The 72,089-nt window shown below is 46.4% G+C and overlaps 2 protein-coding genes and 1 long non-coding RNA gene across 3 annotated transcripts; 2 read left to right on the forward strand and 1 right to left on the reverse strand.

The window, feature by feature from the left end:
• Positions 1-14,934: 14,934 nt before the first annotated feature.
• Positions 14,935-20,815, forward strand: LOC144109796 (uncharacterized). Its single transcript, XM_077642586.1, has 3 exons — positions 14,935-15,517; positions 18,204-18,414; positions 20,697-20,815. The coding sequence occupies exons 1-3, from the start codon at positions 15,446-15,448 to the stop codon at positions 20,813-20,815; spliced, it is 402 nt and encodes a 133-aa protein (XP_077498712.1). The 5' UTR covers positions 14,935-15,445.
• Positions 20,816-39,789: 18,974 nt separating this feature from the next.
• LOC144109927 (uncharacterized) lies at positions 39,790-41,471 on the forward strand. Its single transcript, XM_077642696.1, has 2 exons — positions 39,790-39,830; positions 40,326-41,471. The coding sequence occupies exon 2, from the start codon at positions 40,335-40,337 to the stop codon at positions 41,397-41,399; it is 1,065 nt and encodes a 354-aa protein (XP_077498822.1). The 5' UTR covers positions 39,790-39,830; positions 40,326-40,334; the 3' UTR covers positions 41,400-41,471.
• A 640-nt stretch (positions 41,472-42,111) lies between these two features.
• Positions 42,112-43,308, reverse strand: LOC144111074 (uncharacterized). Its single transcript, XR_013309976.1, has 3 exons — positions 43,091-43,308; positions 42,866-43,004; positions 42,112-42,175 (listed from the first exon to the last, which is right to left on the reverse strand). It is a non-coding gene; the product is annotated as an uncharacterized LOC144111074 (long non-coding RNA).
• Between the last annotated feature and the right edge of the window lie 28,781 nt (positions 43,309-72,089).

Here is a 72,089-nt window from a genome sequence, read left to right on the forward strand (position 1 = left end):
TTTTCTTTTCCCTTTCCGCGGTGTTTCGATGGCTTTGGCGCTAGGCTGCTCACCCCGGTTTCACAGATTTAATCGCGGCGCGCTTAGATTTGTGCGAAATACAAATGCGCATTTCCTGACGTCGGTGCCCACTACTGAATCCCATTCTGTCGAGCTTTCTGAGTTTTAGCATGGGCGTGCGGCTGACACGACCATTATGGTAACGCATTGCCGTTCCCCCCAGTGTCGCGTTTGCCTAGCCGCTTCTGCCGTATGGTCGTATTTACAGCAGATGGCGTATTTACCATACAGACATCCAAAAATAATATCTGTTAATCTGGAGCCTTTCAAGAACGGCTTTGCGCACAATCTACATTCAGCCATAGGACGTTTACCCGCCGCGGTGGCTCAGTGGTTAGGGCGCTCGAATGCTGATCCGGAGTTCCCGGGTTCGAACCCGACCGCGGTGGCTGCGTTTTTATGGAGGAAAAACGCTAAGCCGCCCGTGTACTGTGCGATGTCAGTGCACGTTAAAGATGCCCAGGGGGTCGAAATTCTTCCGGAGCCCTGCACTACGGCACCTTTCTTCCTTTCTTTCACTCCTTCTTTTATCACTTCTCTTACGGTGCGGTTCAGGTGTCCAACGATATATGTGACAGATACTGCGCCATTTCCTTTGCCCAAAGACCAGTTATTATTATTATTATTATTATTATTATTATTATTATTATTATTATTATTATTATTATTATTATTATTATTATTATTATTATTATTAATATTATTATTATTATTACTTAGGACGTTTAAATCAAAAACCACTTGCACGAGTCAGCTATGATGCGCATCGACGGGGCACGTAACACTACTGCGCGGCCGCCCGAGGTCTACAGTCGGTGGTCTGTAATCTGCACAGCGACACTGCTACCGCGTGTATACGACACAAGGTTAGTTCACATGTGGAATCGTGTCTGCCATCTTCGCCTTCGCAGTTGTATGCGCTGCTAGTTCGCGTGGTGTCGGCCGAGCAAGTGCACTTATGTTAAGTACCAGCCAGCGCACTCTCCTGTTGCCGCAGGTGATGGATCATTAATACTATTTTTTAATCAACACTGCAACGCTCGATACTGCCCCGGCACTTCGCATTGAATGATTACTGCCACCTGGGTAATTCCTGTTGACAGAACACGCGGCAGTAAGCAAATGCGTCATTTCAGGGAAGCCCACAAGTCAAGTGAGACGCTTCCCCGCCGTTAGGCAACCATGGTGCCGCGTGCCCCTTCGATCACCGCGTAAAAACTGCCCACCGATGGACATAAACGGCGCACTGTGCAGTCGTCAAGCTGTGCTCGCATCCGCCGCTCCCGCGAGGAATCGGGCGCGAGCAGCACGCCGGGATAGAAAGCGCGCGCCCGATGCTTCATTATTCCGCCGCTATGGGAGGAGCACGGCGCTGTCGTCGCGCGGCAAACTTCAGGCCGGGGTCCCTATTACGCCGACTGGAAGTGTGCGAAAATAGTTTATATTATTGCAATGAACAAGACCGTTGCTGTACTTATACACGACATAGTACCAGGTGATGTGATTAAGAATGTCAACATTTATCACAATTAACTTCAAGTGCCAAAACACTACTTAGAGAGGTCAAACTGGCTCACTGGTTTGTGTTTAGCTTGACCTTGGGCAAGCCGTGAGTAAATAAATAAAAATAAATATTGCCATTACTAGACTTCCAAACTGCGGCAGCGCGAACAGACTAATTTCGCTGGCCACTGAAAGAGCGCATCATGCTATCAAAGCAGCCGATCACGTTTCGCGTTAAATTGCAGCACACACTTGAGCTGGACATTGCGCATCGTGTTCTTCATCAACTAATACTAATATCAGACTTATATTCGTGCTTTGAGCAATGTGGCGCTAGTGACGGAGAGATGTGCACTGTATGCGTTGGCGTTCAAAACACTGCCGCAGAACCGAAACACTGAAGCATAAGCCGCCAGCGTCCTTTCGGGAAACTGGCGTCCGCAATGAAAAAGAGGCGCATAACTGTCTCCCTGAGTCAGTGGACACCCCAAACGCGTTAAACAGGTGCGTGGCGTTGGTGTCCACCTGCAAAAAAGCGGTGCTTTCGCACTAGCCTTTGGCTCTGGGTCCAAGAAGTTGTATTGTATTTCATAACGTCTATAAATTAATAAATAAATAAAACCTTTCGCGCTTAGCAATTCTAAACCCACCAGCCCATATTTTTGTAGCGAAAGCTACATTGTAAGGCGGAAGCCATAGTAGCCCCATTAGACGAAACTCTATCGGTGACCGTCGTTGCTGAGTCCGAGAGATGGTCCGAAAAAAGATGGCGTCGCGACAGCCGGCGTCTAGCCACCGAGGCGACGAGTGCAACCACGGCGTGCACAACAGATGCACCGTGCACGCAGTACGCACAATGTGCAAGCCTGTCTGGGCTATTCTGGAGCTCTGTATAAAGGTTGGGCATTGAATATAAAATAGAAATTGCCTCGAAGTTTTTTATTTTGTAGAGACAGCTACATTACGCGTGCATTTCGAGCCTTCAGCGTGGCCACCACGTGGTCGCCGTGGCTGGTCACTTGGTGCGGAGTAGCTGCCGGGCGGTGTGGCGCACCGGCGAAACAGAGGGGGGGGGGGGGGGGGAGAGTGAATTCAGGTCCAGGGACGAAGATGAAGAAGGAACGCCCATCTAAACGGAGCGGCGAAAGACTGACTTTGCAGTTCGACTGAGCGAGTTCCACTCAGCCAGCTATAGCTATCGCGTAACTCCAGGTTTAACCAGAGCTACACCACAGCCATTTTTCGCAGTTTTTTTTCCTTACCATCGAGTCTTCATCAGACCCTTTACATAAAATGACAGAAAAATGTGCTGTACAAATTTGCAAAATGACGGTTCTGAATTTGTGGTAGTTGGGAAATTGGTAGCTAATCGCGCTTCTGGTGGCTTCGGAACATAGCAAATGCGACAGGCTTCTTCTTAAGACGAAGCACCCGAGTAACAGTATATACAAGAGAGGTCAGAAGAATACAGCTTACGTTGCCTGCAATGCGCTACTACTCTGACCAAATGCAAAAGATACAAATCAAACGAGGTAATAAACTAAATAATAAAAGGCGATGTCAATATAAAGGGTAATGAATGTTCATTTTATCGACTTTCGCTTTTTCTGCGATTGCTTTGACTCATCCCTTAAGCATATCGTAACGAACGAAGCAGAATACTTGTTTTTTTTATGAATGAATCTTGAGCAGTGTAACAAAATTCTCGAATTTGTTTATATACACGTATAAAGTTTTAAAAGTTTTTTTCCCTGGATTTTACATTTTATTTACGTCATTACTGCGCATCTGAAGGAAGAGCTAATAGCTATTGTGCGCATAACAGTGCTTTGCGAACATTCTGACATAAAAAAGACTAATGCACTCCCCGCTTACTTATTTAACTATCCGGAAATGACCTTGCAACTGTGTAAATTTCAATTACTCAACCAATACGCTAGCTTGCTCAAGCTAAAGTCCAATTCTGGAACTCACCTAAAAATTCCGGTGTCTATGCTAAGGTGGGTAACATTTTATGCATAACATATGATAAGCCTTCAAATTCCCGCGGCCCTCCCGTAATATTGCCTAGCTCCAGAACGCTGGGTACTGCATTCAGGATGTTATAGAAGAAGGCAGGCGTCGCGGTTTACAGTTAATAAAAAAAACTCTACAGAAATGCTAAGAATTCATTTCGCCATTACAGATTCCAACAAGGGCATACTTACTCGACAAAAATTGTGAAGAGAAAAAGTGGAAAAAGAGCAACATAGTTCATTTCGGAGGGAAGATGCATACACAGATCCATACGACGTCGATATAACCATTTCGTGAGGCTGGCCGTGCACCAGCATGTGTGTCACTTGCAATCTGTGCAAAGGTCACTCTGTATTCGATTAACTCTCACGTCATAGCATTCAGAGCCTGGGCTACGTGTGGCGTACCGATGATTATAGTAGATGAACAGCGTTTCGCATTCATGTATTCATAATACAGAGATGAAATAGGTTTCTTCCGAGATATGTTTTCTTAATTTCTGCCACCATCTGCGATACCGCATTATTATTATGCATCATTGGAATACCTTCTAAAAAAGGCCACTGCTTTTATTGCGGTAATGCCATGTTGGAAAAGACCTAGAAAAACATACAAAGCCAGGAAGAACGGGACATGCGCTGACTATCAATTTCTGGGTTTTTTTTAAAGGATCAAACTTTTATGTGCAAATCAATAAAACACAGTCCTCAGCAAGTGCCAGAGCTTTTGTGCGTCCAAAAGCTACTCACTCATAGAAAACGCTTCAGAATTGTATCCGCAGGGGTGTCCAGCTCTCTGCCAAATATACGAAAGCCCGGCCCGAAACCGGTCCAGATATTTTCACTGGTGCTCAGAGCGAAAAAGATAGCTTCCAAGTGCGCATCCCAATGACTGTGCGATCTCGCATATGCGCCCAGATGCGGCTTGATATCTCGACTTGGGTGCTTGCTCACATTCGACTGGGGATGGTGGCACGTAGCTTTCAGCTCCCAGACGCCCACTTCTGCGCACGTACCACGGAAAACGTTTTGAAGTCAAATACGTGGGTTTGTCTGCGATCAGCAGCCCGGGGAAGACGTAGCAGCAAAGTAATTCAGACAGCTTTGCCAGGATCTCCCAGGCAGTCGCTTTACTTGAGTGGCTCGAATTCTGTTGTGATCCCACTCAAGTGTGGCGTGACTATCAGCACGTATTTGTGCCCTCTTTTGCTGCGCGGCAGCGGCCCCCAGAAATTTCGACCAGGTCGGATCGAAATTATCGGAGCCCTTCACTACAGCGTGCCTCATAGACTGAGTCGCTTTGGGACGTTAAAGCCTCATAAACCAAACCAAACCAAACCTGCAAACAGCACACCAGGATCGCCAATGGTTTGTTGCTTAGGAAGGGCTGGAGTAAGCGAGGTGCCTTTCCACTTCTCGGCCATCTATATTTGCAGACATGGCATGTTTTTACGTACGTAGAAACATACGTCAGCCTACTCCCTTACAAAAATTTTTTAGACTTTCTATAGACTGTCCACAGACTTCTGTGTATGAAGTCTATAGACTTTCTATAGAATACTACCAGAGAGCAGTCTATAGGCATTAAAGACGCCGTACACAGTCTATAGACAATGTATAAATTTATGGCCATTCTCTTTTAGTAGACTTTTTTCTATAGTCAGCCTATAGAGTGTGAAGAGGAAAAATAAATATCTATAGGAAGACAAGAGAGCCTATAAGAAGTCTATAGACTGCTATAGACCGTTTTTATAAGGGCATTCCCGGCCGGGTAGCGAACCGACAAAGCTTCTTCCACGTCTTTAGAGAGCTCCCGCGACCGTCGGCGTCGCGTGATAGTGCCGCATAGCGACGAGTCGCAGTTTGTGCGGAATAACGGCTTTGAAACACTCATCTGAGGCCTCTTTGCCTGGCACGTAATAACAATGCCCCGTCAGGGTCCAGTATGAAGTTCTACGACTCACTCTCCTCAATAACAGTGACAGTAGACTTAGCGTAGACCACACCACTAGTGGCTTAAATGCAGTGTTGTAGGCGTTGCCGAAAAACAGTAACTAAATACGTTACTCGTTACGCTAGAAAAAAGGAACGCGTCACCGCTCTACGTTACCTAGAAAAACGATAACGCGTTATCGTTACCATTACCGAAAAAAAGTACCGCACGTTACTTTGCCGTTACTTCATGGCCATTAATTTTAATCAGTCCTCGAATAAGAACTTACGATGACAATTTTGTAAAGCTCACATTTCACATAAAACTTCTAGCCCGAACACGGCTTTATGCGAAATTCAGATTTAACGAGAATATTTCGCACAAATGTGCAGCAGCTTAGCAATGTATAGTGGCCTAAAGTTGCCTGTAGAGTTACATGTGAAGGCTTGGAACTCTGTGGCACGTGGTGAAGCCGTGTTCTGAATGTGACATTAAACACAAATTGACGCTTCATCATCAATTGTAACTTCATAAAAAAACATCGCTGAACTCTCAACAAATTTAAGGTAATTCTGAAAAATTTGTTGTTCCAACATGCTCGGCATGCATCCCCTCTTCAGAGAGTTGTGTGTGGGAGTGGTTTAAGGAGGGGAGGTCGGTGAAGGCAAGTGTGTGACTGCGTGTTCCTGAGCCAATTTTGTGCAATGCATCTATTGTCTTTTTTGTTTAGTTGGGTGCGTCTTCAAGGGCAGGTGTTTTCTGGCATGCATTCGAGCTGCAACAAGGGTCGTCGAGAGCACATGTACATTTTGTTTATTTACAACATCTTTTAAGGGGATCTGCGTTTTTTTCCTAAATAAAGGGGGTGGAGTGGGTCACAACGGGAACAAAAAGTGACTAGTAACGTGACACCTCACGTTACCGAGAAATATTAACGTAAGTACGTTACCCGTTACACTTCCGAAAAGGTAACGAGTACGTTACTAAGTTACCGAAAAAAGTAACGCGTTACCGTTAGCGCCGTTACTTGTAATGCGTTACCGCCAACCGTGCTTAAAAGCGCAATTTCGTCTGACTGGTTAGAGGGTCCGTCTCTTCAGTAAGAATATTGATCAACTCCTGAAAACCTGTCTTCCTTTTCTTTTTATTTATTTCTTGATACCCTCAAGGTAGAAACATTACTGAGGGGAGTGGGTTAATACAACGATATCGGTAAGCAGAGGAAGAATTTCACGATACAAGTAACAAATATCGTGAACGTCTGCAATATAAGTGTAACAGCGTTAATCGTGCGTGAATACCGCAGGATCAATGGTTACAACCTAATAGACAGTTCCTATTTGTAATGTCAAATGTCAGAGTACACATAGAGCAGCAGAAATACAAATGAAAGAAACAAGGAAGGTGATCCGTTATACAGTAACAAAACTTGCTAGTAACTTTATTATATATATTGCGTATAGTCGCCTGAAATATTGAAGGTCGGGTAATCATGGCAACAACGGAGGGAAGGCGATTCCAGTCTACTGCTGTGCGGGGAAGGAATGAACCGGAAAATGTTTTAGTATTGCATATAAATGTGCCAACATTGCGAATGTGCTCCAAACGTGATGGCACATATGAACCGGCAATCAGCAGTTCATCGTGCAGGATATTGTGATAAAAAAAAAAGTTCTTAGTAAACACAGATAGCCGTGCGAGGTTACGACGGGATGCTAGTGATAACAGGTTAAGGTTAGCATTTATTGTAGATATGATCGATGTGCGGTTAGAGTTAGAGCACATGAAGCGAGCTGCATTGTTTTAAAGCATTTCGATCTGGTTAATCAAGGATTTAATACCTGGTCCCAAATTGACGGCCCATACTCGAGTTGTGAACGAAAAAGTGTTTCATATAAGAGAAGCTTATTGTCAGCAGGGGCTGCATGAAAGGTGCGCTTTAAGTATCCTAGCATGCGATTAGCTTCGCGGATGATGAAATCGACAGTTTTCTAGTGGACGTTAGAAGTGATATGAATGCCCGGATACTTCTAGTTAATGACAGATTGAAGAGCAATATTATTGAGGTGATACGTAGGCATGTCGCTAGTTGTTCGAGGTATGCGCAGGAATTTACATTTCTTAACGTTAAGAGTTCTTTGCAATATCTTGCACCATGAGAAAATATTGTTAATATCTGTTTGTATTGCGCGTATGTCCACATCTATTGTTATTTCGCCGAAAAGAACACAGTCATCAGCAAATAAGTGAATAAATGAGGTAACGCAGTTTTTTTTATTAAAAAGTTTTTCATGAGGTGGAAAAAGGGGAAGGAATGAGAGAGAATGAAAGTTAACAGAAGGAGTTGAAATCCAGGGTTCGACGGAACCCCGTTTGGTCGGGTATGTTCATGGCGGAAAATCTTCAAGCGCCGACCAATCGTTAAAATGATGACGTTTCGGCCCCGGCTTACGGGGGCCTTGTTCACAATGAAAGAAAGACAGGAGTGAAGGTGAGTTATATATGTTTCATGGTGTACCATGAAACCTATATAACTCACCTTCACTCCTGTCTTTCTTTCATTGTGAACAGAAGGAGTGAAGACCCGTTGCGGTGAGGTAGACGCAGAGGTTGCTGATGAAACGATTGTTCATAGTCTACTGCACATAGTCACATTCGCGGTTCCCCCACATGCTCACCTCACTGAGGAGCCGTTTTCTAATAGCAGCCGCCGATGGGCACGTCCACCTCAAGTGCCGCACATCACAAACGTCCGGTGCAGCACTACAGTGAGGGCACCTGTCAGTTGCTGGCAGATCTTTCGCACGCCACCGATGATGGACAGATGGTGTCAGAGCCGCCCCTGCCTGAATTCGGCACACGGATACCTCCTCCTGCCGAGTAAGACTAGGGGGAGAGAATGCGGGCACGGAGGAATTAGAGCGCGTGTTCTCTGGCGCATAACTTCGAAATCGGGAACATGGGAGAGGAACGGATCTGGGGAAAGAGGGGACGGTGGCGGATCGTTTGATCCCTTACAAAAATCAGCATTGCCATTTCGTTGACCAAATGTTGACATCTTATAGAATCAACAACTAGTTAACAAAAACAAAATGTTTGTTGACTGCAGTCAACAGCAATCAATAAAATTTATATTACACTTTGCCAACACAGTCAGTGCCATTGACTGCAATCAACGGTTATCAACAAAATTTACACTTACCTTGTCAACAAAGTTGATGCTGTTGACTGCATTCAACGGGTATCAACAAAAATTATGCTTAACTTTGCCAACATTGTCAGTGCCATTGACTGCAGTCAACAGGAGTCAATAAAATTTATATCAAATTTTGCCAACACTGTTAAAGCCTTTGACTGCAGTCAACGGTTGTCAACAAAATTTATATTTATCTCGTCAACAAAGTTGATGCTGTTGACTGCATTCAACGGGTACCAACAAAATTTATGCTTAACCTTGTCAACACTGTCGATGCTGTTGACTGCATTCGAGAGGTGTCAACAAAATTTATACTCTACTTTATCAACACTGTCAATGCTGCTAACAAAAATCAGTGAATGTCAAGATTTATATTTACCTTGTCAAAAGCTGTTCTTAAACACGCGTTGAATTACAGAAGCATAGTATGGGTAAACTAGGCCCAATATATATTTAACTTAGGTATTCAAGGAGCAATGCCTTAATATATAAAAACCTTTTATTAGCACTCAAATAGGCTGATACATGCCTGCTCTTTTACCTTGGGAAAGACTATCAATATCTTGCTGATTCTTGAAAAGGATGAGGTGGGATCATGCATCATGTGTAAAAAAGCACCATGGATGTGCGACATTTAGCTAGGCGATTTCCAAAAATCTGTCCTTGAGCATGTAATTCTGTTAGCTTTAAAGTATAATTCAATGTTATTGTGTTCATAGGTGCAAAGTAGATAAAAATTCAGTAATATCGCAAAACCACAAAGAAGGTCCTTGCACATTTAAAAATGCAAGCTGTAACTTACAGGTGATATAGTTAAAAGCTATATATATATATATATATATATATATATATATATATATATATATATATATATATATATATATATATATATATATATATATATATATATATATTTATGAAGGGAGCCAACAGTCACCGAAATCCCATATATATATATATATATATATATATATATATATATATATATATATATATATATATATATATATATCTTTTGTGCCAACAGCTTTGTGTTAGTTGCTGCATTATGTAGAACTGTCTTCTAGCCAAGTAAGAGGTAATGACAGATTAAAATTTTGGGGAAGTCCATCAACACTGTTTATTTGAAATATTAGGAATATAAGGGTTGCCACCATTAATTCTGTGGCAGAAGATGACGGTAAGAGTCACCTCTGAATCACTCTGAATCACGGTACTCGGAATCTTCAGGACTTGCAGGCAGTGCGCCAGATTTGCTGCGACGATGGAAATGGCATTTCGAGCGATAGGGAACGTCAGCGGATGCGTCCCAAAGATATCTGCCGAATTCTCGCTTACGGGACATTGTAAATTGTCCACCATGCGGCAGTCGTTCGCCTGTTGCACGCTGTAGCGGTGATATCACTCGCACCGCCGCACTAGTGCTGGCACTGCTCAGTAAACGTAAGAAATTTTTCCTTTCCTGCCCATCGGTTCTTCGAGGCGCACGCTGACTTGGCAGAGGAGTAGTTGACACGGAGACGAAGCTTGGCCGATCACACTCGGCGAATAGCTGAACTGAACTTTATACAAAACACAAGTGATAACCCAGAAGAAATAGTAGCGATTCCACTTCCAGTTACAAAACCGGCTCAAAATTATGCGCAGCTACAAATTCAGCCGCGTATAATGCAACTCTGTAATCGTCTCGCCGAGATTGACGAACTGAAAACCGCCAGCGCCGGATTGCCGCGAAGGGCGGAAGTGGTGCCATCAAATGACCTGCACAGTTGTAATGCTGACCTCGGCGCACCTCGCGTCGTGGTGCTATCTTACGAAAACAACAGATGGCACCGTTAGCGCCCTTTGGTGAGAACCATGAGTTGCGACTTTCGGTTCTTCGATTTCGAGGCAGACGATTACGGGTTTCCATCATGCGCGGGTGATCATGCCCGACTCGCTTAGCCCACCGTGTCTCCGCAGTTTTGTTTAGTAAACGTTGCACGATGGCACGACCGTAAAACAACGCGATTCGGCAGAAACCAATGAGGCACAGAAGCAGACGCCGCGCGTGTTATCTCCGCGCCGCGACCGATGCGACCGAGCAATTACTTATGCATCTATATAGTAGCTTTAGCACTCTCTTACAGCCAGCGCCCTCTACGCTTTTCATCGCTCCAGCGACCAACACAGCGCGGACGGTAAATTGGCGGGCTTGGCAGACGTTGGCGGGAAGACGTAGGCGGGCTTTGTCGTCGTGACAACGTTGCTTTGTTCGTGACTCCCATCGGTCTACCCACAGCGACCCGCGGGAAAGTTTGCATTGACGTTGTGCCGGAAAATGACGCACATACTTGTGAAGTGGAAGGACGAATATAAGTGGGACGTGTACCCTGTGAAAATGATCGAAGATGCCGCTGTGGGCATCCGCCTGTTAACCCAGGAGAACGCCATTAGTGAACTGCGCGGCCAAGAAGTTCGGGTGCGCTGGGAGGAGGGTCAGGATGCTGCACCGGCGGAGCTGCTTGCTTTCGGTAAGTTTTGTCTGTAACAACGTCCCAGCGCATGACTACGTAAAAATGAAGCGCTGGGTAGGTTGAGTTCATATTGGAGCTTGTTTTAGAAGGACCTCGCCAGTCCTTACCATCTATAGTCAACGCACAAAAAAATTCGACCAGCGAATGGCCTGTTTACGTTGCTTTCTTTAGTTGCCTAAATTGCCAGTTTTCGCGATAACTCGCTAGGGTCGAAAAGTTTGCACATCGGAAACTCTTGCGATGTAATATCACTTCCTTTGTCGTCATATGTTGTATGAAAGGCGCCTTGTGCTGTATTTTTTTTAAACATATATAACTGTAAGCAGGCTGGAGTGCTCAAGCAGTTTAACAAAGCAGAATATTTGTGCACCTGTTATGGGCTTGACGATTTTCTATGGCGTTTGTGTGCTTCGCGTCATATCATTAGTGCAAACAGTCTCTGAAACTAAGCACATTCTTTAAAATTTCGCTTCCCTTGTTCCGGAGAACACCGCTCGAACACTCTAGGCTAGTGCGCTGATGACTACACTGTAAGAGCTATCTGATGTGACGTTTTTAGTGCAGATGATTTTGAAACCATGCTTTAAGATCAAGATTGAGGGCTCTCTTGCAAGCATATTTTATGCCACCCGAAGGCCCTTTAGGGGCATTCATCACATACTTTTGTGCATTATGTACCACCTCTATTTACAAAACATTACACCACGCTGCATAATATTGTTTATGCATTGTTTCAGGGAAACCAACTGTTCTTGAGCGGAAGAGAAAAAAAATTGTTGCTGCAGCGGCCAGCGCTGAAGAGATTGCGACTGCATCTTCAACAAGTGTTCAAGGGAGTGGGGCAGCATCACCTGTACAGGTAGTAACTCCTGGCTTTACTTTAAACATCATTCATTGTGTGTCAAACATGCTGATCCATGCTGACCCAAAAGACGCGGGTTCGATCCCGGCTACAGCAGTCGAATTTCGATGGAGGCGAAATTCTAGAGGCCCGTGTACTGTGCGATGTCGGGGCATGATAAAGAACCCCAGGTGGTCGAAATTTCCGGAGACCTTCACTACGGCGTCCCTCGTAGCCTGAGTTGCTTTAGTGCGTTAAGCTCATAAGGCAAACCAGATTCACATTTTTACTTTCTTAAGGCTGTGGAAGAAATGTGCGTGCATCTAAAGACATTGCAAATGCTAGGTTCTGAAGTTTTTAGTTGTGTTAACTGAAGGTTTAAATTGGGTGGTCACCAGTCTTTCATGAAATGTGTATTCTTATCGCTTATTTTTCGTTTAATGCATGCACCTTATCATAGCTGGTTAGCAATTGGTCTCAAAATACATACATAATAGAATATTTTGGGCGAGTTGGTTACGGACTTTCATATTAACAGCAACAGCGCAATGACTGCACAAAAGAAATGGACACCAATTATGATAAGCATTTGTTATTATTATTGACATTTATACAGTATTGACTCATTTTCCATTCACTCCACATTATCCTACAGATATCTTGGCCTCCATCTAACTCCATCGCTATAATGGGTAACTCACGTTCAAAACATCTGTGCTGCAGCCTCTCGCACACTCGCGTACCTGCGCTGTAACTTGAACGCCGCATACCCTGACATAAAAAACTAGCATGTATAACATTCATTCGGCCAAATATACTAGAATATGCATCATCCATTTAGCACCCATCACAAGCATACCTCGCCGCTGACCTTGAAGCCGTACAGAATCGCACCATCCAATTTATAACGTCTTTGCTATTCAAGGAAAACCAGTATCACCGCACTGACACACTCCCTTGCCATTCCATCACTCTAGTCACGCTGCATCATATCTTGCCTCTGCCTTCATCATTTCTATTATCACTCACGCACGAGACACGAAAAGCTACAACCCCCGCACAGGACGTCTAGCCACCTAAGCTATGACCATAGTATTGCACGCATCAGCTGTCGCACCTTAGCACTAAAGTCATAATTTTTTCCGCACGCAATAGCACTACGGAATGGCCTGCCAAATACCATCACATCATGCGCTGACCGCAAATCATTCCAGTATTAACTAAACGACCATTTTTTATGAGGGCAAAAAGTTCCTGCCATATTCACCTCGGCATTTTGAACAGCTGTTTATTGTTGCTTTTCTTTTTTATGTCATGCCTTTTGCATTGTTTTTCCTGTTTCGATCCCATGCATTCCACTTTGCATTGTATACGTCTCACAAGATTATTTAACTGTTATATACTGTTTTTTTTCTTACTGTTCTCTTTTATGAGTCTATTCTTTCTCTCTTTTGGCCTTGATTTTGCTCCCCCTTATGTAATGCAGCAACTCTGCTGCAGTGCCGCACTGGAAATGCCTGAACTCCTGGCGAAAATTGCGGAGTTGACTGCAGAGAATGAGGTGCTGAAAAGGAAACTGGGGTCAGCAGAGACTACAGTTGGTAAATAGTTTTCATCAGTGCGTTATGTTGCCTCAGTGGCTCAGCACGTGGTGTCTAATTTTTTCAATCTATTTTAAGCACAGGCATTCACTTTCTGCCACGACATCTATCATGCTTCTGTACCCTTGTTATTGAAGGGCAACTCTGAAGGTTCTTATAGAACCTTCTGAGTTAATAATCAAAATGCATTCCTTACAGGTCACTTAAGCTCCGCCTTTAAGGGTATGATGCGACAGCTTTGGTGGCTTCCGTCTGCGGATTCCCTTGCAGATTCTCGTTCGCGTACATGCGCTTCGCACATACTCTTCAGCATGCACTTGTAAGCTACCACATTATGTGAAAGACCCACAGACAGATATGAAGCCCTGCTTAACCAGGTCATATGAACGTGCCTGTGTGGCCTAGAGGTAGCATGTCAGACTCCGAATGCAAGGGTCCTGGAGGGTTCATACCCCATCACTTCCCATCTGAAATAAGGAGCACGAGTTCGCAGTTCCTGCCAAATCAGCCATGTTACATGGTCGCATGACGTTGCACAACCCTATGCCTGGTCATGTCAGCTGGCAGCCACCACCTGCCAGAGCCATGCCTGTGATTTTTCGCTCACAACGCTGACATCGGATTTTTTGGGAAACGGAGTCTTTAACGCTGTTGTGTTAAAAAGCAGAAACTAGGTCACTGAAACTGGCCTTTGACCAAACGATGAGGGTGCGTACAGGTCCTTGAAGCCTTTGAATTTGGAAGTCTCATATTTCTGAGCACCAGTTCTGTCAGTTCGGGTGCAGGTCTGGTTGTCTGCTAGTTTTAGCGTTGCTGGCAAATTGCAGCCATCTGTGTGCTGCCCATTTCAACAGCTGCCAACATCCCAAACTGCGTGAGGAATTTTCAAACAGCACATTGCATTGAATGTTGCCGTGAGACAGCCTGGGTGCATGCGTATTGCATGGCAGCTGGCATGAAACACACGTGCGGTTTTTCTGAATATGACTGAAGTGCCAGTATGGTGCACGCGTTTGCTTGCATTTAGTCGTGCCATGTAAGCATAGCTACAATTTGGGCATTGTTCTCAATGATGTGTTTTTTACTTTTTGTCCTAACACGCAAGCTGCATAATCTGCTGCCACATTTGCACTGGCTGCACCGTTCTGGCACTCTCCAATAAGAAGGTTTACCTGAATGTTTCCTTATCTGAACCTGCATAGTGTCTGCATTTTTTAAACAAATGGCTTCTTGCAGAGGGCACTGTGTTGCACTGCTGAAACCGATGAGGAACAGTTCATGTACGACTATGAGAAACAGCTCATGTACCGCAGGCGAATCGAACAGACTGCTAGTAACATTTACTGCTGAACACAGCTGCCTCAAAGGGAACTGGGCAAACTTGCTTCATGCAGTGCAGACATACTTCATGTTGTCTACATGCGTAGCTTTGATACCATTTCTTCAGGAAATTCAATAGATATGCCAGAGAATGAGGAATTGCGTACCATAAACTGTAATACATTTTGCTGGTAAAAATATTCTTAATGGGGTGCAAAAGACTGCTTGAATGGATGCCGGCTATACTTCAGATGGATTCTTTGTCATGCAGATGCTGACTCAAAAAGAATTAAGGGAATGCAAAGGAATGGGAGTTATTCAATGAAGAAATTTCAAAATACAAGAAAACAAAATGCCGCCCTCAACCCTATTAGCACTGTGAATGTAATCAGCTGAACTCGTGTGCACTGATTAACTCGGCAATGATTCCATTTCTGTGCTTGTTGCAGATGCATACAAGATGGTGAAAAGGCTGAAGGGGATGATGGCCAAATTCGAAAAAAGTCCTGGTCCCTGCACGCCAGCCGATAAGGTATGTGTGCTTGTTCACTTGTCACCATCAGTGTGTAGGCATTCTCATATTTCTACTAGACACTCATTGCAACTGGATTTTGATCAGGTGGCATTCGGACTAGACACAGCTCGGCAGTGCTCCACAGCTATTTTCAGGGATAATGATGACATTTGAGGTTCACTCACAGATTGCTGTCATAACTTTGTGTCCCTTTTAAACATGTAACTGGATACCAAAGGAATGTGAATAACCCTTTAGCATGCTTTGCACACAATTGTGCCCAAAGCGAACTCATAGCTTTTTCTGAGACTGCTGCACCTAGTTGTGATTTCCTTGTTTCAGGTAAGTTTTGCATACTTCATGTTTCAAATAAGGTGGTTTCTTATGTCATGTAGCAAATGCAGTAAGCTATATTTTGCGAAACAGTGAATGTTGCAGCTTGTTTGATATCTTTTTGGAGGCATATAATCTACCACCAAAAGTAACATCACTTTTTTTAAATGCGAAAGCACTATATGGTTACATCGCGTCAGCAAAAAGTGTCTGCAAATTTTGTCTGCATGATTATGTCGTGTGGAGATAAATCTGGAAAAGCTTGATTGTGTTAGGTAGTACGTTAGTAGGTCTTGAAATGAAAAATAGTTTGGTTGATGAATTTTATTATTTAAATAATTTAATTGAATTAATATCTGTAAATGCTGTGTTTGAAGCAGGTTTTGCGTGGCTGATTTAAAGAAAGTTTATATAAATGCATGAGAAGGCTTACTTAGAATAAAAATAAAATAAAAACAATAAATAAATGAAATAAAAGGCAAGAAATTTTAAAAAATGAGATATTGAGGGAGAAAGAAAAGAAATGGAAATGTGAAACTTTTAAGCAGACTTAAGTGCAATCCTGTAATTTTTCTTTCATAATTATAAGCATAATGCATACATACTAAATTGAAAATATTTTTGCAATTTTTATGGTAATTATTTGATAAATTGCATTTCGATGGTACCATTTCCATTAGCCATGACATTTTGAATAAAATTTTTGACATCCCCACAAAAGATTACCTGCTAATATCGTACGCTGGAAAACTAATTGTCTTTATTAAGGGTATTGTATACCATTTAGGTGGAAAAATATTTCTTCAAAAATTTTTCTTACAGATTTAAAAACAATAAACCTCCAAGGAAACGCAGCCGCCCAAGGTCCGGTTCGAACCTGGGTACTCTGGCTCAGTAGAGGAGCACCTTGGGGGGGGGTGTTTGCTGAATTGCTTTTGAGGTCATGTCATGTCTCGCTTTGAGCGTTCTTTTTTTTTGTCATATGCCTTTAAATGGGAGCTCAGTGCTACTGTTGACTGAATTAATTTGTACGTTGTTGCTCTTGGGCTGCTTTTACCTCGGAAGGTGCTCCTAAATATGTTTTTCTATTCTGCTACATAATCGCTGGATGCAAGTTAGGCTTTTGTGATGACCATTTCTCGGAAGTGCTCCTAAATTTGTTTTTCTATTTTGCTACATAATCGCTGGATGAAAGTTAGGCTTTTGTAATGACCAGTTCATCACATTTGACTCTTTTTATGTTATTGATATTTGAATTATTTATATTTTGGGCCATGTTTATATTCCGCCACCTTGTGAAAGCTGTTCTTCCTCAGAAGATGCTTATGATTAGCCCCTCAAAATACAAAGCTCTTTTGCCTACTGCCCTTGTAAGAGTGATTTTACAATATGCAAGCACTCTTTGGTTCCTGCAATCAATCACTGATGTCACTCAGCTTGCGAGAATGCAACGAAAAGCTGCAAGGTTCATTCATAACAAATACAAACCCTCTGACTCCCCTACTGATACTACCGCATTAGCTGGCCTTCCATCACTATCACCTAGGGGAAAAGAATCTCACCTGAAGTTTTTATACCAATTATTATGCAGCAGCCATAGTGTAAATGTGTCTAAATATGCATCCTTCTGACACTCACTGCAATCCCGGCACAAGCATGCACATACGCTGACTGAATACTCACGTCAAACCAACACGTCAAACCAACATTCTCAAGCATTCTTTCTTTACTTTAGCCATCAGCAAATGGAATTACCTCAATCCATTGATTACTATTGCGTACTCACTTCACTATCTTCCTTCACCTCTAGATTAGGATTCAACAAAAATCAGTAAAGTGGTCATAGTCCTACATTCTACCAGATGACTGCGCAGCCATTACTTGTTTTGTTGCCATTTCTTGATATGTTATTTTTACAGATGGTTGTGTGGACCATTGTGACCTGTTACCTTCTTTTTCTAGCATGCTTACTAACAAGAGTGCTGCTCTCTTTGTTTTCTTTTTTCTGCTGCTCTGAATTTTTAAGGTATTCTTTGGTAACCTGCCTACTAGTATTATATAACATCTATTTTCAAAGTTTCCTTTCTGTTCATCCTCTGGAAGCAGTTTCTCTTCATTTTTTTGAACTTTGTATTGTACTGATTGCCCACCTCCTATGGTCTCGTATTGAGACTAGCAGTATTGTAAATAAATAAGCCAATTATACTGTATCTTATGGCACAACCCCATAGTAGGAGCATGTTTCATTATTAGGTAGCAGTTTCTGTGTGGTCACTGTAAAACAAGGCCTTCTATAAAACTTTGTTCTCTTCTCTTTTGCTGTCTTGCGAATGCTTTTGTCACAAAGGTGGAACATGCCTTGTCTTTGCAGGTTGATATTGGTGGTGGCGTTCTTGTTGATAAATCGGTGCTCGGGCTGTTGAACCATTCGAACAGTGGGCCTGGGAAGTATGCCCGTGCGCTGCTCCGCCATCTGTTTTCGCCTGAGCAGCTGCAGGGCAGCTCTCTCTTTGGGCAGCAGAACACTCGCACACACTCCAAACGCGGGTCTCTGGACCAAGAGAAGGTCTCGGCAGTAATTGGTAAGTGTACTTTTCAGACATATCTTTATGTAGGAAGCCATCAGAAATACTTTTTATAAATCCATATTGCTCATTTAGAGCTTAGAACTCTATTGCTGAGGGTAAAAAAATTCAATATCCTAGGTTGAAAGCACTTGAGATTTTTTTGCAAACAAAACAGGAATCCAAACTAGAGAAACAGATGGTACTTTTTTAAATTGAACATGAGTAGTGTAACTGGCCTACCGAGTTTAAAACAAATAGAATATTTGTGGCAATATTTGCTGCTTGTGCAAATAATCGGACAAAACGGAAGAATAGCGTTAAACATTGATGTGATAGCGGCAGCAGGGGCGTAGCGAGGGGGGGGGTGAAGCCCCCCCCCTCCCCCCTCCCTTCGAAATTTGACATGAGCCCCCTCGAACAAAATTTCTGGCGGTGCCACTGCAATTGAGCTACGGCGACGGCTGTCCAATCTGCTGCTCTCGTGGGTAATTTGTTTATTGCGTGTAAGCGAACCTCGACAGTGTTCACATGCGCCACCCTCGTCATACCGGCGAATGTAGCGCGTCTTTTATTACCGCGAGTGTGACTTGGAACATCATCCAACGGCGAGGGCGGAAACTGTGCGAGAGCCCTCTTATGCTGCCTATGGTATCAAGACTTCCAGAACCGAGACCGTGTGTGTGTGTGTGTGTGTGCGTGCGTGCGTGTGCGTGCATGCGTGTGTACACACACAATACAGGGCGGCTCGACATGAGCCCCTCCCCCCTTGCCCGAACAAAATTTCTGGCAACGCCACTGAGCGGCAGCGCTGCAGTACGATTCTAACTTACGGAGTTAAAGCTATAGCTTTTAATTATGCAGCACTGATCTCCATTAAGGTGCTGCGACATGAATTCATTATGTTAACTCTATGAACGTCAAGTTATGCGTGTACAAAAATTATTTTCTTATTGACAATGATAGAGAATAAACCAGAGCCACAGCTAAGGGCATGAGAGGGGCAAAAGCATATATTAGCCATGGCATCCATGGCTGTTAAACTTGGCGAAGCCTAGCCGTGTTGTCGTGTCTTAGAGGTCATGTATGAGCATTACGAATGCTGCCACACGAAAGGACCATGTAGTGGCACTAGACCCTTCATCACGCAGATATTGATCACCGCAGGATGGTACCCGGCATTAGTGTGTGCCCTGTTCTTTGAAAGAACAATCATTGAGGGAATATACCATGCCAAGCCTTATTTGAACATTATGCCAATTGTTCAAAAGCTGTTCGAAAGTTCATAGCCAATTCGATCCGGTTCAAATAATTTCCAAAATACACTATTTGACTTGTTCGATATTTTATAATAGTCCACCGGCCGCAATGGCTGAGTGGTTATGGTGCTCAAATGCTGACCCGAAAGACGCGGGTTCGATCCTGGCTGTGGTGGTCTAGTTTCGATGGAGGCGAAATTCTAGACGCCCGTGTACTGTGCGATGTCAGTGCACGTTAAAGAACCCCAGGTAGTCAAAATTTCCGGATCCTTTCACTGCGGCGTCTCTCATAGCCTGACTCGCTTTGGGACATTAAACCCCATAAGCCAATCCAAGTCAAACTGATTTTCTAATATTCGCGCACACCTAACACAAAGCATATAGCAAGACCTCACCAAATGGTATGTCGCCGCCGTGGTGGCTGAGTTGCTACGGCGTTCGGCTGCTGACCCGAAAGACGCTGGTTCGATTCTGGCCGCAGCGGTCAAATTTCGATGGAGGCGCAATTCTAAAGGCTAGTGCACATGTACTGTGCAATGTTGGTGCACATTAGAGAACTCCGGGTGGTCAAAATTTCCGGATTCCTTCACTGCGGCGTCTCTCATAACCTGTCTCGCTTTCGGACATTAAACCCCCATAAAGCATAAACCAAATGCTATGTAAAAAAGAAAAGAATAGGAAAGAATGAGAAATGTCATTGCTGAATGCCTTGAAATTGCATGCACGCATACAAGAATACTGCTCGCACTATTGTGACACGTATCTGTTAAACTGCATGAAGTAACTTATTATATTTGCCCTTATTAGCAATAGCTTCACACTGCACATTTGAGAGGGATATGGCTGTATTCATTATATCATTGCTTATAGTTTTATGGAGCAAACAAGATTTACTGTACAGATAAGGAAAAGGATAGGACAAGTCGATTTGGCAAAGGCATATATGAATGTTGCAGAAATGTGAGGGTGATACCACACATCAAGTGCTTTGGCACAAGGTTTTTTTACTTGTTCAACATCAGTTTGCTATTTTGTTTTCAGGCTTTACATGCAGGAAGTTCCCAGATGCAAGTGCAGCCCTAATCAAGAATAGCCTGGCGAGCTACCTGGCTCGCCTCAACAATGACCCGGCAGCAGCAACGCCAGAGCAGGCCATCTGAAAAATAGCGTCACACGCCATGTGACGCGCCTCATTACATGAAACCCCGTTCATATGTTCTTCACCAGACCGGGGAAAAAAACCACATAACAGCCGGGAAACTGCAATAGTGAGGAAAGCTCCGAAAATGAATGAAAACAGTGCAGCTTTGACTTTAAAACTATTTATTTCCACATAAAAAATCGAGAATGATGGATTGCTGTTCTTTCGCTCGCTGGAAAGCGCCACCCATTTCTAATAGCCTGGAAGGCCGCATTGTTGTCAGCATAGCTTTGAGGTGTGACGTCCCTGCGCAGGTGGTCCAGAGCCACGATGGCTTCTCCAAAATTTGTATCTGCCAACTCCCCGGAATCATGCGGCTCGTGCTGTTCATCATCATCTCAGTCAGCGGCTTCACTCGCGACCGAGTTCGCAACGATTTCGATCATGCTTTGGCACTCCGACATCACTACGGCAGCATCCACGGCGACGTAGTCGTCCATACTTGGCGCCACCAGGCTGCTTAGCTTTCGGGCCAAACATCGCGGCATTCGCTTCTATCGGCATGCTTCGAGACAACGCTGTTAAGCGTTGAGGGAGGCAGACCAAGGTCTTGGCGTTGTGGACTATATTCCGCACTGGCTGCCTGTCGACTGTGTTTAGTACGTCCAGGGGAAGCGCCTTCCACTTTCTTGATGCCATCAAAGCACGACAAAAATTGCAGTTACATTGTTCGATGTTCACGGGGCAGATGGCGATCTAGTGGCGACCTCTCCAGCTCTTGTGCGGCTTCTTGCAGCCACTTGCATAGCAAAGCCTGGCCAAGACTTGTCAAAAGTAAAAGTGGCGGTTGGCGCGCATTGCCCAGACGGGTTCGGGGTGCCAGGTTGCGACATATCCTTCTGGAATGGTTTCACACCTACAATATAACAGTGGGGTTCCCAATACATTGCATCCTTTGGGAGATATTGCTGGGACTGGATGAAACCGAGCAGCAGCCGGAAAAATGTGCAGTGAAGAACATAACAGCGGGGTTCTACTGTAATGGGCCGGCAGCAACATTCACCTGCTGTGACATATAATTTTTAATTAGTTTATTTCTTAATTATAACTTCAGCTCTAGTCAGGCACCTGTGATATTTTACAAATAAAACAATTTTTACATTTTTTTCTTGTACATCTTGAAGTGCATGCAGGTACGTGTGCCACAATCCTCATTTGCATATATATGTCCTTCCAGCAGGATTGCCTTTCTGTGTGCATCAACAAAATGACTACAACTTCTCAACTCAACAACGGTTGAACAGGGGATCAACAAGGTTATCTTTCTGTGTGCATCAACAAAAGGGCAACAACTTCTCAACTCAACAATGGTTGAACAGGGGATCTACAAGATTATCTTTCTGTGTGCATCAACAAAAGGGCAACAACTTCTCAACTCAACAGGTTTCAACAGATGGTCAACAAAAAAGTGCCAATATGCAAGAATTTGGCAACAATAAGTTGCATAGCCATTTTGTTGCCATGTTATTGACTGTGTTGACGGAAGTCCACGAAACGATCACTAAAACAACACACCGATTTTTGTAAGGGATGTGTCAAGGTGAGTCGTAGCATCCGCTTGAATGTTATGTGGATCCTGAGCATGGCCGCGAATCTAGTGTATGCGCACAGGACATGCATACTTTGCGCAGAGCACGTGAATTGATTGTGAAATCTGCAATGCGCGTCGAACAGCATTAAGCTGTCTATGGGCGGCGTGGGAGTCGGCGCAAATATGAACAGTATTGAAAATTGGAACGAGTGGAAGGGAAACAATGACATTATAAATGGCTTGAAGTTCCAACGCCAGGGGAGTGCACGTATCCACGGTATACGTAGCGCGAGAGTTCAGTTGCGGATGAGATGGACTATACACAGCAGTAACTCTCCCCTCTGCAGTATGTGATGCATCCGTGTACAATATGCACACTTCTTGCAGATACGCCGCTGATTCCGACGGAGAAACAGTGGGGCGATTGTCTGTGAGCTGGCAATATGACCAGGAGGAAGTGTCTTTAAACGATGAAGTTGGAGAGACTGTTTTCGAGTTCTGTTTGCCACCCGTTAGACGATGAGTTCACTGTGTGTATTAAGTTGGGCGAACTCCTGTAGCACAGGTACGGGTGTTAAACAAGGCAGATATCTTATGGCGCGTATAGCCTCACGATTGAGCTTCAAGGGAGCCCCACTGCCAGCGGGTGAGACGTTGAAATTGTGCCTGATATACTATCCGTGGCTGAAGGATAGAGCGCACAAGCTGGCGGGCCGTATGAGCACTTGCGCCACCAGAGCGCATAGCTATGCGACGAATCAACCCTAGAGTAGCGTGAGCCGATTTACGGGTGGCTGCCAGCCACGGCGTGTCAGTCCCAGATGAATGGAGAAGACCAAGAATACGAACAGTTTCAACCTGAGGAATGAGAGAATTATGCACCATAAAATTTAAAGGGGGAGCTTTCCGGAAGCCTGCTTTATTTCCAATGCGAAAAAAAAACATCATTTAGTAGGAGAGAGTGTTAGACCCAGAGGTGGGAGGCGAGATGTCAATACATCCAGCGCGTGCTGAAGGACCGACTGATGAATAGACGCATCTGGATGACAGCACCACAGGGCTATATCGTCAGCATACGCAAGCACACGGATAGATGGTAGGGTCCCTAGGGTTATAAAAAGAGAAATAAAAGAAACAGTAAATAAAGTGGGGGCGATAACGGAGCCCTGGGGCACTCCTCTATTGGAAGTGAAGTTACCAAAGGGCTTTCCGTGTACACGCACACTAAAGGATCGATTTGTTAAAAAGGCGTGAATGGAAAGGAGGAACTGGTTAGGGAGACCAAGGGTTTGAAGGGAGGCAAGAATGGCAGAGTGAAGGATGTTATCATATACCTTCGTTATGTTTGCAGCGATAACGGTTCGTACAAGGTGACTCTGCGGAGAGTGGTCAAGCACGTCAGCAGCCAAAAGAGCAAAGGCCGTCCTCTGTTTCAATTTGTGGGCGGAAACCAATTTGGGAATATGGGTAACAGTCATGCGATTTCAGCCAACACGACAAGCGTGCGGATAGAATGTTTTCATAAAGCTTCCAGGTGGTAGGCGTAAGAGAAATCTGACAAAGGGCCGACAGGGATACTGGGGACTGACCTGACCTGGGTATTGGAACCACAATAGAATGCTTCCAGTCTCCCGGCATGACGCCAGAAAGCCACACTTCGTTAAAAGTATCAAGTAGGGTTTGCAAAGCCGTTCCTTCTAAGTTACGGAATAAGGGGTTGGGTATGCCGTCGTGCCCGGGAGTAGTGAAGTTTTTAGGCGTTCAATAGAGGCCAGCAGCTCTGCCATGGTTAGGTCAGAAGTAATCTCATTGGGGAGCTCTGTAACCAATAATTCGGCGGAGACGTAACGGTGCACTCATGGTGTGGAAAAAACTGACGGGCCGCTTATTGTGCAAGTGTGGCCTCATCCACATTCAGCTCGAGGCGCATGCCCTCTGTGTAATCTGCAGCCTGAGAAGTGTGCTCCATGGCGTGAAACACTCTCCAAAGATGTCTACTGCCCTGCGTAGAGGACAGGCGGGTGCACCCTGCAGCCCAGCGTTGCCTGCCTAGCCGCTTTGCATAGCGCCGCGCCCGTGCGGTAGCGCGGTGAAGAGAAGGAAGAGCCGATGGGTCATCGGGGTGACGAGTAGCGTAAAGATCCGCCTGGCGACAAGAGCGCACAGATTCAGGAGGTCTATATCCGGGTTTGGGTCGTCTTCATTTACACTAGCGGTAATAGTGTGAGTCGCCAGAACAGCACAGAGAGTAGACAGTGCTGAAGACGGGTTGAATGTAGATAAATGATTGTCTGCGCGTACAGTCCCATGATGTTATGCGTACGCTGCGGCGTATTTTCCGTAGACACGTAGGCGTGAGGGCGATAAAAGTAGAGCTGTGATCACTACGCCAATTATCTGAATCAACAGCCCAACGAGGGTTACCGGGGCCTAACCACCAAGTCAAATCAGGTGAATACGAGCCACCATTAGGGCGGGTAAAAGCATGTGGGTGGTTTAAAAGTATAAAGGAATGAACTGAAAAGCTTCCTTGGATGTGGGCGCCCCTTGAGGAATCCGATTGGTAACCCCACCAAGCGTGTGCGCCGTTGAAGTCACCACCAACTGGAATAGGGATACCCGAGTTGGTAGAACGTAGAAAACGAACCCATCCCAGATTGGGAGATGCGGAGCCAGGACGACCATAAAAAGACACTAAAATGAGGGGTGTGCATGCAGGTTTAACGAGAAGGGCGACAACCTCTTGACGTGTGTTGCACCACCGTGAAAGGTCGAGCGGAATACAAAAATGGCAATTAAAATATATTGTTTTGCTCCATGCTTCTACTTACGTTCTGAGGCACACCATGGTGCTATCTTAGGATCAAACAAGCTCTCTTCGCTTTTTTTTCCTTTCAAAAATTTTTCTTGCACCTAAAAGGAATGACAGAAAAATGGTTGATGCGACCTGGCTTTGATCTCAAAACAGTCGACCGTAGGTAGGCAGGTCTAGGGCTGGAAAAAGGTAAGTTTATGTCTATAATTTACCGAGCTTATGGTTGTTAGTTCAGCTGCGTACTATGAACACCGTGAGTAGTAGTATGCGTCGTCGTACGTTCGCAGTGATCTTAACTTGAACAGCTAACATGAATTTTTTAAAATATGCCTTCTATATCTTACACTGCTGAATTAGTGTTTCCAGCCTTCACTGGCGGCGTGGTTATGTTTTGTAGCGATAGCTACATAACGGTAGCATTTCGAGCGTTCAGCGTTGCGGCGCGCCACGCTGTCACGTGCTTGGCCACGTGGTGCGGAGCAGCTGCTGGCGGCGCGGCGCCGTGGCTGATCACGTGGTTGGTAACGTGACTAAGTTCCACTCGGCCAGCTGCAGCTATGGCGTCACTCCAGGTTTCACCAGAGCTAAACCACTGCCAATTTAATTTTCCTTGCCAACCGCTGAGCGTCCTCTTTTGTTATGCTAGTTTCCAGCAGTTCGTTGCAATCTTGTCTATGTTTAACGCACAAACACACAGTGACCAAGGGAAGCCCCAGGGTCGACGGCTTTGATCTTTATCGGTGCTGTCGCTGAGCTATATCTCCAAAATTCTTATCACACTGCTGCCTGCTGTCTGGAGTGTGGAATAAAGCTTTGAGTCCGAATGCAAAACAGCTGTTTTGTGGGCATTGTGACGGCCCTTGACGAAGAGTTAGCCGCCATTTCTTTTAACCCTCTCCACACAGAACCTTTCCTGATGAATATTCCCATCTATAATAACACTTATGCTATTTGTATTGGTCCCTTTTCATGAGTGTACGTATATCACGCTCTTAATTTTCGCTTGCCTTAAATAACAGCGGAACAATAGAAGTTAAACTTATAACTATGGCACAGCTTATTTTCTCTCCTAATTCTTTCTCGAAAACCCTTTTTGCTCGAATGTGAGCCACAATTACACTTATTCTAACGTACAGCCCACCCCTACCGTTTTCCTAATTTTTCAATTTCTCAAAACGGGCAGTTTTCGCAGTTTTACACTGCGAGTGCGTGCTGACCAGAGGGCAAAAACAAGTTTTTGGTCTAGTTGGTAACTTTTCTTGGTTCATAACGGCAGCTGAGGAGTGCAAACAGAAGAGAAGAAACACGCGAACGCCGCGTTCGTCCAAGTGTCTGCGAGTTTCTTCTCTATCTTGGCTCAACCTTCCCGCTTCTCTACCAAAACACGCACAACTCCTATTTTGTTATATCTGCTTTCAACAACAGAAAACTCGTTCCGAAACAAGAAACGCAGCTGCTCTACAACAAGCAAAAGCAGAAAAATAAATGTGATAGAAATGTAGTAAGTGCGATGATGATTTGATTCAGTAAATAGCTTTACGCCCGCCCAGCCGAAAGGGGGCCTCATGCAGGACTCCTGCGGTCGTAGCTTACTAGAGTCGATCTCCAACATTCCTACGGCCCTAGCGGTCGTAGCTTCTAGGCCCCGCCCCCACCCCCCTTTCCCCCACACTACACACTGGCCCCAAGAAAGAACGCCACGCGAGCCCCTATTAGTCATGGATTAAGCAGAACTCACCTCTACTAGAAGGTTGTGCTACTGAAGGCCAGTGGCCACTTACTCAACTCCATATTGTTTTTTTTGTAGAGTTTTCATGTATAATAACTCTGGTTACTGCGTTCATGTAATCGCTGCCCAGTCTTGTCAATTCCACTCCAAGGCATGGTTGGCGTTGGGGCTTTCGCGCTGCTAGAGTAATCGAGTCGGCTTCGACTTGCTAACATCAATCCCATGACTCGACCCGCCGCTGTCGGGTTGTTGTAAACGAAGCTTATGTTGAAAAAGGAACATTATTTCCAGCCTAAGGCAAAGTTAGATTTTGAGGCTATTATTACTACACAAATTAAAGAAGTTATCGCGAGGCCTCCACTTTTGATAATTTGTAGCGAATAAACACCCTGTTAGTGACCATAAGTAGGCAAAAGATGACCAAAATTTTCAAAACACTTGAGGTAGGGAAGAAACATGGTTGCGAACTTTCTCACGCTCCCTTTCCCCGATGCACGCTGCACAAATACAAACATTTTCAACTATAGTTTTGTATCGGTTATGGAGAACTACAACGGCTTTCTTGGTACCATATAATTGGCAGAGCACTTCTCCTGATGAGCCAATGCTCTCTAGGTGACATACACACAACAGCCACCGCAAAAAAAAAACATTTTTGGCCATCCCTTCCCTCATTTCAGGTTTCAGGTTGTATAATGACTGAAAATTTGTTTACATTCGGCGTTTGAGTGCGCTAAGATCCAGAGTACGCTTTCATCTTGGTTTCGGTTGGTCAGGCAACATCACTACGTCTTCCGAACTTTCTGTTTTGCAAAATTTCAAGCCAAATGCCTCATCGCGGCACATGGAAATCAAGCGAGCTGTCAGCTGACAAAAACATGGCGGCATATATTTTTAATTCGCAGCGAATGCTGCGCAGCCAGGTAAAACGACTGGCTGCGCCTTCTCGATGTTGACTGCTTTCGCAGTGTTCATTTTGCAGGCAGAGGCTCTTTTATTCTGTTTTTATGCCTCACCATAATATATGTTGATTTTGCCTAGAGCAGCATATAAAAAAAAGCAATTTTGTCGAGATCGCAAAAAACTACCGACATTTTTCATAAGCTAAAATTTAATTTGTCTGTTTGCCTCTACAGCTCATATTTTGCCGTATGTCGGGTCGCCAAAACTCCCTTGCATCATTTCTGGGCAAAATTCTTTACAACGGGGTGATGGACTTATTTTGCTGGCAGTATTTTAAGACCGAACGAAAATCGAGAACTGCTGACACCAACCCGTATTACAGGTTGGCGTGGAGTGGCAAAGTCAAAATATGAAAAAATTGCAGCCCAAATATAGGGAGCCACGAAACAAATCCAAGAGAGTTAGAATCCAAAAAGTAGGCAACATTATGGTTGCAAAATGTTCGAAACATCAGCCATCGGATACTGGCACGAACAAGCCACAACGTAGCCAGAACGCCGAACCGCCAGGAAAAAGTTCCAGTGGGCATTACTGGCGAAAATATATTTAGAACCGAACGTTTTGGGACCCGCTGGGTCCTATCTTCAGGGGTGTTTGAAATGAGATCCATCAGCAGACCGCAACCTTCACTTCCCTTTGTCAACACGTGGGGAATCCCATTGACGTAACCGGAGGCGGGCGTCCCTGGAAACCTGTTTACCAACCAAGCCAACTTCTCTCACCCGTGAGCCCAACTTCCGGCTTCCTAGCGCCGTTTGAACCACTACTAACTGGTCCAGTGATCATGACCGCTTCTTCATGTTGAATCACGCGACATTTACATAGTTCCGAAAGCGTTCCATGGAGACCAGTATTTCTCGCGTCGACGTCATGTATACGGCTCGCTTCGCTAAGTCACGGAGTTCGGGGCCGGATCGAATGGCCTTTCAGGAATGCATATAAACCCCAAAACGCGCCGAAGCATAGCGAGGGACGGCTCGGGGAATTGTAGTTGCGGTAGACAAATGTAGAAGCATTTGTAAGCGGGTAATGGCGTTTTAGAAAACACAGGCACCGGAACCAGAAGCTGCGACAAAAGGCGGCGCCGCCATCACAAAGATCTCGATGCGCTCTCAAGTACATAGTACCTCTGATGCGACTCGTAGCTGCCATGTAACCGTGGCTTGAGGCGCGGCGGGGCTACAGATGAGATGCTGCGGCGTAGGCTTTGTATTGCACCCCCGCCACTCGTGTCGAGCCGTGAAGAGGAGGCTTGGCGCAAGCACAGAACGATACACTGTTTTGCATCCTTTACGCCATTTTCATCAGTCAAGAAGCAGATAAATCTGCCGTAATTGAAGATTTTCTATCTGTTCTTCATTATCTTTGTGAACACAGCTTTCGAGTCTTCTGCACATGGAAAGCACCCGGTAGGGGCGCGCCCATCCCTCATGTAGCTGCCAAGTGGTAGCTTGCCTGCACTGCTGTTAATCTTCCCTTACAAGGCCTTACCTACAATGCGCACCTGCTGGGTCGGTGCTTCTATACCCCGGGTTGAATGGCGCAGGCTGGCCGGCATAAAATGGCTTCGAAGTTTAGTACAACGTTCCGTAGAATTCACCACTGGGCTGAGCACTAGGCCGTGGGTTCAATCGCAGTCATGCATAGTGATAACCGAGGCGGTCGCACTAGAGTACCCCAAGTGGCTGAAATTGTTGCGAAGCCTTCCACTGCCTCTAAGACGTGTATAAATGCGCGAAGGATGAATTGGACATAGAAAATTCGTCCGGTTGGACTGTTATTGACTTACTGCATATTAATAGTAGGAGTGCAAGCCTGCGCAAATTTGTCGTAATTATTTGCATCAAATGCAAATATAAAACTTGAGTTAATTTTTCTTTCTTCCTCGAGGCATCTACCGAAGCTCCGAGGCACACCGAGGAAAGTAAGCTATGCTCTCTTCGCAATTTTTTCTTTATATATTTTAACTTGTGTCTAAAAAGCACCGAAAAAATGGGCTACCTGACCTTGCTCTCATCGGGAAAGCAGCCGACGTGCTTGCGCACATCGAGAGCCTACGAAAGAAAAGTGGATGTCTATAATTTACCCAGTTTCTTTTTTTTTCTTGTTAGCTGGCGGGAGAGTTCAGATGCGTATTAAAGGGGCCCCGAAACACACTTTCAGTGCATGTTTTGCCTGTTTGTTGCATAGAATGAGTTATAGTGATGCTATTAGCATCGGTCGTACCGCGTATACTGTGGTCTTCAATATTTTAATTAGCTCGCAAAAACAAATTCGTAGCGCTGACGGTGTCACCATAAAGTGGCGGTTCTTAGCAGCGGATATGACATCACTTAGTGCGAGCTTGATGATGGGACAAACAGTAAATATACTGCAAATTGGATTATTAACTAGAGAAAAGTTTTGTCAAGTTTTTGTGCTTTATATTAAATTAACAAAACCAACTTGTTTGCCCTAGATAAAAGCAATGTAAATCAAGTAAAACAAAAACACGCCACCAGAGGCACTGGCTACTTTTTGCTTCGAAGGACTTTGCGCCTCTCTGTAAACATCCTGGGACCTAGCACTAAACACTTATGGCTGCTCTCTGTGTATCTGAGAGCGGCTTTGCGGAATCGATCCAATCGAGCCATTAAACTCTATAAGCGTTCGTTTCCGTCCCAAGGAAGGATGCGTTCGTTTCACATTCAGCAGGCAGTGCGCATCGTCAGCTTGTGGATAATCACCGGGCGACGGCGCCAGATGGCGCCACGTTCCCGTCGACAGCGCGCGCTCCTTGTTCGCCGTGGCCAACCAGCGCGCTAGGAGCGACGGGCGATGGTTGGCGGTAATGGCCGATTCACACGATGGACTGTTCGCCCGCGGCCTGCGCATCACGTATTCGTGCGTCACCAAATCGAGAGGCGTTTTGTCGGCCCACGGATTGGACAACCAAGGAAGTTCAAGTGCCTCTCCCCTCGCGGGAATTAGCGGCGGCCCGCGAAGATGCGCGCGCCAGCTCTGGCAACCACCGCTCTTGCCAGTGTTTCGGCTGCCGCATTTAACTGAGTGGCGTTCAGCTGGCGCGCTGTTTTGACTAGCTGCACTGCGTTCGCTACCATGACAAAGTGATCGACTCGGCTAGCAAGACGGCCCAGGCCATTGAGGAATTGCCAAAGGGCCGCTCCTGCACCATTGAATCGCAGTCATGGGTCGGGAGGAAAAGCCAGTTTGACCAGCGTTGCCAAACGCTTCAAAATAATCTGGCAACAGTGGTACACACAGCGCGTCGTCTGCTCTTTTGGTCCGTCGCGTCTGCTTGACGTCATCGGATAGCAGGCCAGTTTTTAGTGGCGCATGAACTCGTGATACGCGGGCCGCGGGCGAACGGACCGTCGTGTTAATCGGCCATAAGCAGTAGCGGTAGGCGCTAAGCTAAATGGGTCTGATATCTTGCGCAGGCTGTCACACCGTCGCAGTATCTCGCGCTCGAGTTTGGATCCATACGTAAGGGAACGTCACTGATCATTGTTCCCTTCTGCACCGTCGACGTGACGGTGAAGCATCGCTGGGTCAGCTTAGGCGTTCACATGGTTGTTGCAACCATGCAAACGGCGCTGCCAGCCTTGGCATGAACCAGTTACAGATAACAGGCAACCATGGAGTGCGAACTTCCGCCACGTGCTAAGATAGGCGGTTTCGATTGGTCACCCTGATTGTCGTCATTGGGAGAGTGAAATGGGAAAGTGAAGCTGCGTGAAAATCGAGTTGAGGGCCGCATTTTGTTTGCTTGTATTTTGAAATTTCTTCATTGAATAACTCCCGTTCCTATGCATCGATTCTCGTAATTCTTGTGGAGTCAGCATCTGTGTGACAATGAATTCATCTCAAGCGTAACCGGCATCCGTTCAAGCGGTGTTTCGCAGCCCCTTTAAGGACTCCCTGCCTAATACTATACTTTGTCGCAAGTTTGCAGTAATCTTAACTTATCAGTAATCATAACATTTAACACTAATATTTGGAAATAAGTCTCCTCCAATTTCTTAAACTGATGAATCAGTGTTTCCGGCCTTCATTGGCGGCGTGGATGTGTTTTTTCCTAGGAAAGCGGTGAGTGTCCTCTTTTTGTGTTCATTTGCCACAGTTCGTTGAAATCATGTCTAAGCTTGACACCTAAACACCCAGTGATCCAAGGCTACCTCACAGTCGATCGCTTTGATCATCTTCCACGCCGCCGCTGAGCTATAGCTAGAAAGTTCTTATCACACTGATGCCTGGTGTCTGGTGTGTGAAAAAACGCTTTGAGTTGTAATGCAAGGGGCTATATTTTGGGCCATGGCATAGCCCCTGGCGAAATGTTACGCGCCATTTCCTTTAACACTACACCCCTGCGATCTTCCCAGATGCGAATTACCAGTCATAATAATAATATTCAAGACAGTCGCTTTTCAAGAGTACATGTAGATCACACATTGCATTCTTGCTTGCCTTAAAATAAAGTGGAACATATAAAAACATGGACGCAGTTTATTTTAAGACATTTCTTATCAGAAATACAACCTTTTTTCATAACGTTCCGAGACTAAGGTAATTTAAAAAAAATACGTTTACATTGATATCATTTCAGCAGCACCCCTTCGAAATAGTCTCCCTTGATGTTTATACACAGTTTCCAATGCTTCTTGATGTCTTAGAAAATAGTGGAGAACGATTCTTTCGGCAAGGCTGTCAGCTCCTTTGTCGTGGCGCCTGAAAGGCCTCCACGCTCTCCATCCAGCGATCTTTTAGAGCTGTGTTCACAGGAGGAAACAGGAAAAAATCGCGTGGGGAGAGGTCAGGCGAGTATGGCGGATGAGGAAGTACAGTAATGCTGTGCTTGGCGAGAAATTCACGCTGAGAGAAGTGTGCGGCCTTACGTTATTGTGGAGAATTCTCAATTGTCCAGATGGCCGCAAGTCAGGGTGACAGCGTCGCAGTGCATCAGGTATGCGTTGGAACACGCGGATACAAAACTGCTTATTCACCGTCTGCCCTTGTGGACGAACTCGTGGTGTAAGATACCACTGGCATCGAAAAAAAAAACTATCAGCATCGTCTTTGTTTCAGTCTTCTGTCGCCGCATCTTTTTCCACGCCAGAGAGCTTGTGGACCGCCATTCGGCACTCTGCCTCTTCGTTTCAGGATTTCATTGAAAACCCCATGTTTCGTCTGCAGCAATGAGGCTATCGACGAATGCACCATCCTTCTCTGCCTCGGAGATCAAATCAGCGCTCAGTGATGTACGCGTGTCCTTCAGGTGCTGTGTGAGGGAGAGCGGCACAAGTCTGGCCTTCAGTTTTCACTTCCCCTAGTTCTCACGCAAATTTTGGTGGCATGTAGTCTTACTGATGTCGAGAGCATCTGATAGCATGCTGACTGTAATGGTGCGGTCTTGATGTACGATTGCCCTGATTTAGCCACATTGTTTTCATTCTGTGAGGTTCAAGTGCGCCCCTGCCTTGTGTCTTTTTCCACCGACGTTCTTCCCGAAACGAACCTCTTGTTCCACTCGAAAACTAGCACCCGCGATAATGTCTTTTTGCCTCAAGCGTCACGAAAGCGATCATACCTCTGTGTGGCAGTCTTGCCAAGCTTCACGCAGAATTTTATGTTTACCCGCTGTTGGAGGTGGACGTCCCTCTCTCCACATTCACTCAGAGTAGAATGCGCAGCCCACTAGTGACAACGTATTTTTCTACGTGTAGTGCCTTCTACCGACTGCCACATCAATCAACATAAATAGCTGAGGTTAGCCCGAAAGGATGGCACTACACATATGCACCAGCATTTGTATCAGGGAATCATTTCTAGAGAGAAAATAAATCAGTCCCGAAACTTTACGGACAAGGTGGTACCTTTTTTTACCTGTGAATATGAACTAGAATTTCGCCTAAGGCAACGGCCACCTCCCCCTCAACCCTGTGTCATATTAATTTTTGTACTTATCAAAAAAGGCAGTTTACACAGTTTGCAGCATGCGGGTAATAACGAGAGGTCCTGTGTCGCCTTTCTGTTTTCCAAGCATTTTGAGTGAACTTTCCCACTTTTATCCTAGAGAACGATCTTGTGCAGTTTTTTTCTTTTTTTTTCAGATTCGGAAAAACGTCATCCAACTGGCCGAATGCGCCGCCGGGAGAGCCAAGACCATCTGGCCGTCGTTTAATAAGGGGCCGAAAGCCCCTCAAACTGTTTGAAATAAAAGTTTTACTATTGAACAATATGCGACTGCAGACGAATAAAGACGACGTAGCTTTGTGGCGCAGGGGACCACCGGGCGAGGCGCTCCGCGTGCGGGGGTGCCTTCAGAGAGCTCTGACCGCAATCGACGAAAGCTTTCGCGGCTTTGGTCTGTCGCTGAGCGCGGACAAATCGGTGGCCATGTCCTTGCGCCACTGTCAATGGACGGGACTCCGATTCTTTGGCGTAAATCGGTGCGGTACATTGACGTTGAGATTAGCTGCCGCCTTTCTTTCAGCCCCGAGGCGACCAAGACCTGTCTACAGATAAAGAGAATTACCGCAGCCGTGCACAAGCTCACCGTTCGAGGCCAGGGCATCTCCCAGCAAGCCGCGCTGCGGCTATGCAATGCCGCAGCTTAGGGGGTGGTGCTCTATGTGTTGCACCTCGTCACGGTGCGCAAGCCGTGCTGGAAGAAGCTCGAGCTTCAAGACCGCAAGTACCTGCGCGAGTGCTTCGGCCTGCCCAAACACTCGCAGTGTGCTGCAACGTTGGCCGAGGCAGGAGCGTGGTCACTGGAGCTCCAAGCAGCGCGCAGAGAAGTTAATCACATCGACCGCTTCCCAGTGCACCAAACGGCGGCTCGCTGCTGCAGCGTATGCGCACGCACCCGCGCTCACGAACGGGCGCGGTGGTGCTCTAGTATGAGCAATTCACTGAAAGCCCACCCCCTATGGCTCTTGCGCGCCCAGGCCTGCTGCCTCGAAGGTACAGCGAGAGATAGTCGAGAACGCGGGAAAGCGGAGCACACCCCTCTATGCTGTGCAGCAGCTGACCAGAGCCGTCATACACGAGGAGCTCCCGGACTATCTCCTCGCGTACACCGATGGCTCAGTGACCCGCAATAGCAGCTCCCTTGCCTTGTCAGATGGGAGGGGAGACAGCGCTCTAGGTGCCGTCCCCCGTTGAGAATACAGATCACAGCCAACCATCATCACTGTAGCGCAACTTCAGGCAAGGCCCCCACACCACAAGGGGGAGGGCGGTTTTGTTTTATGGTTGCAGGCGGTTTCCCTGCCAAGGGGCTCTAGCAATTGAAGGCATCACCATCGCGAGGGGTAGAGGGTGCACTTGCGCCGCACTCATTCCACACCGGCGGTTCGAAGCCCGATGCGTGTAGGTCTCCTAATACCTGCTGCTTATTCTTGCGCCGCATTCTTCGAAGTTAACCATCGGCCGTCCCCATTATTCGCAGAACTTCTTGCGTCCCAGATGCTTTATTTATCGCTGGAGGTGAAACCAAAGCTCCTTCCTGATCTTTTTCTCGACTTCTATTAGGTTGTGGATGCGTCCGCTGCAGGCCGCGTGGCATCGAGCCACCCAAACTTGGTAGTTGATCTCCGCGAGTGCCAGCGCGAACTGGTTCCGTGCCTCGCTGGGCATCGGGTTTAAGTACCGGATGGTCTTTTACGGGATGCCTGGGAGGCCGAAGAGATCGCGAAGACGCTCGAGAAGCGCTGCTGGAATCACGGATTCCTGGAAAATGTGCGTTGATGTTTCCGCTGTCGTAGAGTAGGGGCACGCGTCTAGGTGTCCGGAGCTTCGCGAAACGAAGGTGCGGCGCTTGATGGGCATCATTCCTCGCGCGAAGCGCCATATGAATGAAAACTAAACATTTTGACAGATTTGCCTGTCTGGTTGGGTTTGAAGACTTATAATAAACTGCACATCTCCAACAAAAATTTTAACTTTAACCCAACGTTTCGAAGCCCACTCAGCTGCTTCATCAAGGGTGACTGAGAGCAGTAGCTAGCGTCTTTTTAGTATGAAATGGAGGGGGTGGGTGAAAAGAACGACAGCTGTGTCGCGAAAGGCGCGGGGGAGTGGGTTTAGGCTGTTAGTCACGCTGGCGCACTGCAGGGAGGTGCTGAATGGCGACTTTTTTCGTTGCATTGAAGAGCGAAGTCCCTGGGCATATACAAAAGGAAACCTGCCCCCAGTATATGCCCAGGGACTTCGCTCTTCAACGCAACGAAAAAATGTACCCATTCAGGACCTCCCTGCACTGCGCCAGCGTGACTAACAGCCTAAACCCCCTCCCCCGCGCCTTTCGCGACACAGCTGTCGTTCTTTTCACCCCCCCCCTCCCTTCTATACTTAAAGGCGTTAGCTACTGCCCTCAGTCACCCCTGATGAAGGAGCCGAGTGGGCTTCGAAACGTTGGGTTATACCCCTGTCACACGGGCATTTCGAGGGCCCTCGAACCGATAGTCTATCGACTCAAAGGCGATCGAGCGCTGCTACACGGGCAGTTTCGATGGCGATCGAGTCAATAGCCTATCGAGTCAATGGAGCAGCACGGAACTCCATCGAGATTTCGAGGGCCTTCGAGCGCTGCCCAAGGTTGCTAGCGTTGCTTCGAGCGGCGCCAAGCGCACTTTTGTGCACGACACATTCACGGTGCAAAAACATGAACATACATTATTCGCATAAAATTTAATGCAAGCAGTCAGTATAATTATTTTAAAATTATATTAGACTGGTTTTAAGCGCATTAATTTTGCGTTGCAGTCTTTGCGTTGCTTGCGTACTTAACGTTGACAACATGGCGGCGCCCTGCCCGCCCGCTTCACAGCAAAAACAGCTTCGTCGCCAATCCCTCAAAGCAATATCGTGTTCTAAGCTGTTGTATTCGCCTTCGATTTGCCCATTCTTACCCTCGCATAAAGTTTCAAGAGACAAATAGCTCTTGTTTTTCAGTTATCATAGCGATTTCCCAGGTCTTAAGCCTGACGAAGCAGCAATCCGACGCAGTTGGACTGGCTTGGTTTTGGCTCGTCTTGTATTAGAGTGGCTACAGCAGTGTCTGCACATGTCCTTCGCGTACGTGCAATTAAAAGGGTTTTGAACGACTTTCGCGTATGCGTGTATTTCAGCATTTAGTATACATTTATCATATAGTTTTGTTATTTCTGCAAAATCCAAAGTAGCGATTGCGGCGCCAAACATCCGTGGCGTAAGACACGAGAACCATTTCAATGGCAATTGAGATTTGCCGTGTAGCAGCGACGAGTTCGATGGCGATTGAGAATCTCGAAGACCCTCGACTCGAGGGTGATTGAAACTGGCCGTGTGACAGGGGTATTATACCGCTGTCACACGGGCATTTCGAGGGCCCTCGAACCGATAGTCGATCGACTCAAAGGCGATCGAGCGCTGCTACACGGGCAGTTTCAATGGCGATCGAGTCAATAGCCTATCGAGTCAACGGAGCAGCGCGGAACTCCATCGAGATTTCGGGGGCCTTCGAGCGCTGCCCAACGTTGCTAGCGTTGCTCCGAGCGGCGCCAAGCGCACTTTCGTACACGACACATTCATGGTACAAAAGCATGACCAAACATTATTCGCCTAGACTTTTATGCAAGCAGTCTGTACAATAATTCTAAAGTTGTATCAGACTGGTTTTAAGCGCATTAAGCGCATTTATTTGGCGTTGCGGTCTTTGCCTTGTTTGCGTACTTTGCGTTGACAACATGGCGGCGCCCTGCCCGCCCGCTTCGCAGCGATAACAACTTCGTCGCTAATTCCTTAAAGCAATATCGTGTTCTAAGCTCTTGTATTCGCCTTCGATTTGCCAATTCTTACCCTCGCATAAAGTTTCAAGAGACAAATCGCTTTTGTTTTTCAGATATCAAGGCGACTTCCCATGTGTTAAGCCTAACGAAGCAGCGCTCCAACGCAGTTGGAATGGCTTGGTTTTGACTCGTCTTGTATTAGAGTGGCTACAGCAGTGTCTGCATCTGTCCTTCGCGTACGTGCAATTAAAAGGGTTTTAAACGACATGCGCGTATGCGTGTATTTAAGCATTTCGTATACATTTATCAAATTTTGTTGTTATTTTGTAAAACCTAAAGTAGCGATTGTGGCGCCACACAAGCGTAGCGTGAGACACGAGAACCATTTCAATGGCCATTGAGATTTGCCGTGTAGCAGCGACACAACTCCTTCGAGTTCGATGGTGATTGAGAATCTCGAAGACCCTCGACTCGATAGGCATTGAAACTGGCCGTGGGATAGGGGTATTAAAGTTAAAATTTTCGTTGGAGATGTGCAGTTTATTATAAATCATATGAATGAAGCGCGCCGCGCGTCCAGAAAATGCGCTATCACGTATTTCCACTTAGGTCTCTCGGCCGTCCTCAGCTCCCGATGAAGATGTATGGGAAGCGCAGGAGTGAGGAGGCTCAGCATCGTTCTGAGGGCAATATCACGCGGGGGCTCGGTGAACTTTCCTCGGTTCAGGTTCATGTCTGCGGCCGCGGCGCTTTAAAATGCGACCGGTGTCCCCGCGCGGGGAGCGGTGTGCGGCAGTGACTGCTGCGTGAATGCACTTAGCCGCTCGAATAGGAACAACGATGACAGTGTTCTTGTTAGCGGCATGACGCACTCGACCGCGCGGAGCGTCCACTGCACGTGCAGCGCTCTGGCCAGGGCATCCACGTCAGGAATCCCGAGTCCACCCATCAGTATAGGCACCCTGCGCATCTAACTCCCGCGCGTCCCTGTCAGGAAGGCGGGGGCAGTCTGACAGCTCGCGCTGTGTTGCGCGCGCCGTGGCGAAGCAGTTGTGCGCCTCCTTTCCGAGCGCAAAATGGCTAATAACAACCGCAGGACACATTGCTGTGTAGTAGGATGCAGTAATACGTATCTGAATTCGCCTGGGACAAGGTTTTATGGATTCCCGGCGCGACACTGGGAGACGGAACGGCGTGAGCGCTGGATTCGGCTTATTCGTCGCCAAAAGTAAGTTTGAGCTCCTTTTCTTGTTCTCATACCATGCTGTAGACATAGCGACTCGTTGCAGTTTTACAGTGCAGGAAAAATCAAGTTTTTTGGCACTGTCTTGATGCACTTTCGTGAACTTATATGACGATAGATAAAAAGCGCCGCAGCATCGTTCCTTGCAAACGTGTAGCGGAGTATCATGTATATTTGTTGTTATTTTGAACTATGCAGCGAAGATGGTACGGATTGGATGCCTTCGAGGAAATCAAAAATATGCAGCAGGCATTTTGTAAGCAATGCTAAATCGAATGAAGAAGGGCACCCATCCTACGACCCAAGCATCTTTCCATCAGCGTACAAAAAAGCAAGCACAAGTGGTTTGCCCGGGCGTCATGACAGGTATGCTGACAAATGTATCAACTTCGGGTTCATTAATGTGTACTTGTTGTTGTGTTTTCGGGGCTAGATATTTTCTCCAAGAACGCGTAATTGGCCTGAAAAACGACAGCAGGCACATGGGTGCATGCAGGTGCGCTTGTAAAACTATCATATGTGTTCGCCACAATCTCGAACGTCTCCATTCCTGTCGTCTTGCTGCACATCTCTTAGACCATTTTAAATGTACTACGCTGCTGTATTTATTCCCCATTCAGAGCGGCGTGTCACAATACTTTTTTTGATTGCTCCGCCTGGTCGAGAGCTTAGTTGTTTTAATACATTGTGCTGGCGGCGGTGAGCGAAACGTCTGTTCGTTTGACGACTGACGTTGATTTCTTTTCTTTTTGCACTTCCGCTTAGTTTTGTAGCATAATATTTGCAGGCGAAAGGAAAGAGAGAGCAGAAAGCATGATCAGCAGATCGACGATGATCCTCGCCCACTGAATGCAGTTTCACCTGACGCCAACTTTCCACCGAGTGGCGGTGACGAAACTGCGTCACAAAAGAAGTTTGCCGATGTACGTAGGTTTTCCTTCAAAGCAGCATTGAGCGTTTGCAAAACTGTGAGAGGTAGCTTATTTGCGCAGCGAAAACCACTTCACCATGGCAGCCAAGCCGGTTCCGGGGACAGAAAATAGGGTGCAGTGCTGTAGACACACATAATTCCTGCACATTTCTGCAATATGTTGCTTTCGTGATAAAGGTAGTTAAGTGCAGCTCTACCAAGCCATTCCTTAGCAGGTTCAACTCACTCTCCCCGCGCTGCAATCGCGAAGGAAGGGTGCGCCAAGGCAATTCATGTCAATGCATACACAGCGTACGGCTTGGACAGATGTCTTAGCGCTGTACCCAACTTCTCTTCCTAGGATAGGCAGCGTCTTCATGGTAGAGTTTTTGCTACGCAGGGAAGTTGACTCACGGAATCTTGAAAAGGATCAGTATGCAAGCAATCCGGAAAATGTTAACAGTAGCGGCTGACCTGCAACTTTTTTTTTGTATTTCGTGCATTGCAGGCATGCACGATGACCGACATGGAGCCCGAATGCCTTTCCGGGGAATTTACGTTCATCTCGACAACATCAAATTGCAACGCAAGTTGCTATGTGCACCACAGGACTTCCACCACCGCTGAACGCGGAACCTCATGTGATTCAGCTCAATTGTGCGACAAAAACGTGGGCCCTGTGCGGAAACAGCCGTACTTTGGAGGTTTTAGGGCACTCCATGGTAATGAGGCTGCGCTGCAATCCTTCACTGCGGTGTCATTTCAGCTTTTTTCGTTGCTCCTAAGTGTTCTTCCGCCAGGAACGCAAAGGTTAAGGGAGCTTTCCGTTGAGGACAAGCTTCTTTTGTTTTTGATGAAGCTGAAACATGGCTTGCCGTTTTCGTTTCTCGCTTCACTGTTTTGCGTGCACAGCACAACGGCGTCCAGGGTATTCAAGTCTGTTCTTGTGAACATAAAATTAGCAACGAAAGACTGGATCTATTGGCCGTCACGACTAGCAGTGCAGCGCACAATGCCGCCGAGCTTCAAAAGGCACTACGATACGTGCAGGGCTATTATAGATTGTACTGAAATAGAAACCGAAATGCCGCCAAATGTGGAGACACGCAACCTGTGGTTTTCCCACTACAAGGGCAGGCACACCCTGAAGTATTTATTCTGCATCGCACCGAATGGTGCAATAACTTTCGTATCAGAAGGGTACGGCGGAAGGACTTCGGACGCGACCATCACAGTGGACGGCAAGCTGTTATCCCTTCTAGAGCCTGGCGATGTCATTCTAGCGGAAAAAGGCTTTCCGGGAATTCGCACTGACGTTGGGGTGCAACAGGCGACACTTGTGATGCCATCATTTGCGACGAGTGCCCAGTTTACGGAGTCAGACGTCGATGCGACGTATGAGACAGCGTCTGTCCGCATTCATGTGGAAAGAGTTATCCAAAGGCTGAAAACGTTCAATATACTTTCCCAAAGAATTCCTCATGAACTGACTGGGTATGTCGATGATATTGTTCATGTGGTCGCTGTGATAACAAACCTAAAGCCAGGAATTTTTGCAAGGAACGAATGCAATGTCTCATAAGACACTCTGTTTATTACACTTCTCGGTATGTACATATTGCACAGCTCTGTTTTTGACTCTTTGGTAAATAAACAAATCATGAAAAAACTGAGTATATTTCATGAAAAGATTACTGCACCATTACGTGTTGTAGTATTCTTTCAAGCATGTCAGGTACTTTGCGAAGTAAAACTCCCGGAGCACCGGAATCGCTTCGGCGAGGTATTCTTCATCCCGGGAAATTTTAATCGTCAGGGAATCAGCTTCCGTGTAGTCGTAAAACCAGCACTGTTGAAGCTACAGGGCGTACAGGGAGATCTGTATTTGAGCGTAGTAAGTGTGCTTTTTTCGCAGCTCCAGAGCATCGTTCTTTTGAAAATATGGCAAAAGTGGATCTGTTGTCAGCGTCTGACCTCTGCGACTGAGGGGGCACTTTATCTCCAAAAGCACAGCCTCGTTCTCGTGCGTCCTGCATTTCAGAACAGAATAATCAAATGCAGCAATGGAAGTTATTGATGTTCTGGCAAAATAGCAAAAAGGTGATATCTTGTACAAAAATTATTATATACTTACAGAAGGATTCCGTCCGGAGAGCACGCTAACCACGACTCCTTGCGTGAAACAACCAGGCCGAACAATGAAACTTCAACGCCGTGTTCATTCTCAAATACTCGGCGGGCTTTGGGCTCCATCGCGATGCCGTATCGCACGGTTGGCCTTCCGAAGCCTTGCTCGAAAATGAGGGACCTCGCTCTTCTGTCAATATTTTCTGGCCGACAGCAAAGTACTCTGTAGGCCTGAAAAGAAAGCAAATAGCGCACTTCATAAATTTTGCAGGGTTTATTAAATGTAGACGTTTTTACAGGAGTTGTATGATACGGTCGGTAAAGAGGAATAATTCGCTCCAATTGTCTGGCTTGAAACAGCAAAAGAAAATTAGAGTTTAGAATAAATATTTTGCAGCCAAAACGATATTTCTGCGCCAAGGGCAAGTTTACTCACATTATCACAATTTTGTTTGCTCACAGCGAACTGCTATTTCCAACCTTTTACTCTGGTATGCGAAAGTTCTTTTATTTCGTAGTGAGTCCTCCGAATCCCCTTTTTTTGGTGTTTTTTTTTCACCATTGGTGGCCGGCGGGTTTTACTTGGAATTTAAGGCCCTCGGCGGAGCTCGTTCGGCTCCGCAGCTGCCATTCCAAGGACTGTGCCACTGCGGGGCCTACCCTTCGCGACGGCCAACACTCGTGCGCGGTTTCTGGTCTAACAATGGTCAAACCCGTGCGGAAGGCGTTTGCTTGACTCTTGCATTACCTCCTAGACAGGTTTTTAACTCATGGCACATTCAAGAGACGCCGAGGAATGCTAATGGATCTCTGGAAACCCTTCCCTCTTCTTGCACTTGCGATTTCCGGTCATTGACTTCACAACTCGTCCGAGCTCACACCTGAGGAAGCCCTAATTTTGCGCAGCAAAGAATCGCTTACCTTTGTTCCAGTTATGCGCGGAATCCTAGCTCGCTTCCACTGCGCCTTGTCGTCCAGCGTCTTTTTGGACAGTGAAGGCACGTTTTCAGGGGCAACAGCAACATGTTCCTCATAAATCTTTGCCTCCACATCTGAAAGACTGGGTGATAATTTAGTACAGTAATCACATATCCTAATGTCGAAGAATCAGGGCACTTGTCCGAACTGTGTAGAAATTAAACAAACCTTGCAGTGAAATTCCGCTTTTTTAGCACAAGCTTTCCGCAAGAATCCTGCATGAAGTAGCTGGGGTACTCCTTTTCTGAACAATCCCAGTCAAAAAGTTTTACGTTGCCGGCAGGAGTTTCAGTGCGCACAGGCGCTTCACCACAGCTTTCATCCTCTTCTGCTTGTAAAAGCTCGTTTATTGGACATTTGATATCCCCAAAATATTGACGCACGTGTTGCAGCGATAACCACCTAGCAGTTGCTGAAAAAATGAAAAAAATATGAGCGGCAGATTACACAGCGGGTACATCATTTCAAGGGATAGTTTCAACAAGGAATTTCATATCGAAAACCGAAGGTGCTGCAAACGAGAATGTTATCAAGTCAGGTTTGCGCCGTTCGCTCAAAAACTGGAGTTTTCTAGTTACCTTCAATGTTATGCCGCTTGGCCGTCTTCGAAAGTTTAGGATAAACCTTCTTAAATGTAGGAACACCCCAGGCTTGCGGTTGGCTCGTTTTAGAGAGCGTTTCACACTGCTCCAAATACACGGCAACGGCAGCAGCGTGTTTGCATTTGCCTGCGACGCCTGCCTTGCAACTGCAGCTCGCGGCAACAAGCTGTCTACTGGAAGATAGCTACATAAAAAAAATAAAGGAAGATCGCAGCGCTAACAGACATTAGATAGAAATATTTCTTACCGTTAATTTGATGGTTTTCGGTGGCGCAGTGATGCTCGTCTGCGCAATGCACCGGGCTGCTACTTCGCTCCCGTCGCACGACACCACCCCTTTCACGTTGTGTACGTGTCCTGCTTTAAAAAGCTTCGTGCCTTTCTTGATGTTTGCTCCTCTAACGAATTTTTCCGCATCGTGAATAGCGTGAAATCCCGCCTCTACAATAAGCGGCCCGCCGCTGGCAGACGCCATCCCTTCGAAGTCGCGAGGCGAGCCTTCCTGACAGGGACGAGGAACTGGCCGCGAGGGGCGCTGAACGCAGCGTCGACGGTGGCGGTGCCTGGCGGGTGCAGGGTGCCTATAGGTTGCTTCACGACCGTGCGCCTGATCTTGTCGGGCGCTTCTTGCCGAAGGAATCGCTATATTAGCTCCGTTTGCATGGTTACAACAACCATGTGAACGCCCAGCTGACCCAGCGATGCTTAATCGTCACGTCGACGGCGCAGAAGGGAGCACTGATCAGTGACGTTCCCTTACTTATGGATCTGAACTCGAGCGCGAGATACTGCGACGGTGTGACAGCCTGCGCAAGATATCAGACACATTTAGCACAGCGCGTTCCGCTACTGCTTACCGCCTGCCATCGCTCGTCGCTCCTAGCGCGCTGGTTGGTGACGGCGAGCAAGGAGCGCGCGCTGTTGACGGGAACGTGGCGCCACCTGGCGCCGCCGCCTGGTTATCCTCCACAAGCTTACGATGCGCCCTGCCTGCTAAATGTGAAACGAACGCATCCTTCCTTGGGACCGAAACGAACGCTTATACAGTGCAATGGCTCGATCGGATCGATTCCGCAAAGCCGCTCTCAGATACATAGAGAGTAGTCACAAGTATTAAGTGCTAGCTCGTAGGATGTTTACAGAGAGGCGCAAAGTCCTTCGATGCTAAAAGTAGCCAGAGCTTCTATTGGTGTATTTTTGTTTTACTTGATTCGCAATGCTTTCATTTAGGGCAAACGAGTTGGTTTTGTAAATGTAATATAAGATACAAAAAGTTGAGAAAACGTATCTGTAGTTGTAAACACAATTTGCAGTATATTTACTCTTTGTCCAGTCATGAAGCTCCCACCTAGTTACGTCATATCCGCTGCTAAAAACCGAAACTGTATGGTGACGCCGTCAGCGCCATGAATTTTTTTTTGCGAGCAAAATAAAATATAAAAAACCGGAATATACGCGGTACGAGCGATGCTAATAACATAACTTTAACTTATTCTATGCAACCAACAGGCAAAAAATTCACTTAAATTGTGTTTCAGGGACCCTTTAAGCCGCGCCCCACTTTGCGCGCAATATTGTTCGGTTATCTCTACATTCTAAATATTTTCACGCATACAGTCCTGCCATGGACTGGTTTTAAGCGTAAAACGCGCTCCTCGGTGGAATGAATTTCGTTTTGAGCACCACGTGACTAAAAATAAGCGTTGTTTTCGTCCTTACAAGCGTGACGCGCGTTCAAGAAACCCCCACTCGCTTTCTTTTACACGTGATTCAAGATTCCATGCGTGAGGACCGGAAAACTCACGCTAACAAAAAATCCATGTGGCCGATATCCAAAATCCAGCGCCTGTTTGTGCTAGTCCTTCGTCTTGTGTCCCGTTCGTGTTGCCCTGAGAGCGAAAATGAAGCCGATATCTCCCTTCTCCTCATCACGCATATATCTATATATATATATATATATATATATATATATCCTGATGCATATCCCCAACGGAGGCAGGCACCGCGGCCCGTTGTTCGCTTCTGATTTGCTGTTGTGACTTCCTTTCATTTCTTGTTTTTTTTTCATGCGTAGGCATTGAAGGCGGCGCTCGCTTCAGTGATTTTGGCGGGAAAACGTAGTTTGACCGTGAGAGCCGTTGGAGCCACCGGCCATAGCAGGGTCTTTTGTGCGCCGTGTCTGCCTGCGTTTCAAGCGTGTGCTGTGTGTCGTGCTCGTTTCTGATGGTGAAGAGTGGCGGAAAAGCAACAATGTTACGAGTGTGTTGACATCGGTTGACCTGCTTGGTGTGACGTGCAGTAGGTGCAAGAACACCGAACACGACTGCCACAGTTCACGTGCAACAATGGCTCCGCTCTCGTCGAACTGTGGACACTCATCGGCCATTTTTGAATATCTGGGTAAGCCAATGATTTTTAATGTCTTCACTAAATATATGTATTCGAAAGATTTTCCGAGCAACGACGCTTTCAGAGTAAAGTGTTAGAGATCTTTTTATTTACCCCCAAACTTCGCCTTATGGCGCGGTTAAGTTCTTAGCTGTCATTTGCCCCGGGTCGTGTGGTAGACCGGCAGAGATGACAAGAAAGGAGACTTGCTCTCGTGGACGTTGCTGTGAGGCCCGTTTCACATGCTGCGACTGGACCGAAAATATCCGGTGTAGTCGGTGAGGCCGCAGTGCGATTTTCGGTCACTGCTTTCACATGCGACACCGACACAACGAATTCGATCAGAGGAATAGGCAAGCTTTCTTATGTTTGCATAGGCAACCCATTATTAAACGCGACAGAAATGCCACACGGCATGTGTTGATGATTTTATGACCAGCGTATTTTTAGATGCAAGTCAATATTTTGAATGCTTTGATTAGAATAAGCAGTTTTGCTTCCACCGCGGCAACAGCTCCCACGTGACCCCACGTCGCACGCCCTCTCGGCGATCTCCAATGGTCAGTCGCAGAGCGAACACACCGCCGCTGCGACTGAATTCCAACCGGACGGAACTCGATCGCAAGCAGTCTGCGACTAGACCGACGGCCCTCCCCAGTCGCAGACTGACAGAATTCGCAGTGTCGCAGGCGAAAATCGCATGCATGTGAAACGGCCCTGAGTGGTCTCGTTCGTCATCCGGTTTTGCCTGTCTCGGCGTCTCGCGCTCGTTAGCGTTTGGTCTTTGGCGCCGAAGTTTCGCGCAAGATACTTTATGAAAACATCTCTTGCACTGCCTTCAACGAAGCTTCTATCCATCAGAAAACTAAACAAATTCGCGCTCTCTAAGCTTAATTTCTGGCACGATATAAAACCTACAAACTTTGAGGAATGGGTATTTTCATAATGCAGCTCTTTAACGATGTTGAAATGAGGTGACCTTCTTTTGCACTTTCATTAGATGCGCTGTCCATATTTAGGAAGATGTCAAGAAATTAGAGGTTAAGAAAAACAAAATGTTAACATTTTTCTTAGAACATTCAGGCTCATGCTGAGACTGTAAAGGCAACGGCAGTGAATAAACGTAGATAGGCCACTTTTTAAGTGCCTTGAAACCCGATTGTAATAACGCGCAGTACATACGCGAGTAAAACCGTTGTTGTGAAGGCATAGTCGTTTCAAGCAACGTAGCACAAAATTGCGAATCGCGGTCTTGAGCAGTGCGTAAGCACGCGATATGGGCTGTTCAATACAAAATGGTGAGAGTAGGCAACGAATGAATGAAGAAATGTCTAATTTTTTGTTTTCTATTCTTGCACTATAAATGACATTCTGATCTTCTAAAAAGCTAGCTATCTTTCGTTACGTTTTACAAAAGCTGTGTTCTTGTTTGCATATAGCCGCGAGATGAAAATTGAAAGTTATTTATTATAATTAGCTATTCAATGACAATCATCAGTACTTTACAAGCAACCACCAAGCCCATAAATGCGGCACAACAAGAATTTCCTCCTTTCAGCTTCCTTTCAAGGGTTTTATGACGGCCTAAAGAGCAGTAGAATGCAGGGTCGATTAAGTTAAAAACATTTATTTCGTGTTTAGCGTTCTGGAGATCGCCAGTCAAGCATGGCAAGCGTGAGCGCCGAAAGCGCACCACGCCTAAAACACGCGAGAAAAATTGCTTCCACTCAAGTTTCGCTAGCGTTACTCCCTCTGTGAGTCGTGTTTAGAAAGCTTGATTTCTCAATCGACACTCACGCTTACTAAGCGTGAAAACACATCACGCTTAGAATAAGCGTGCAAAAAGTCATAGACACTCACGCTTGCTAATCGTGAAAAAATTTAGAGTGTAATGCGCGCGCTGCTGATGCTGCGTCCAGGACCACGATGGTGATTCGTCGGCGTATCCGAACAAAGGTACAGCATGGGGACCCAGCGGCAGGAAAATACGTTTAAAGCACGTGTCGGCTGCTAGACGCGGTAGCAGAGGTTCGATGGCTAATACATAGAGAAGCGAAGAGAGAGCGGGTAGTCTTTTCCAACACCACGCGCAACCGGAAACCATCGAGATATGCGTCCCTGAACCATTACTGCCGCGCGCGGTGCCGCATAGAAGATCCGCACCATGCTTATGAAGCCTTCGCCTATGCGTGCATGTTCTCGCTGCTCGATTAAGTGGCTTTGGTTGCGGCAATCGAAAGCTTTCTCCTGATCGAGGGAGAGCAATAGGCCTCCCAGATCGCGAGACCTCAACCACGTCAACAAGGTTTTTAACGCCAGTCCGTGCAGCTCTACCGAACGCCCTCGACCACAGCAGGCCTGCTGCGGCACGAAGAAGGTAGCGAGAGCTGGCGTTAGCCGCATAGAGAGGCACTTGGCTAGCAGCTCACAACCCCTGTTTAACAGCGTTATAGGCCGCTATGTTCTCAAGTCGGTAGACTTGCTGCTATCCTGGCACAGCAAGGTGATCAACCCTTCACGCGTGCTCTCCGTCAGCGCGCCTTGCTGCAACAGCCTGTTGAGGAGGTTCGTAATATGGCTTTTGAGGAGAAGGCAGAAATTCTTATAGCAGGCCGGTGGAAGTCCGTAAGTACCAGGGGTGCAGTTAAGCTTCATTAATTGCGGCGCTGCGTAAAACTCGTTCTGGGATATTGAAGTAGCCCCAACTTCGGGCTCATCGCCGGACCTACGCGAGGGAACTCATGCGAAGCACAAGGCGCGGCTGTGTATAAATCCTCGTAAAACTTCCGCGCGCAATTAAGCACCCAGTCTACGCTGGTTGTCATTGCGCCTGTGAGATGGTCCTCTATCGCGGTGAGCATGTCGCTCTTCGTAGCGAGTCGGCGGCGGAACAAATAGAGAGTTATAGCATATCGTTACCGTGTTTATACGTTACCGTTTACCCTGTTACCGGACGCCGGATTTTCCGTTTAGCGCGGCGCACGCCAGAAGACGTTTTAGCGAATACCGTCTCTCCCGTAACAGGTTACCGTAGGGCTAAAACGAGTGATGATGATGGCAGATGCCCAGCTTTTAATTATAAAAAACGTATGCATTGCAATCATTTCTATGAAGTGAAATGCTACACTTTAATAATGCCTTTCCCAGCATATAAAGACGCACCGACTACACTTCAGCTAACAGCCGACTAAGCGGCTTCTAAAATGTGCACGCGTGAAGCTAGACACATTTGCCTGCCCTGGCCAGTTGACAAAGTCACTACGTATACCTCAGTAAGCTTGCATACACAGCGCACGCTGCGTTGCGAGCGCCGTAAAAAAAAGCACAACTACGACACCTGTTCACCGTGCCGCAACGTCGCTTCTTTGTGTGTTTGGATGTGAACAGTGCGGCGCCATCTAGTGGCAGTAAGGTAAAGCGAGCCAACACCGGGCCGGAGAAACTTTTTATTTTCTGCAATTACTGATGAATATACCAAGAAAATTACTAGTCTTTTGCTTTTTCGAGGAAAAATCATGAAAATATAGAAAAATGTTAAATCAGGCACGAAACTGAAGAGCTGCAGTGTAGACGTTGCTTTTTGGCTATGTACACGTCATATAGTCAAGCTTAACTGCTCAAAAATCGGCAAATAATCGCAAAAACAAGGCCTAGTTGTTACTCAATCCTCAACGTACGAGTGAGAGTTTGCAAATTAAGAGCGAATGCCTTCACGTATAGCGAGAAATGGCGCCGAAGAACGCGGCGGCGTTGCTGTATTTGGTCCGAAAAGGCCGTGCAGGGCGCCGCAATGTTTGTTTACAAGCGAACGCTCTCTCCGCAACGCTAGAAAGGATTCCGTAAAGTGTTTGCGGACCGGTAAGTGGCGGCGCATGCGCAGACGTCGCTTGCCGGGCCCGGTAAAAGGTAACGTAAACACGGTAACGATATGCTATAACTCTGTAATGTCTAGCACACCACGCATGGCGCTCCCACCGCTCGGCGCCCGCAGATTTCCCGTAGCCGGTACCAGCGGTGGTTGAGCAGGTGAAGTAATTCCCTGCGCAGCGCCGTCAGGGTTGCAGCAATGCTCGGTCCCTGCGAGGGGGGGGGGGGGATAGCGCGATAGTGCTATCAGACAATATTCTGATCTCCCCTCTCTCTGACCATGCTAGCTTTTCAACCCATTCTATAAAAGTTTCCTTAACGCGTTGCTTCATCTCGTCCCAAGATTGCTTTGTCATGGATGGGGTGATGTGCGGATTTATCAGACGTGCGACATTTTGGCTTACTCTGTTGTCATCGAAAAGCCTGACATTCAGTCTCCAGCACCCCTTGGCGCGCGGTGCAATGTCCGGGCACACAGACGGGTGACAATCAAGCTGTGGTGGCTTAAGGCGGTTGTGCGGATGCGGACCCATGCGGACTGAAGTCTGCTCGACAGAATCGGCGAAACATACACACTGTCGATTCTGCTCTCGCTACCGCGGCCTGCCCGGGTCATGCTCGCACGATCTGGTTGCAGCGCGCGCCAGCAGTTTGTCAAATCCAACTCTTCCAAGACAGCACGCATTGTTCTGCAGAGATGTTATAGCTTATCGTCCGGATACAACACACAATTGATATCACCAAGGAGAATAACACACGCAGGGCCCACCAGCTTTTCATCTAACCGCTAAAAGAACTGATGTTCTCCGTGAGGGGAAGGTGTGTAAATGCTTAGCACAAGCATGCGGTTGTTTAAAAGACGTAAATGATACGGCCTTCAGCGTCCCGATGATGACGCAGCACCTTGAGTCCGATGTCACGAAGGCAAATTAGCGCGACACCCTCCGAATACCTCTAGCCAAAACTCCACTACAATTTCTGACCGACCGAGGTCGATGCGCATGCTTCGCGCCTCATGAGCGACATCCCCTTTTTAGCTGCAATTGTGAAGCCTCTGCAGTTGAGCCTGCCTAATACAAGGAAGAAGCCCATGCTAGTGTAGGGCGAGAAGAAGAAAGACGGGAGGCGGGAGGGGGAATGGTCTATTAGTCAGCGGACATGAAAAGGCGCCCTCGGCGTCCGCGGCGGGCGAGGCGAGAGAGTAGTCAGGGATGAATTAACTCATCACTATTGTCAGAGAGCAGCTAACCTTCACACCTCTACCCCCCCCCCACCCCCCCCCCCCCACCCCCCGCTGTATTGACAGGGCTTGGACTTGGGAGCACGGTGGAAGAATAGACTTCCATCGCGCTTGGGGGTGTCCTCCTCGCTCTCAGACTCGTTTTCCCCAGAACTAAAATGAAGTGGCGAATTCACAAGGAAAGCTCGCCTTCTTTTCGTATTGAGCCGGGCGCCCACGGCGTCCATTTCTTCTTCCACGTGGTCCTCTTGCTGTTTCTCCTGGGTGGCCGGAACGTCGTCCACTGGACCTGCAGCCACGGCTGAGGTCTCCAGAGGCGCGGATCCGGACTTTTGAACGGTCCCGCCTTCCAGACGCTGTAAATGCAGCGTTCTTTCACTGCAGAGTACGTCTATATATCCCCAACCCGAGAAGATGTTTCAATTGCCAGGAGTACGGAGACGGATCAAAATCGTGCCCGGGAAAACTCACATGTGCGAAGTGCGGTGACTATGAGCACCCAGCCGACAACTGCAGTGCCGCTCAAGTAGAGTCTCCAAACTGCCACGGGGCACATGCCGCCTACTCGCTATCATGCCAGAAATTTCTAAAAAATAATTCAGCTGAAAGTAACAGAAAACAACAAATTCTTGGGAGACCGGAAAAGGCTCTCGCTTCTCTCCGAGAGATCCTATGCTGACCCAGCACGCCTGGGGGCCGGGCGGCGTCTCGTCTCAGTGGGCACGCAATTGAGCATCGCTGATGCGCGTCCACTAAGGCCCCTCACGAAGCAGCCTCCGGCTGCACCAGACTTCCTAGTCCTAGAGCACAACTTTTCGCAGACATCTGGGAAACCTCAGACAAATGAGAGGAAGTCCCTCCCTCTTGAAAACTCTATGCCTGCTTCCGCGTGTCCACCGGTAGCAGTGGACATTACACCGGAACTCTGAGCTTCGGAGGCGCTAAGGGAGGCCCACATAGAAAGGCGGAGGGTTTAAGACCGCATTAAACCGAAAAGACATCCACCATTCAAGGCGTCTGATAAAAAGGCGACATCTAAATTACTCGACAGGCTGAAAACCTGTCCGGGGGGTGTTGGCTTAACCCGCCGAACGCGTCGGCGGTAAAGCGCCTTTGGATTGCAGAGGGTCTCGCTGTGGACAACGTGACGTCGTCGTGCCGCGTGCGTGTTACGTCGGAGTATAAACGCGTACCGCGTATTACCACGAGGGCCCAGCTTTACATCGCTGAGGGTCCTCACCACTTAAGAACAATTTGCTTCAAGGACGCGTTCTTGCAACTGCCCTCATCCGGCGTGCTTTACAAACAACGGTGGTCACGGCACCATCTTAACGCTATAAGTAAAATAATGTGCCACCTCCTATTTTAGAAATGGAGAAATACAAAAACCTTGATGCGTGAAAGTTTAAAAAACGAAGGTTGTGGAAAGTAATCCTGAGTCCTCACCTCCCATACTTGTATTTCTTCTGGCTGCCTCTTTGAGCATTGCACCATAAATAAACACTCGTCACTGTTATTGTTTTGAGTTGTTTTGCTAAAGGGAAAATTACAGCAGATTGGTAAGGTATGATCAGCAACTCCGGGAGGATATAAGCAGCAAAGCTTCTACAAAGAGCTTTTTCTTCTCATAAGACATATTGCTGTAACTTGCACATAGAAAAAAAGGTCTTTTTGATCAAATAGAACTGCCGCACTTCCGAGTTTACTTCTTAAGAAAAAAGATAACTGTGCGGTTTTCAGTAAAAAAGAACCCGCTAGCACGGAGATACTGCGCAAGTGCGAACAATGCCGCAGCATTGCCTTGGCCTCCAATATTTCAGTCCCTAAACCCAAAGTGCCCTCCAGGAGAAATCCGAGAAAGCATTTTTTCCGCTATATTTGGCATAAAAAAAACACAGTTCTCAGCACTCACAAAAAGGGATATAGTTTCACGAAACAGAATAAACGTCTCGCAGCAGGCATTTCAAGGGTGCAAAGTTATACCGTGCCTGCCCAGAAGGGACAAAATTTGAAGTTACCCCTTTCTTCCCCCTTACTACACCTTTTTTTTTTTTTAGTGTGAAGAATATATCGTAATTTCTGCTCAGCATGAACTTTCCTACTCCACTTATTGCTGCAGTCCTGTGAGGCATTGCGTCTTTAAACGAACAAGTCTGGGCCTTAGAAACAGACGTGAAATGTGGCGGTATATGTAGTGAGTAATTTCGTTGCAGGTTGAAGAAATCAACGCATTACTCACATACGTGGTGCGCACAAAACAACTCCATGTTGTGCGTAACTGTAGAAGACTAAAGCATGCCATGAAAGCCATTTATAAACCAAAAATGATAAGGCGCAAGCTAATCTTGGACTCTTGTTCAGACTAGCCTGCACCACCTGCTGAAAAATGCGACCGATAGGGTCCTGAGCCCACGGAGAGGAAGGATTACTGGGGAGCAAACACCATGGCTGTTGATAGTAAGTTTCTATACGTCTGCATTTCGCTAGCTTTTTCAATAGTATTTCTTCTCAACAGAGCAAAACGCTCTCTTCACAGATTACGACTAAAAAGTGATTGAAACAATCCTGTCAAGTGGAACTCATTACTCACAAGCTAATGCTCTCGGGACCATGAAGGGATTCTGCAAGGGAGAGTTGTGTTAAGAGCCATGAAACGAAGCAGCGGCGAAACTGGATGTCGTACACTGGCCTCGGCATATACCTGCGGCCAAGGCTCGCATTAACCGCCCCAGTCTCAACGGTGAGTAACATGCTAAACTTGTTCATTACGCCAACACTCTCATTTTTCAGCCGTGTATAACGACGATTTAACGCCGCAGTCGCAATGTGAGGCTGCGCCAGTGAAATAGGTTTTTTAAGTTTGTAACTTCAAAAAGTGAGATTTGTCAACGGTTCACTCCACCAGGCACCACATTTTGTTAAATTTTTCTTTGTTTGCCAGGTTTCACCCGCAGTCATCGTTTGCCCGTACACTTCGTGGGCGACAGGAAGCAGCTGGTATGTGGCAGAGCCAGTGCAATCGTCGACTTGAAACCCGACACATCCCAGAGAAGGCCTTAGTGCTTTGTTTGTGCGTACATTACGTAAAGGGCATTACGTGTAGGAAGATTTCATTCAAGCTGTGGTAGGATGTGCCGGCATAGTTAAAATTACATGCTCGCAAAAACTGGTACGTTTTTGTTGTTGAACCTCCACTTTGAGAGAAGTATACAGTCAGGCCGGAATGGTATGCAATTACCGCGTGCCAACAAAACAAAATATCATACCTGTGTACTTGCGCACAACAACCCTGATTCATGTCTAAGGGCAAAAGGTCTATTGACGTTGATATTCATAAAATAGTTATAAATTAATTTTGGCACAAAAACTGGAAAAGTACGGTGTATGCGTACTGGCATTTCATTCCGGCATGACATTACGTAGCAGTTTTCATGGGCTCCTTTAAAACGGCATTAAGGATCCATCTTGAGCCTAATCTCTACTCCATGCGTTCTTTCTTGAATCGTTCTTCTAGGGAAACGTTTTTTTAATATATGATCAATAAAAAGTTTCACTCATATTTAAAATTTGTTTTACTTCGCATTCGTATAGTGCTCCTCAGCTTTGCTCCTACATGGAAAACCTAACCACATTCCTTCCTTAACTTTCTTTATAAACGTATAGTGGATGACGCCGGAAGAGTGCACATCAGAGAGTTTGTTGTAGGACTGGCTAGGCGCACTTTTGAAAGATACATTATGAAAATTTCTCTCGCACTGCCCTCAACGAAGCTTGTGTTCATCAGAAAACTAAAAAAATTCGAGCTCTCTAAGCTCAGTTTCCGGCACGATATAAAACCTACAACCATTACATAATAGGTATTTTCGTAATGCAGCTCCTAAACGATGTTGAAATGAGGTGAGCTTCTTTTGCACTTCTATCATTAGATACGCTGTCCATATGTAGGAAGATGTTATGAAACTAGAGCTACGGAAAAACAAAATGTTAACATTTTTCTTAGAACATTCAGGCTCATGCTGAGATTGTAAAGGCGACGGCAGTGAATAAGCGTAGATAGGCAACTTTTTAAGCGTTTTGAAATCCGCTTGTAATAACGCGCAGTACATACGCGTCAAAAAGCGTTGTTGTGAAGGCATAGTCGTTTCAAGCAACATAGCACACAATGACGAATCGCGGTATCGAGCAGTGCGTAAGCACGCGATATGTGCTGTTAAATACAAAATGGTGAGAGTAGTGAACGAATTAATGAAGGAATGGCCAAATTTTTGCTTTCTATACTAGTACTATAAATGACAATCTGATTTTCTAAAAAGCTAGCTATATTTCTTTACGTTTTCCCACCGCTGTGTGCTTGTTTGCATATAGCCGCGAGATGATAATTGAAAGTTAATTTTTGTAATTAGTTATTTAATGGCAATCATCAGTATTTTACAAGCAGCCGCCAAGCCCATAAATGGGGCACAACAAGAATTTCCTCCTTTCAGCTTCCTTTTAAGAGTTTTATGACGGCCTAAAGAACAGTAGAATGCAGGGTCGATTAAGTTAAAAACATTTATTTTATGCTTACCGTTCGGGAGATCGCCAGTCACGCATGGCAAGCGTGAGCGCTGTAAGCGCACCAAGCCAAAAAGAAGCGAGAAAAATTGCTTCCACTCAAGTTTCGCTAGCGTTACTCCCTCTGTGAGTCGCGTTTAGGAAGCGTGATTTCTGAATCAACACTCACGCTTACTAAGCGTGAAAACACATAACGCTTAGAATAAACGTGGAAAAAGTCATAGACTATCACGCTTGCTAATCGTGAAAAAATTTAGAGTGTAATGCGCGCGCTGCTGATGTTGCGTCCGGGACGACGATGGTGATATCGTCAGCGTATCCGTAAACAGGTATACAGCACGGGGACCCACCGGCAGGACAGTACGTTTAACGCGCGTGTCGGCTGCTAGACGCGGTAGCAGAGGTTCGATGGCTATTACATACAGAAGCAGAGAGTGAGCGGGCAGTCTTTTCCAACACCACGCACAACCGGAAACCATCCAGAGATGCGTCCCTGGACCATTACTGGCGCGCGCGGTGCCGCATAGAGGATCCGCACCATGTTCATGAAGCCTTCGCATATGTGTGCATGTCCTAACTGCTTGATTAAGTAGCTTTGGTTGCGGCAATCGAAAGCTTTGTCCTGATCGAGGGAGAGGAATGGGCCTCCTAGATCGCGAGACTTCAACCACGTCAACAAGATTTTTAACGCCAGTCCGTGCAGCTCTACCAAACACCCTTGACAACAGCAGGCCTGCTGCGGCTCGAAGAAGGTAGCGAGAGCTGGCGTTAGCCGCATAGAGAAGCACTTGTCTAGCAGCTCAGAACCCCTGTTTTACAGCGTTATAGGCCGCTATGCTCTCAAGTCGGTAGACTCTCTGCTATCCTTGCAGAGCAAGGTGATCAACCCTTCACGCGTGCTCTCCGTCAGCGCGCCTTGCTGCAACAGCCTGTTGAGGAGGTTCGTAATAGGGCGCTCCAGGACAGTCCGTAAGTACCCGGTTTGCAATTAAGCTTCATTAATTGCAGCGTCGCGTAAAGCTCGTGCTCGGATATTTAAGTCGCTCCAACTTTGGGCTCATCGCCGGACCTTAATGAGGCAGCTCACCCGAAGCACAAGGCGCGGCTGTATATAAATCCTCGTAAAAGTTCCGCGCGGAATAAGGCACCCAGTCTGCGCTGGTTGACAATGCGTCTGTGACAGGGTCCGCTATCGCGGTGAGCATCTCGCTCTTCATTACCAGTCGGCGACGCAACAAATGTCTAGCACACCAAGCATCGCGTTTCCATCGCTCGGTTGCGCGTAGCCGGTCCCAGCGGAGGTTGAGCAGGTGACGTAAATCCCTGCGCAGCGCCGCCGGGCTTGGAGAAATGCTCGGTCCCTGCGAGAGAGGGTCGGATAGCGCAATAATGCCTTGAGACGCTATTCTGATTTCCTCTCGCTCTTCCTGTGCAAGCTTTTCCACCCATTCTTTAAAAGTTTCCTTAACGCGTTGGTTCATCTCGTCCCAAGATTGCGCTGCCATGGATGGGGTGATGTGCTGATTTATTACACGTGTGACATCTTGGCCTACGCTGTGGTCATTGAAGAGTCTGACATTTAGTCTCCAGCGCCCCTTGGCGCGTGGTGCAATGTCTGGTTACACAGACCGGTCACAATCAACCTGTGGTCACTTAAGGTGGTTGTAAAAAGCGATGCGGACTGAAGGCTGCTCGAGAGAATCGGCGAGACATACACCCTGTACGTTCTGCTCTCGCTACCGCGGCCTGCCCAGGTCATGCCCGCACAATCTGGTTGAAGCGCGCGCCAGCAGTCTGTCAAATCCAACTCGCCCAAGATAGCCAGCTGTGGTCGTGTGCTAGTTTGTTCCCGATAAGGGCACAATGTTCTGCAGCGATGGGATCGCTTATCATCAGGATACAACACACTATTGAAATCGCCAAGGAGAATGACACGCGCAGGGCCCACCAGCTTTTCATGTAACCCTGATGTTGTTGGCTGTGTAGGCAAGGAGCGTAAATGCTTTGCACACGCATGCGGTTCTTTAAATCCACGGAACAGATACGGCATTCAACGTCCTGATCATGACGCAGCGCTTTGAGTCCGATGTCGCGAAGGAAAATTAGCGCGACAGCCCCAGAATCCTTCTTACCAAAACTCCACTACGATTTCGGACCGAACGACGTGTCAAAAGTAGAAATTTGCTCCTGACTATGGACATATATCTATTGCAAGGCTAACACGTCGCTGCGCTTGCTTCGCGCCTCAAGGCCGACCTCGGCTTGTTTAGCTGCCATTGTGAAGCCTCTGCAGTTGAGCGTGCCTAATACAAGGGAGGCCATGCTGGTGCGGGGCGAGCAGAAGAAAGACGGGAGGCGGGAGGGGGAACGGTCTATTAGTCAGCGGACGTGAAAAGGCTCCCTCGGAGTCCGCGGCGCGCGAGCCGAGAGTGGAGTTAGGAGTCAATTGACTCATCACTATTGTCAGAGGGTACCTCACAGTCACACGTCTACCCTCCCCCCCCCCCCCGCAGTATTTACAGGGCTTGGACTTGGGAGTGTCCTCCTCACTCTTAGACTCATTTTCCCCAGACATAAAGGGAAGTGGCGGTTTCTCAAGGAAAGCGCGCTTTGTTAGGGGCCTCACTGCTGAAGAGCTGCTACTAGCGGCTGCTGACGGGTTGGTCTCCTGCTTTGTTCTTGCGGGGTCTTCTTTTCCCATTCGGCCGGGCGCTCGTGGCGTCCATTTCTTCTTTCACGTGTTTGTCTTGCCGTTTCTCTGGGTGGCCGGAACCTCGTCCACTGGACCTGCAGCCACGTCTGAGGTCTCCAGAGGCGCGGATCCGGACTTTTGAACGGTCCCGTCTTCCAGAGGCTGTAAATACAGAGTTCATCCACTGCAAAGTACGTCCATATATCCCCAACCCGAGAAGATGTTTCAATTGCCAAAAGTACGCACACGGATCAAAATGTTGCCGGGGAAAACTCACATGTGCGAACTGCGGTGCCCATGAGCACCCAACCGACAACTGCAGTGCCGCTCAAGTAGTGTCCAAACTGCCCCGGGCCACATGCCGCCTACTCGCGACCATGCCAGAAATTTGAAAAAAAATATAACTAACCTGAAAGTAACAGAAAACATCAAATTCTCGGAAGGCCGGAAAAAGCTCTCGCTTCTCTCCGAGAGATCCTATGCTGACACAACACGCCGGGAGGCCGGGCGGCGTCTCGTCTCAGTGGGCACGCATTTCAGCATCGCTGATGCGCGTCTACTACGGCCCCTCACCAAGCAGCCTCGGTCTGCAGCAGACTTCCGTGTCCCAGATGACAACTTTTCGCAGACCTCTGGGAAATGTCAGACAAATGTGAGAGAGTCCCCCCCCCCCCCCCGCTCTTGAAAACTCCACGTCTGCTTCCGCGTCTGAACCGGAAGCAATGGAGATGACACCGGGACTCTCAGCTTCGGAGGCGCTGAGGGAGGCCCCCATAGAAATGTGGGGTCTTCTAGACCGCTTTAAACCTAAGACATCCGCCAGTCAAGCCGGCTGATAAAAAGTGCGACATCTAAATCCCTCACTAATCTTCGCTCCCTCAGCAAGAACTATGGCTTTAGAGAGCATTATTCAATGGAACTGCCGAGGTTACCTAAGAACCTTGATGACATATATGAAATGCTCGCGGACTATCAACCAAGCATACTTTGCCTACAAGAAACGAACTTAAACACAACAGACACAGACTTTCTTAATAAGTACGCAGTATACCAGAAGGACAAGCAAGGCAGTGCGCATTCATCAGGTGGCGTTGCTATTGTGGTGCAGAATTCAATTGACTCGCTATGTCTCTCACTGGCGACTGATTTAGAAGCAGTGGCAATACGAGCCCTAACTTTTGGTAGAATAATAACCATATATTTCCTATATATCCCACCAGATCCTCGGCTGTCGACTGATTAACTCGAAAAACTCATTATTCAGCTTCGCGGGCCATTCGTGTTTGGTGAATTTAACGCTCATCAGCATTATGGGGAGGTACCAGAACAGATTGTCGAGGAGCGCTAATCGAAAAAATCCTGTTGTCATCTGGCTCATGCGTATTCCATAGAAAAGAACCAACATACTTTAATTCAACAGACAACTCATACAAAGCGATAGACCTAGCTATTGGCTATCGATTGCTCTTGGCAGCTACTCAGTGGGAACGAAGGAAGGAAAAGAACTTCAATGGAATAGATGTGCTTCTTAGTGGGCTGTTGTTGAAAATCTGTATGGAAGTGATCAGTTTCCCATTTCTTTAAAATATACAGAAAATATCAACCCAAAGGTAAATAACCCTAGGAAGAATAAAGAACAGATTGCTGATTGGAAGATGTTCTGGGGACTATCAGCATTGCCCTGTTCATTAATTACAGAACTAAGTATAGACGAATCTCAAACTCTGATGACACTGCATATAATAGACGCTGCACAGAAATCCATCTACAGATATCAGGCAAAAGAGAAAGGAAATGTAGGCCATGGTGGAATGCGCAATGCGAGAAAGCTCGTCAGGACCAAAATATTGCATGGTCAAAATTTCGCCGTTATCCTACGATTCACAACTTGATAAACTTTAAGCGAGCTAAAGCAAATGGCAGGCGTTCTCGCCGCATATCCAAACGGGGAAGTTGGCAATCGTTTTTCTCCTCTGTAAATTCTTGCAAGGATACACATAAAGTGCACAGTAGACTAAAAGCACTTAAAGGGTATAGTGCACATCTGATTCCTCTTGTTAGCACTGCTGGTGACACCTTGCAGCACCAAGCAGATGGACTAGGCAAACACTTCGTATACACGTTTAGCTCAGCACATTATAGATTCCTTCTGGAAATACAAGCTAGGTGAGGAGTGCAAACCTGTTCACAATACGAAAAAGGCCATCAGTATGAGGATACAATAGCTCATTCAATTTACATCAGTTGAGAATTGCCTTTGGCACTAGTGGGAGCTCAACAGCAGCACGCTTTGACAGGGTTACATATGGAATGCTCAGGCAGTTGCATGAAGAAACCCTTGAAACTATCCTGTGCCTCTTTAATAAGTTATGGGCTGCTGCACGTCTTCAAAAAGCCTGGAAAGAAGTGATTTTTACACCGGTATTAAAGCAAGGCAAAGAAGCCACACTTGCGGCCAGTTATTGGCCAGCTGCTTATGTAAGCTATTTGAAAAAATGGTAAATCATCGCCTTGTGCATTTTCTTGAAATGAATGGTCTTCTTGACCAGCACCAAGCTGGATTTGGAGCTAACCGGTCAACCACTGACTGGCTCGTTGCCTTCGAATTTTACGTAAGGGGCGCCTTTGTGCGTAAACAGCACTGTCTATCTGTTTTCTTTGATTTACAAAAAGCTTACGATACCACATGGCGCTATGGTATAATCCGTGACGTGTTCGTATTTGGTATCTCGAGAAATATGCTGTCCACCATTCTAAGTTATCTGTCTGAACGGACATTCAAGGTCCGTGTACGGAACTCGTTGTCCAAGCAGTTTATACAACGGAATGGTGCCCCTCATGGTGGCATTCTTAGCTGTTTTTTTATTGTGAAAATGAATTAAACAGCGTCCTGCCTATATCTATATCCTACTCCGTTTATGTCTACGATGTCCAAATAAGTTACAAGTCATGTAATATGACCATCTATGAGCTGCAAATTCAACTAGGAGTAAACAATGTAGCAAAGTGGGCAGACCAAAATGGATTTAAGCTCGATTCATGAGACTGTAAGCGAACTCTTCACAAAAAAAAGACGTGGTGATAGTCCTAAACCCGATATCACACTTAACGGGCCGAGTATTGCTGTCCAAAGAGAGCACAAATTTCTTGGTGTCATAGTCGACGAAAAGCTTACATTCATCAAACACATTAAGCACCTCAGACTTAAATGAATGAAATCAATGAATAATTTTGAAATCCTGTCCCACCAGCCTTGGGGTACGAATCGAGACTGCGTGATGAGTCTCCTAAATAGTGTAGTTTTATCACGACTACATCTCAGTAGCGTACCAGTCAGCACGAAAAAGCACCTTAAAAATGCTCGACACTGTTTACCACCTTGATCTGCGGTTGGCTATTAGTGCTTTCCGTACAAGCCCAATTGCAAGTTTGTACATTGAGGTGGACCGATGGTCACTTGAACGACGACGGAAATACACAAGTATAAGTACGCTACGAAGGTATAATCTCATGCTGTCCGTCCATGCAATTCGCTTTTGCGTAACCCAACCAGTAAACTGCTCTTTTCAAATCGACCGTCTGAAACCCCACCTTTACCCACTAGAGTCGCCACACTTGTCCAACACATGGACATGCCAGTCTCCAACAATTTGGTAACATCTTCTCAAGACATAATTGCTCCCTGGCAAGTGTATCCAATTACCTGCGACTGGTATTTTCGTGAGGTTGGTAAGAATGGGTCACCAATTGGCATAAAACAGCATTTCCTGTCCCTACAAGCAGAATAGTGCAGAGTTTTACACTGATGCCGCAAGGACATCCTCAGTTTCATATGCAGTGCACAGTTGTCAATTTTCTGCAATAAAAACAATGAATAAACACAAGCATATCTACTGCAGAATGCCTTGGTATTCTGTTGGTTGTTAAGTTCCTCCTGGAAAAGAAAGTCTCAAGCTCTGTTATAAATCTCAGATTCCTTCAGTGTGAGAACGGCCCTGTCTTCTGGGAAACCCTGTTAAAACCCTGTAATGAATTCCGTTTTGAAAGGCTTTATGTCTGCATGCACATTGAACCTTAAAATTAAAGTATGGTGGGTACCAGGTCACTGTGGAAAGAATAGAAATGAAGAAGTTGATAGGCTTGCAGCATCAGGGCCCGAACGGAGTAGAATGGATACAAAACAACTTACATACCAGGAACTCAGGCTATGTATTAGGACTGCACTTCGCTATGAGCGGTAGCAGGATTAAGATGAACAAACAGACAACGAACTGCGCACAATAAAACCACGGATTGGGAGGTGTGCCACAGAAAAACAAAGTAGATTCAAAGAAGATGCTCTCTGCAGACTGAGGATATTGCATACATACATCACACACTCGCGTCTTTTACAAGATTCGAGGGCACCACAATGCGCGAGATGTGGAGTCCACATCTCAGTTGTCCACACATTAATCATATGCCCCAGACAGGATATTCAAATACGACAGCACTTTCCTTAACTTTACACATTTGAAATACCAATGCACCCTTCATTATTTTTAGGTGATCACCGCATGTTCTCATTGGATAGAGTCTATAAATTTTTAACTGATGTATGTTTTTTAAGAGAGGTTTCATATTCAAAGTAACCTGAGCCGCTCCTCATTGCGGAGGAGAGCGCTGAGCTCACCCATAGCTGCTAGACGCCTCGCTCCTCTTGCTCAAGCGAGGACTGTGATTGAGGCTACCTGGCTTCGTCGTTCAAATATAACCCCTGTTAGAACAAGATTTAGGCACTATATATCATTTAAGCCATTCCACCAGGTATTTAGGCACCCTCTTCAGACTCTAAAATCATGCACATACTACTCTAAGGCACTATACACCTGGTTTTAATGCTAGCATCCGTACACATTTTAGCCCGAGTCGACCAAAAACCTCGTCTTTGGTGCTCTTCTTCGGCCTTAGTTGCCCATGCGCCATAAAAACCTAACGTCATCATCACCTCCTCCTGCGCTGTGCCGCGTTCGCCGATGATCGTCGCGATATGCTTGCGGCCTATAGGGCCATGGGCATAATGCCAGACTCCCTCAAGACGCTATTGTGTTCGCAGGGCAGTGCGCGCACCTGTGAGCGAACCTTGGTGAGCCTCTGTGCATACCTCGAACAGGCGGACTTGACGCCAGAGAGGGGCGGCGTGCGCTTTTGTGAATCTAGATGACAATAATCCCGAAGTGTGCAGGGTTTCTTCCATTGTAAGATATGGCACCAGCGTAAAGAAGCAGCCTTCCCCATCCTGCTAGGAACACCTGCTGGTCGCCCTCATGGATGCCTCCAAAGCGCGGCCGAGCCGGTCCCTACCAAAATGGCGTCCATGAGATAGAAAAACCGGAGGATTCATTAATTGTCTTCCGATAAAGCCCACCGTAGAGCGCAAATTTTATTCCTTTTCTCTATAGAGAAAATCAACCCAAAATGTTCCGCGCTTAAAATGGAAGCGTTTATTTGCAGGAAGTATTTCCGCAGTGAGTGGAACTAATAAGTACGATTGTTTCTTATTACTCACAGGACGTGAAAATTGCGGCATTTGTTGTTGCTTCAGTGGCTGTCCTTGGTCCATCACGGAAGCTAACAATTTTTCCAGGAATAAGAAGTGTGGTCCACATCACGACGTTAAATTTGCAATAATTAAGCACTTTTTTTCTGTTAACTGCTATTTGTTGTGAACAGAGATTTGAAGACAACGTGCTGTAGCGTCAATTTTTCTCGCGCAACAAGAAAGAGTTCCCGTGCAGTGCTTGCATCTTCTACGCGCGTGCGTGCGTGGCACAGGCGCGCCCTGAACTGATGCAGCTGCCAGGCGGTAGCTTCTCTGCGCTGGAGTTAATCTTCGCCTGGAAGGCAGTAGGCAAGCATCAGGCCCGAAGTGGCGTGCTCTGCTTTTCATATTGTGCACGTGCCGGGTTGTTACTTCTACCCGGGTTAAAAGACGGAGACGGGCGGGCGTGAGATCGCTTCGAAATTTAGTACAACGTTCAGTGGATGTCGCTCATGTGGTGAGTGCGAGGTCACGGGTTCGATCCCGGCCATGTATACAATGATAACTGAAAACGGCCGCACTGTACCACCCAAGCCAGATCAAATCAATGCGAAGCCTTCCACTGTCTACGACCTGCATCAATGACCAAACACGTTAGCCGTTCGAAAGTGCTACAAACGTTTTTTTATGGGAAATTTTACGTCAAAACACTAAATTAAACAGATGAACTGACAGAAGTGAAAGATGTCAGATATGCGCCAGTTAATGCGCTTCAACAACATCAGTAGTCGTTAATAAAAAGGCAGGAAACAGGGCAAAAAAAAACATGACCGAAAAAAATGGACACGGACACACGTTGCCCTTTTCCCATCTACACTAAGCAGACCAGATACGGGTGTCAACTGCGGCGCAACCTTCCTGGAACCTCCGTCTTTTTTCATGGTCGTGTGATTCCAGGATCTGCTTCATCGCGTTAACTCATGCGCGGCCCGACCGGAGATACTGTGGCTCAGGCTTTGTATAGAAACTCCACCACTCCAGTTTAGTCATGACTGAAGAAATGAACGTTTTTCATGGAACATGTGAGCGGCCTACCATTGTATGCAGAAATGGTAGACTAGGAGGCATGCCACAAGCACAAATCATTCATTATTGCGCGCTCTGTTTTCCATCAGTATCGCTATTGCCAGCAATAAAAGAGCAGTTAAACTCGGCGCCATTAAACAATTACCAGTTTGTATTCATTATCATTGTGAACACAATTTTGAAGCCCTTTGCGCTGCAGCCTCGATATATTTGGCGCCATGGCAGTGTTTCGGTGCAGTGTTGCATTATCTACACATCGTAGCACGTGGCAAAGGCGCGTCTTTCGCACAAACTGCGGCCAAGCAGTAGCTTCTCTGCGCTGCTGTTAACTTTCGATTATAAGGCCGTAGGCGAACGCCAGACTTTAACAGGCGTGGTCTGAAAATGCGCACGTGCAGGGTCGGTAGTTCTACCTCGGGTCGAAAGACGGAAGCCGGCTGGCGCACGATGGCTTCAAATTTAGTACAACGTTCAATAGCGTTCCCGCATATGGGGAACACGAGGCCGCGGGTTTGATCCCGGCCATGTACTGATATAGCCGGAACAGGCGCAGAACAGGACCCAAGGCAGCCGAAAAAAATGAGGAGCCTTTCCACTGGCATCGCAGTCCGAAGGGTTGCTTTGAAAGGAAAAACTCTTTCGGCTGAACAGTTATTGAATTACTGAATATAAATAGCATATGTGCTCTCTGCAGACCTGCCCGAATTTATCAAAATTTATCCCATCATTCATTACAATATTGACAATTAACCAACCAACAAAGGCCAACCATGCTGCTAGCATAGGAGCAACGAAGCTCTGCTCGCATTTTTCTTTTTCTTTGAAATATTTTAACTTGCAGCTTTTAAAAGGAGTCATATGAAAATGGGTGATGTGACCTTGCTGTCATCTGAAAACAGCCGACCGTGGGTACGCAAGTCGAGGGTGGAAAAAATAAAGTTGATGCCTATAATTTACCACGCTTATTTCTTGTACTTGTTCTTAGTTCAGCTGCGTACTAAGAGCACCCTGCCTAGAAATATGCATTATCATAGGTTTGCAGTGATCCTAACTTGAACAGCTGACATCAGTCATTTGAAATATGACTCCTACAATATCTTACACTGAATAATCAGTGTTTCGGGGCGTCATTGGCGGCGTCTATGTGTTTATTTTCTGGGCAATCGCTGTTTGCTATGTTTGTTTCTTGAAGTTCGTTGCAATCTTGTCTAAGCTTGACACACAAACCCAAAGTGATCCAAGGCTGCACAGTGGCGATAGTTTTGATCTTCATCTATGCCATCGCTCTGCTTTATCCCCAAAGTCAGAAGTTTTCATCGAGCATGTAATGAACAGAAGTCCTGTGCTACCTTCCAGTTTACTCTGAATTATCGCTAAACGTTGCCGCTGGAACGCGCGCTTCTCGTTTCTGTGCTTTTTTTCCGGAAAAATTAAACTGGTAGAATAAAAGATGCTGTGGAAGCTCCCTGAACTGGAATGGTCCTTAGGCAAGGCCCATCATCTCTCCTTCGTCCAGTGTTTGCGCTCTTCGTCTCTTTAAGCACTCCTTGAGTGGTAGCTGTAGGAAACAAGGAGGATAAAATGAGCCACTGGTTATAGATAAGTGTGCCATCCATCTGCCCATGAATGGCGATGAAGAAAATATGTGTTGGTCGGGACGGGTCGCCTAAGCTGCCTAGCATCTATTTAGGTAAAAATTTTGTAGAATGGAGGGGTGAGCTTATTTACATCTTTAATACAAGAGTATAGTGCTGGCTTTCCATTGATCAGATCAGATAGGCGTGATTCATGGGCGGGCACACATTCCGCACAGCACTCCATCTTTTTAAACTCTGACTGAAGGCGTCGGATCGTCCTGTAGTTCATGGCGACTGTGATAAAAGAATAGGTCGCCAAAAGAACACACACACACACACACACACACACACACACACACACACACACACACACACACACACACACACACACACACACGCACGCACGCACGCACGCACGCACGCACGCACCCACGCACGCACACACACACACACACACACACACAAAATTGTAGTTGCGCTTGACAAATGTACAAGCGTTTGTAAGCGCGTAATGGCGTTTAAGAAAACACAGACACCGGAAGCTGCGACACAAGGCGGCGCCGCCGTCACGAAAGCTTCGATGCGCTCTCATGTACACATTACCTCCGATACGACTCGTAGCCGCCATGCAACCGCGGCGTGAGGCGCGGCCGGGCTACAGATGAGTTGGGGCGTCGTAGACTTTATATCGCACACCCGCCGCTCGTGTCTAGCCATGAAGAGGAGGCTTGGAGCAAGGCCGGAACGACACTCTATTTTGAATCATTTACGCAGCTTCCATTAGCCAAGGAACAGAAAAATCTCCCGTAATTAAACAATTTCCATCTTTTCTTCATTATATTCGCGAACACGGCTTCCGAGCATTGAGGAAAGTGCTCGAGTCTTCTGTCTTCTGCAGGTGGAAGATTTTACCCAGGTTTGAACGAAACAAGCCGGCCGGCATAAGTTGGCTTCAAAGTTTAGTACAACGTTCAATAGCCTTCACGCGTGTGGTGAGCACTAGGTCGTGGGTTCGAGCTCAGTCATGTATAGTGGTAATCGAGATGGTCGCACTAGAATACCCGAAGGGGCTGAAATAATGCGAAGCCTTGCAGTCTTTCTAAGACGTGTATCATTGCCCGAAGGATGGCTTCTACATGGAAAACGCGTACAGTTGAACAGGTACTGACTTATTGCATAATAATAGTAACAGTGAAAACCTGCGCATATTAATCAAAATTATTCGCATCATTTAATGCAAATATAAAACTTAAATTACTTTTTTAATTTGCTCGATGCTTCATCTAAATTCCGAGGCACATATTGCTGCTATCACAAGGACACCTAAGCTCTGTTTGCGTTTTTTTCAAGAATTTTAACTTGTATTGAAAAGGAATCCCAGAAAAATGGATGATCTGACCTTGTGCGGATCTGGAAACCAGCCGACGTGGATACCCAAATCGAGGGACGGACAAAGAAAAATTGATGTCTATAATTTACCGGGTTTATATTTTTGTTGTTTTTAGCTGAAGGGAGAGTTCAGCAGCGTATTATGAACACCCTGCTCAGTATATGCGTCCTCAAAAATTTTCAGTGATCTTAGCTTGAAGAGCTATCAGGACTCTTTTCAAATATGCGTTTCCCCATATCTTACACTGCTGAATCAGTGTTTCTGACGGTCACTGGGGGGATGGATGTGTTTGTTTCCCCAGAAAGCGCTGAGCGTCCTCTTTTGTAATGTTAGTTTCCGACAGTTGAATGCAATCTTGCAAGTTTGATACAAAAACACACAGTGATCAAGGGCAGCCCCAGGGTCGACAGCTTTGATATTTATTGATGCCGCTGCTGAGCTAAACCTCCAAAGTTCTTATCACGATGCTGCCTGTTGTCTGTAATGCGAAAAAAAGCTGTGAGTCGGAATGCAAACGGATATTTTTTGGCCATGGCATGGCGCTTGACGAAACGTTTCGCGCCATTTACTTTAACCCTAGAGCTCATTGATCATTTCCGATGCATATTCCTAGTCATAAGAATTATTTTCAAGCCAGTCGCTTTTCAAGACTGCATGTAGAATACCGAATTCTTTTTTGCTTGCCTTAAACAAAAGTGGAAGAACAGAAGTTTTACTTACGAAACACAGACGCAGTTTATTTTGTGACATTTCCTTTCCAAATTATCTTTTTTCCCCACGATGAACCATAATTCCTCTTACTGCAACGTCTTCCCCCCCCCCACACACACACAATATATTATTTACTTTAGTATTTATCGAAGTATTTAGTTTACAGAGTTTTCAGCATGCGGCAATGACGAGAGGTCCTCTGACGTCTTCTTGATTTCCAAGCAATTTGAGTTCACTTTGCCACGTTTATCCTCTAACGAAGTCTTGCTTTTTTTTCAGACAAAGACAAAATTGGTATGAGTGGCCGAAGACGCTGCCAGGAGAGCCAAGAATTTCTGGTCGTCGTTTAGGCGAGGTACCGAAAGCCCCTCAAACTGCTGGAAATAAAAGTTTTACAATTGCGAAAATCAGGAGCTGGAAACTGGAAACAGGGGCAATAACATCAGGTGTCAGAACCATAAAAGCAAAAAAAAAGAAAACACATAATATACAGTAGCAAACGATGGATGATGGTGAGCCGAAAAAAGGGGCCTCCCACAGCGAAGGTTAAGGATTTGGCATTTTCTGGATTGCCAGCATGCTTTGGCAAGCCCATTTGTGTGATACAGTTTGGGGCGACCACTGCATAGCGAGCATGTATGTGGTATATGGTTTAAGTAGCTGACGTAAAATGTCTACATCCTATATTTGCAGATGATGTATATTGCCGCCCTAGGTCCATCATTTCTTACTATCGCTCGCCGCTTTCTTTCCGTCTCCCTGCACTCTCCCGGTCTTTTCATTCCGGCTAGCCCCAGCTGAGGGGCAGGTATTCCGGCTAGCAACATCTTTTCCTTCCGTTCTTATATTAAATTGTTTTATTCTTTATTAAAAATAACAACTAAGAATAACATACCAACTACGCTTCCAGGGTGCGGTGTGGTGAAGGGGAGAATGCATGGAATGACTAACTGGTTATACACAGCGGAAACTATGAAGCATAGCCCATTTATTTTTATTTGATTTTGTGGTGTTAATCAATTTTTGAATAATGCGGCAATTACTTTTGTAGAAAATTGATTAGAAAGCAAGACAAGAACCAACCACATGCCTGTCGTAGGATCCGAGCATAAGACATACGAATTTCCTGAAGGGTTACTATATATTAAAAGTAAGTAAATAAAAAGCGTGTAGAGAGTGTACCTTTTTGCAGTAATGTCGTGCGCATGCCCAGTACACTGTAGTTAAGCCTCAACTTCTTGCATTTGCAATGCCTGCGTACACCCACGAACTACATTTCCTGAGTCAACAACCCGAGTAAGCAGGTGCATCTTCTAGGTTCTCCAAGACATACTCGTCCCCCCCCCCCCAACCTTGGCTCCAACAAAGAAGACGCGGTCCCGAAGGCGACCTCTGTTAGTTCAGGATTAAGCAGAAATTCCCTCGGGGGTCAACTACCGCTGGCAAGCCCCTCATGCCATTGTGCAGGACTATGACCCGAACCGGAAACTAGAGGTGTGCTACTGGAAAAAAAAAGTGCATCAGCTCGCGTTCCACTGCTCATTTCCTCAACTATACAGAGCCTTTCTGTGGAGTTGTCAGGCAGAAAACCGGTTACTGGGTTCATGCAAATGGCACCGCGTCTTGTGAACTCAGTGCAAGGGGTGGGTTGACACACACTTTTCCAAAAATTTGTCGTGCGAAGCGGACTCAGCCGCTGTAAAATCTAGGAGCTGTTCGCACGGGCTCACGAGAAATGGAGGGTTAACCGCCGGCCACCGCTATTTCTCAATTTTCCTCACACTTCCCAACCACCACGTCGCTGCTCGCGGCGTCGACAGATATGGTTACAAAAAAACGAAAATCGATGATGTCTTCATTCCGTAAGCGTATGCTTACATAATCTAAACGCAGGCGTTTTGCGGGACGTGACGCTATTTCTCAAGTCGGAGAGAAGCAACGATAAGCTCAACTTAAAGGCGCAAATCGCCTGGTAAGGACAGGAATCATTATTTTAAACAAACCTTCTTCAACATTCTTCAGCCTAGAAGCGGCAGAGTTGCCACTCTAAATATACAAAATAAGGCAATTTTATTAAATATGCCTTTGGAGCAGCGCCCCATTTATGGCCAGTGAACCCACTGAAAAAGGCAGCTATAACGATCAATTCAGTCCTAAGCGCAGCGTCCTGCGTCGAAGAGAGCTGTCATCTTCGTCGATGTGGGAATGCGAGTTCCTACTCGCCGTCCTGTTGGCCAATGGAGATCGGCGACAGAAATCCGTCTTGTGCCGATCGGCCTCGCCGCGCCGCCTTGCCTTAAGGTCGGCTTCAGCAGCGGCCAAATCCGCTTCACTCGCCACGTTTATGGACAAGGGTGAACGGGCATTAATCTTTTTAGGCGCTCAGGGAAGGCATTTTCGCGGCGACAGTCCTCGAGTCGAGCTGACTTTGCTCAGCTCGGTCCTTTTACTCAACCCGCTGCCGTCGGGTTCATGTAAACGAAGCTTATGTTTGAGAGCCATCATTATTTCCAGCCAAAACTTAATGTCATTTCTAAGGAAATTGTTAATATTAAACGAATTAACGAAATTTCTCAGAGAGCACAACTTTTGGTATTTTATAGTGAATCAAAACCCTCTTTTGGCCAATAAGTATGCAGAAGATCAGAAAATTTTTAATTCAAAAGGCACGAAAGAAACATGGTTGCGAACTTTCTCCCACTCCTTTTTCCGATGCACTGCACAAATAACTTTTTTACTGTAAATTCGTGTTAGTTATGGAGAACTGCAACTGCTTTTTAACTGCTCTGTGATTGGCACACCAACTCCCCTCATAGCCCACCGTTCCTCGGTGACATACGGAAAGCAGCCACCGCAATAATACCATCTGTGTCCCTGAAATATCTCATCGGAAGATTCGTATTAGTACGGACTGAAAATTGTTTAACATTCGGCGTTTCAACGTGCTTATAGTTCCAGAGTACTTTTTATGCTTGGTTATGCCAGAGAACATATCGGTATTTCTTCGAAAGCTCCTGCTTTGCGAGATTTGAAACTACTTATCTCATTGCAGCACGCGGAAATCAAGCGAGCTCTCATTTGGTAGACACACGGCGCATATATTGCCACTTCGCAGCTAATGGTGTGGATCCAGGTAAAACTGCTGGCTGCTCCTTCCCGGAGTTGACTGCTTTCGCAGGGTTGATTTTGCCTAGAGCAGCATATAAAACAAAATCGATGTTGTCGAGATTGCGAAAACATCTGACAATTTTTTAAGCTAAAATTAAATTTCTCTGTTGCCTCTACAGCTCATATTTTGTCCTATGTCGAATCGCCAAAGCCCCCTTGGATCATTTGTGGGCAAATATGTTTACAATGGTGTGATGGGCTTATTTTTTCGGCAGCATTTAAGACCAAAAGAATGTCGAGAAATGCTGACACTAACCCGTATTGCAGGATAGCGTGAGTGGCATAGTCAAAATATGGAAACATTGCTGACCAAAAACAGGGAGCCGTGAAACAAATCCAAGATAGATAGAATCCAAAAAGTAGGGAACGTT

The sequence above is a fragment of the Amblyomma americanum genome, chromosome 11 (assembly GCF_052857255.1).
Source record: "Amblyomma americanum isolate KBUSLIRL-KWMA chromosome 11, ASM5285725v1, whole genome shotgun sequence".
Taxonomy (NCBI): domain Eukaryota; kingdom Metazoa; phylum Arthropoda; class Arachnida; order Ixodida; family Ixodidae; genus Amblyomma; species Amblyomma americanum.

Coding starts and splice junctions, on each gene's coding strand:
- LOC144109796 (XM_077642586.1), top strand. CDS start 15,446: ATGGTGAAAAGGCTGAAGGGGATGATGGCCAAATTCGAAAAAAGTCCT. Junction 15,518..18,203: donor CCTGCACGCCAGCCGATAAG/GTATGTGTGCTT, acceptor TTGTCTTTGCAG/GTTGATATTGGTGGTGGCGT. Junction 18,415..20,696: donor GAAGGTCTCGGCAGTAATTG/GTAAGTGTACTT, acceptor TTTTGTTTTCAG/GCTTTACATGCAGGAAGTTC.
- LOC144109927 (XM_077642696.1), top strand. CDS start 40,335: ATGACCGACATGGAGCCCGAATGCCTTTCCGGGGAATTTACGTTCATC.